This window comes from Salmo trutta, chromosome 7 (genome assembly GCF_901001165.1).
Source record: "Salmo trutta chromosome 7, fSalTru1.1, whole genome shotgun sequence".
Lineage (NCBI taxonomy): Eukaryota > Metazoa > Chordata > Actinopteri > Salmoniformes > Salmonidae > Salmo > Salmo trutta.
In genome coordinates this window covers 39,286,119-39,345,693 of record NC_042963.1, presented here as the reverse complement: position 1 = coordinate 39,345,693, position 59,575 = coordinate 39,286,119, and the positions used below count along the sequence as shown (strand labels likewise).

General features: G+C 42.7%; 3 protein-coding genes across 4 annotated transcripts; 1 reads left to right on the top strand and 2 right to left on the bottom strand.

Annotated features, from left to right (window-relative positions):
- The first annotated feature begins 322 nt into the window (after nt 1-322).
- Nucleotides 323-12,711, top strand: LOC115197380 (synembryn-B). Of its 2 annotated transcripts, none has more exons than XM_029758826.1 (10): nt 323-597; nt 1,489-1,536; nt 1,648-2,268; nt 4,086-4,180; nt 5,655-5,805; nt 6,038-6,136; nt 6,441-6,585; nt 6,738-6,882; nt 7,184-7,303; nt 12,138-12,711. In XM_029758826.1, the coding sequence occupies exons 1-10, from the start codon at nt 514-516 to the stop codon at nt 12,244-12,246; spliced, it is 1,617 nt and encodes a 538-aa protein (XP_029614686.1). In that variant the 5' UTR covers nt 323-513; the 3' UTR covers nt 12,247-12,711. The 2 variants fall into 2 exon arrangements, with proteins under 2 accessions (XP_029614686.1, XP_029614687.1); XM_029758827.1 differs by having other exon boundaries at nt 324-597; nt 6,041-6,136.
- Nucleotides 12,712-18,334: 5,623 nt separating this feature from the next.
- si:dkey-103i16.6 (SIRT1 domain-containing protein) lies at nt 18,335-43,736 on the bottom strand. Its single transcript, XM_029758825.1, has 8 exons — nt 43,533-43,736; nt 21,791-22,028; nt 21,335-21,556; nt 20,993-21,225; nt 20,579-20,679; nt 20,160-20,321; nt 19,652-19,864; nt 18,335-19,480 (listed from the first exon to the last, which is right to left on the bottom strand). The coding sequence occupies exons 2-8, from the start codon at nt 22,018-22,020 to the stop codon at nt 19,247-19,249; spliced, it is 1,395 nt and encodes a 464-aa protein (XP_029614685.1). The 5' UTR covers nt 22,021-22,028; nt 43,533-43,736; the 3' UTR covers nt 18,335-19,246.
- A 4,528-nt stretch (nt 43,737-48,264) lies between these two features.
- Nucleotides 48,265-59,118, bottom strand: endouc (endonuclease, polyU-specific C). Its single transcript, XM_029758824.1, has 8 exons — nt 58,965-59,118; nt 58,450-58,521; nt 57,774-57,873; nt 57,218-57,329; nt 56,872-56,993; nt 55,572-55,678; nt 49,571-49,721; nt 48,265-49,354 (listed from the first exon to the last, which is right to left on the bottom strand). The coding sequence occupies exons 1-8, from the start codon at nt 58,973-58,975 to the stop codon at nt 49,094-49,096; spliced, it is 936 nt and encodes a 311-aa protein (XP_029614684.1). The 5' UTR covers nt 58,976-59,118; the 3' UTR covers nt 48,265-49,093.
- Between the last annotated feature and the right edge of the window lie 457 nt (nt 59,119-59,575).

Genomic DNA, 59,575 nt, shown 5'->3' with positions numbered 1-59,575 from the left:
TTAGACCGCAGCGCCACTCGGCGCATGTGACAAATAAAAATTGATTTGATTTTCTAAACTTATCCTCATTCTCCTAACCTGCCACTTTAATTTAGCTAACCTGCTGCATTAGTTCTCCTACCTGCCACGTTAATTATCCTAACCTGCTACATTAGCTCTCTTAACCTGCTATGTAAACTTAAGCTGACCGGCAGTGCCCTTGGCTATGGCCGGTCTAACCAATACAGAGCGCTGATGTTACATACATCCACCACTGTTGATCCACCCACTTCTTTTGCAACGCCCACTTCAGACACAGTCCAAGCATGCATTTAACCATACTTTCAATGGCCTACCCATGCTGTCACATGCGCTATTGTGGCACAGATATAAACATGAGTCCTCTATCTATCTCTATGAGCTAGCCTAACCGGAGCCAGCTGTGTCAGATGAATAGAGAGAAATAGGGTGTCATTTGTTCAGAAACTTACTCTAACGTTACAATTATTGAATTGTCATCGACATATTTGAATAATGGATTTAAACAGTATCCTGTTGCAGCTTGAAACTGACAATGAAGAGGACATTGAAAGCCTTTTGCACCAGTACAACGGAGAGGTGGGTGGATTCTCCTCGCTTTGACGTTTACCAAAACAAAGTCATTAGCTAGCTAATTTAACTTGCTAGCTAGCCATCTAAAAACATTTACAGAATCATAGCTGCTAAAATGAGTACTAAAACGATATGTCTAGCTAGAACTTGCATTTTCCCCTCTTTGCATGGAATCAACGAGTTTAATGCCCATTGCAGTGTTGCAGGAAGTGATTAACATATTTTCATCGTGGCTTGGTTGCTGCTGGTTGGTTGGGTGGTGTTGTCCAAATATTGCATGGTATCTCTTGCTAACCATGTGTGCATGCAATGACAGCATGCTTAATGTTATTTGGTAGCTAGTTAACTTTACAGTTTAATTATTTTGTGTATCTTGCTCCCATTTAGTAACCGCAGTTGCAGCTCTTCCTGCTGTAACTTGAGCTTGGTAGCCAACGCCGTTGGTGGCTGTCACTTATACCCAGAACAGAGGTTGCTGATGGAAGGAGCTATAGGAGGATGGGCTCATTGTAATGGCTGGAATGGAATAAATGGACCGGTATCAAACAAATGGAAACCATTTTAGACTCCGTTCCAATTTATTATATTCCAGCCATTACAAACAGCTCTTCAACACCATCCTCTGACCAAGAGTGTCTGATAGGATATAATTTGCATTACGATCTTATAGGTCATGCACTTGTAGTTCTGATCAGTTTGCACATCTCTAGTTATCAATGACCAGCAGCCTCTTCTGCTTATCTGTTACTGTATTTTAGAAGCAAATTTATTCCAGATAACATTACTGAGAATATGCTACTTTCTTCATGCACTGTTGCATAGATGGTGACAAAGCACATTTAGCGAAGGAATATGCATTTGACTTTTGTCTCATTGGGCATTGTTTTGTATTTTCAGAATAATCTCACATTCACCTTTGACCCAAAAGGGGAGGATCTACGAAGTGTAAGTAAACGCTCTTTGTGTTGTCTGATGCTTTACTTTCACTTATAGGCTGATGCTTCTGCTCCCTTGTGTGTTTGATGGTAATCCAACAGTCTCTCTCTCCCTGTGCAGAGGCTGTGTCAGGGCCTACTGACTGTGCTGGGGAGGCAGTTTGGGCCCCGCTGTCAGAGTACCTGCCTGGAGACCCTCCGCATTCTGTCCCGAGACAAGCGGGTCCTGGGCCCTGTGGGAACCCGGGAGGGCATGCTGGTCCTGGCCGGGCTGGCCCGGTTGCGGGGGGGAACGGAAGGGGGTGACAGCCTGCAGGGGGAGGTCCAGATAGAGGAGAAAGAGAGGGTAGTGGTGGAGGCCCTCAAGTGCCTGTGTAACGTGGTGTTCAACAGCGCAGCGGCGCAGCAGGTGGGCGCCGACGTGCAGCTGGCACGGGGTCTGTGTGCCCGCCTGCACGCCACCCGCACTGGGCGCCACGAGGTGGGCCTGTTCTCTCTGCGCCTGCTCTTCCTGCTCTCGGCGCTGCGACCAGACGTCCGGGGGGCACTCCGGAGGGAGCTGCGTGCCGTGGGGCTCCTCACAGAGGTGCTGGAGTGTACCCTGGATGTACGCTGGGTGGGCCCCTACGAGGCGGCCCCTCCGGATCCCCAGGCCCTGCCCATCCCTGCTGAAGACAATGAGAGGGCCATGGAGGCCCTGAAAGCCCTGTTCAACCTCACGCTGTCTGACACTAGCGACGAGGTGAGTTTACACGGTTACACTCACTGTCTGTTAAACATTGATTTTCTGCTTTGTAGTGGTTTCATTTTTAAAGAGGATATGTACTCAGTGTTTGTAATGTACGCTCGCCGGACAGTTTATTAGATTCACGAAAATGGATCACGTGGCCGTGGCTGGCTATGTAAAGCAGGCATTGAGGCATTCAGTTACTGTTCGATTGAACGTTAGAATGGGCCAAACAAGTGACATAAGTGACTTTGAGCGTGGTATGATCATCGGTCCAGGTGCGGCAGATCCAGTGTCTCAGAAACGGACGCCCTCTGGGCATTTCACGCACGACAGTGTCTAGGGTTTAGAGAGAATCATGCGACAACAAAACATCCAGTCAGCAGCAGTCCTGTGGGTGAAAACAGCTCGTTGATGAGAGGTCGAAGGAGCATGGCAAGAATCGTGCAAGCTAACCAAACCACAAACAGACAAATAACGGGTGCAGTACAGTGGTGTGCAGAAACGGCATCTTAGAACGCACAACACGTCGATCCTTGTCCCAGATGGGCTATTGCAGCAGACCGACCACACCGGGTTTACTCCTATCAGCTAAAACAAGAAGAAGCTGCTCCAGTGGGCACGCCATCACCAACACTGGACAATAGAGTGGAAAAACATTGCCTGGTCTGACGAATGCCGGTTACTGTTGCGTCATGCTGATGGCAGAGTCAGGATTTGGTACAGGCTGTGGCGGTGGGTGTACTGGTGTTGGAATGTTTTCCACGCACACTTTAGGTCCCTTGATACCAATTGAGCAACAAATGTTTCTGACACCTTGTACAATCCATGCCCAAAGAATTCAGGCTGGGTCTGGAGGCAAAGGGGGGTTCGAGCTGGTACTAGATGGGTGTACCTAATAAACTGTGTGTATTCAGAGCTCACAGAAGGCTAGACACTGCAGCCATGTGTTTAGAGATGCTGCATGAACATAAATGCATTGCATCGCCTTGGCTGTGGATGGACACATCTCCCCTGTGAATATTTAGAATTCAGCATTGAAGCCACCAAACTTTGCATGCTTTGGTTGAAGGCTACTATTTAACAATGGTGTATCAACAAGACTTGGCTTTGTTGAGTGACTGTTGATGCTAGCTCATGGGAACAGACAGCTTCTCTATCCCTTAATGGAAAGACCTAACTAAACCTATGCAGCAATATGAGGTTTATCAGCGATCTGACCTCACTTAAGCCACTTTGGCACCTTCACAACCTTCTCGATTAGCCATGGGGGGCTAGTGAAATTCTTCTGTCACTCAGCCCCTTCAGCATTCGCTCAACCTATAGCATCACAGAATGAACACGTCCCCCTGCTAAATCAAGATATGAATCTGTTGGATCTGGTAATGAATGTCTCAGTGATATGACATGCCAATCGTGTCTTTTGATATTTATTTATTTATTCGAGTATAGTTCTCTAATTCAGGCTGGTTAGGAGAGCTGTCTGCTTTAACTGCTAGCTCGTATTGTGCTTCAAAATGTTATTTGTCCAAATACATTTTTTCCATTCTTGCCTCTCACCATTGTAGCTGACATCTTGTTGAGTCCCTCCCACCTCAGCGTTAATCAGAATAGCCCTGTGTTCACCTCAAAAGTCAATCCCGCATGTGATTCAGGTTTTTAGGTCTGACCTCAATCTCCATAGTAAGTCTCTCTTTTTCTTCTTTTTGAGATGACCCCTTCCCACTTCTCCCACAGCAAATTTTATCCTGCTTAGACCCTCCCCTCCTTTTGTTTTAACCAATGAAATGCTTCTGTGAGGATCATGCTGTTGTACATCCTTCATTTGATAGGATGGTGACCACCAGCTCCGCCTCATCACCGCCATCATGCGCCATCTATTGATGCTAAAGACTCAGACAGAGGACAAAACAGAGGAAGCACACAGGTTGGAAACCCTTCTGCTCATTGCTGTCCACACAACAGAGCTAAACTGCATCCTTAAAGTATCAAAATATATTCAAGTTAGGGAAGTTAGTATCCTTGCCTGTTTTTAAGACTCTGATTGACGACACTTTTTTGTGACAGCTGCAGTTGTTTCTAATCTTCAAATGTATCTAACTTGTGACTGTCTTTTGTGTGTGTTTTGTATTTTTTTTCTTGTAATATTTTATGTATACACTGCTATTTCTCTGTTTTTGCCTTCTTGCCAGGTCGCCCTCACAAAATAGGTTTTTAACCTCCAATGGGTCTTACCTGGTTAAAATAAAGTACACATTCATTAGATGGTTTGTGCGAATTAGGCTAATTAATTACCATCCAATGATTACTCTTGATTATTCAGGGCGGCAGCGTAGCCTAGTGGTTAGAGCGTTGGACTAGTAACCGAAGGTTGCAAGATCGAATCCCTGAGCTGACAAAGTACAAATCTGTCGTTCTGCCCCTGAACAAGGCAGTTAACCCACTGTTCCTATGGCGTCATTGAAAATAAGAATTTGTTCTTAACTGACTTGCCTAGTTAAATAAAGGAAGAAAAAAAATTACTCTCTGTAGTCAAGTGACTGAATCCAGTTCATGAGAAAGTATAAACATTTCAAGCAAGACTGTTTTTAGAAGTAATGTACGCTGAGTGTACAAAACATTAAGAACACTTGCCTAATATTGAGTTGCAACCTCCCCCACCCCCCTTTTGCCCTCAGAACAGCCTCAATTCGTCGGGGCATGGACTCTGCAAGGTGTCGAAGCGTTCCACATGGATGCTGGCCCATGTTGACTCAATTCTTCCCACAGTTTTGTCAAGTTGGCTGGAGGTCCTTTGGGTGGTGGACAATTCTTGATACACACAGGAAACTGTTGTGAAAACCCAGCAGCGTTGCAGTTCTTGACACAAACCGGTGCGCCTGGCACATACATTGTCTTGCCACTTCTCCCTCTGAATGGCACACATACACAATCCATGTCTCAAGGCTTAAAAATCTTTCTTTAACCTGTCTCCTGTCCTTGATCTATACTGATTTGAAGTGGATTTAACAAGTAACATCAATAAGAGATCATAGCTTTCACCTGGTCAGTCTAAGTCAGGTGTTTTTAATGTTTTGTAAACTCAGTGTATATGGCATTGTCTTATCTGGACATCTCGTTGATGGGAATTAATGACAAAGCTTTCTTTAGAAGGATATTGGAGAATGTTTGGCTAGATGGTGGCACTGAAGGAGCGTCATGTAGAAGTGATTGATGATACACCCTGTGGCCCTATGGATTCTGTTGTTGTGTCCCTCTGGTCACGGGGGTTTAGCCCATTGTCCAGACTCCAGAGTAGACCTTTAGTACTAGTCTGTTTATACTGAGGAATAAGGTAACCATTTCTTAATGACCATTCATAATAACCAGTACATTAACCACTTTCCTTCTTTCTCCTCCAGCCACGCAATCAATTTGCTTAGTAACCTGCCTGTGTCTTGTCTGGATGTGCTGATTGATGTGCCCGTCCAGGGGGGCCAGGACGAGTACAGCGGGAAGAACATGGACGTTGTGCAGGTGCTACTGGACTTCATGGAGAAGAGGATAGACAAGGTAAGAACAGGTGGACCAGAGACATTGTTGCCTATTTGAGATCGACTACATTGTGGTCAGCAAATTAAAAGATGTGGAAATCCTGGCCATCCTATTAGTAGCTGTCCACACACCATAGAAATAGAATTTCTTTAATTCCTGAATAATTAGTATTTCTATGAACCACACCACTGCTACAGTGCCTCTGTGGGAATGCTCGTCGTCACATGCCTCATGTGTGCCCCATTCCAAGCAGGGCGCCAACTACAAAGAGGGGCTGACCCCAGTTCTCAGCCTGCTGACCGAGGGCTCCAGGTACCAAAGGGAGATCCGCAGATACATCAAGACACAGGTGCTGGAGTGGGAGTGGCCTCGGGCAAACACACTTTCTGTGTATTTTGTAATCTGTCCTGATCCTGACACACAAAGTGATGCCAAATTAAGATCTTTAAAACCTCTTATTGAGTGGGATATGAAATGCATATTGATAACAGATCTTGGTGACATCTCATATTGATATTGTTTAAACATGTCTTCTAACTAAATCCAGCTGTGACGCATCATGTGCTGGCCTGATCACTCCTTTCAGAAGTCTAGTGTACTGCCGTGTTAGTTTTCATTGTGGCTCAGCCGCCGTTGGCTGTGTGTGTTTCCAGGTGCTGCCCCCTCTGAAGGAGGTCAAGGTCCGGCCGGAGATCGGGTCCACCGTCAGGAACAAGCTGGTGCGTCTCATGACCCACGTGGACATGGGTGTGAAGCAGAGCGCAGCAGAGTTCCTATTTGTCCTCTGCAAAGAGAACGGTGAGAGAGCGAAAGAGGGAGATGGAGCACGCTGTATGAGTTGGCGAAGTTGAGTTTCACACTGAAATGTGTTAATGTCAATGCAACCCTGATGTATAAATCCTACACACAGTAGTGTTGTACTGATCCCCTGCCCCCCTCTATTCTTCCAGTGAACAACCTGTTGAAGTACACAGGGTATGGTAACGCAGCAGGACTCCTGGTGGCTCGAGGCCTGCTGGCAGGGGGGCGAGGAGAGACAAAGTATTCCGATGACGAAGACTCCGACACTGAAGAGTACAAATCGGCTAAACCTTTGTGAGTAGGCAGGAGCTTTAAATGTAGGACCATAGACACGCATGCATTGATTTGAATTGCTAAATGTAGGGATGAAATGTTGGGTTGGCTTTAGGGTGTGTCATTGAAGTGACCAGTATATTGATTTACTTTTAAATACAGCATAATCCATAGGGCCAAGGGGTGTATCATCAATCACTTTTACATGACACCCCTTCTGTGACACACTCGATCTAAAACATTCAGGACAGCCTAGCATTGGGTCATAATCACTGAAGTCTTCCCTGTCTTATCTGTTCTGATGTCTCTCTTTCTGTCTCAGCATCAACCCCATCACGGGCCACGTGGAGGAACCCATGCCTAACCCCATAGAAGAGATGACTGAGGAGCAGAAGGAGTACGAGGCCCAGGAACTAGTCAACATGTTCGACAAGTTGTCAAGGTAAGCCAACCACCATACAACCTCATCATGTATGAATGCAACAACAACCGCTATGTTTGCCATTGTAACACTCTATGCCAGATGATTAACCTCTCTGGACTATACAGCTGTGTATCCTGTTTGAATGGCTTATTATTTATCCCCCTAAACCTGAACGTCTGCGGTCTTCATTCACACTGACCTTTCCTTAGCGAACAGAACCTAGCGCTAGTCAAAGAATGATGCGGATGAGAGGCTGAGCGACACTGAGTGCGCTCCCTGCCAACCAGTTCATTAGAGAAAGAATCTCCTGCCGTTAGCCCTGGTGCACAATTAGGCCCCGGCCTTAACGCCGCCTCCGTCCCTGCATTCATCTGGAGTCGATGGAAGCCGTCGGCATGTCGCTGCAGCATCATTACCAGCACGCCATTAATTAGCGTCCTAATTAGACCACACAGTGGGGTCGGCAGCCATCGGCTCCTTTCTACTCCTTTGTGTGGCGCTTTGTCAGGGTTTATAATAACATATACGTGTCTACCTCCCTTTATTCAGCTTTCTCATTCAGCCCAGGAGCCAAACATTGTCTGCTAACTGACAGGGGAGTGGGACTGAGACATAGGTACAATTATAGAGGGAGGCATGGGGGTGGAGGCTGAATACATTTACAGGCACAAGAAAAGCTGACATTGTCATTGTTCAGCAACAGAGTGGGGGTTGAGTCGTAATGAGACGCGTGTGCCTGTCTACAAGAGGCAGATTCATTTCCTCTAAAGCCAGATCCATCCTCCTCTTGTATCTCTATTCTGCTGTGTTTCGGTCGGTGTCAAGGAGACATAGCGAAGAGGGAGAGGTTCATGACAGGTTGCATCCCAAATGGCACCCTATTCCCTATATAGTGCACTACTTTTGACCAGGGCTAAGACTATATAGGGATTAGGGTGCCATTTGGGATGCACTCACAGTCGCCAGCCACTGCCCTACCTACCCAACATCCCACGATGGGCTCTCAGGAGATGGCTCAGGGCCCCGTAAGAATGTGCTTTCTGTCGCTGCTTAACTGCTCCTACAATTAGCACATGCTCGGAGTCTGACCCCCTACACACGCACCCTCCCTCATAGTTACATCTGCTGGCCTGTGTCCTCAGTGCAGAGTGGGGAACAGGACGGGATGCACCATGGGTCCTGGATGGCAGGGAGCTTGGCCCCAGTGATTTACTGGACTGTACACACTATCCTCTATAGCGCATTGCGGTCGGATGCCAAGCAGTTGCAATACCGAGGAGTGATGCAGCCAGTCAAGATGCTCTCAATAGTGCAGCTGTAGAACTTTGAGGCGTTGTCGTGCCTTCTTCTTCGTGACTGTGTTGGTGTATATGGACCATGATAATTCCTTAGTGATGTGTACATAGAGGAACTTGATGCTCTTGACCCACACCACTACAGCCCTGTCGTTGTGGATTGGGGCGTGCTCGTTCATCTGTTTCTTGTAGTCCACAATCAGCTCCTTTGTCTTGATGACGTTGAGGGAGAGATTGTTGTCCTGGCACCACCCTGCCAGGTCACTGACCTCCTCCCTATAGGCTGTCTCATCACTGTCGGTGATCATCAGCTAGCTGTTGAACTTTTTGAGGATCTGGGGACCCAACTTTCTTGGTGTGTTTGGACCATGATAGTTTGTTGGTGAGGTGGACACCAAGGATCTTAACTCTCGACCCACTCCACTACAGTGTATTCGGCCCTCCTTTTCCTGTAATCCATGATCATCTCCTTTGCCTTGCTCATCTTGAGGGAGAGGTTGTTGTCCAGGCTCTACACTGCCAGGTCTCTAACCTCCTCTCTATAGGCTGTCTCATCACTGTCGGTGATCATCAGCTAACTTAATTATGGTGTTGGAGTCGTGCGAGGCCACAAAGTTGTGGGTGAACTGGGAGTACAGGAGGGGACTAAGCACTCACCCCTGAGGGGCCCCCATGTTGAGGGTCAGCGTGGTGGATGTGTCGTTGCCTACCCTCACCACCTGGAGCCGACCAGTCAGAAAGTCCAGCATCCAGTTGCAGAGGGAGGTGTTCAGTCCCAGGGTCCTGAGCTTACTGATGAGCTTGGATGGCACTATGGTGTTGAATGCTGATCTATCGTCAATGATTAGCATTCTCATGTAGGTGTTCCTCTTAACCAGTTGGGAGTGGGCAGTGTGGGCAATCGAGGTTGTGCAATCTGTGGATCTGTTGGGGCGGTATGTGAATTGGAGTGGGTCTTGGATGATGGTGTTGTGAGCCATGACCAGCCTTTCAAAGCATTTCATTGCTACAGGGACTATGGTCATCTGCTTGAAACATGTAGGTATTAGACTGGGTCAGGGAGAGGTTGAATATGTCAGTGAAGACACTTGCCAGCTGGTCAGCGCATGATTTTGAATACATGTCCTGGTAATCTGTCTGTAAACTCTGCGGCCTCGACAACGGTGCCAGATCAGTCGCCAGGAACAGCTGATGCTCTCAGGCATGGTTCTGTGTTGCTTGCCTCGACGTGAGCATAGAAGGAATTTAGCTTGTCTGGTAGGCTCGCGTCACTGAGCAGCTCCCTGCTAGATTTCCCTTTGTAATCCGTGATAGTTTGCAACCCCTGCCACATCCGACAAGCGTCTGAGCCGGTGTAGTAGTATTCCATCTTAGTCCTGTATTGATGTTTTGACTGTTTGGTGGCTCGTCAGAAGTCGTAGCGGGATTTATAATAAGGTTCCGGATTAGTGTCCCAATCCTTGAAAGCGGCAGCTCTAGCCTTTTAGCGCATGTAATCCTTGGCTTCTGGTTGGGATATGTACATGCGTACGTACGCTCACTGTGGGGATGACATCGTCGATGCACTTATTAATGAAGCCGGTGACTAATGTGGTAAACTCGTCAATGTTATCGGATGAATCCTGGAACATATTCCAGTCTGTGCTAGCAAAACAGTCCTGTAGCTTAGCATCCCTTTCATCAGACCACTTCTGTATTGAGCGTGTCACTGATACTTTTTGTTTGAGTTTTAGCTTGTAAGCAGGAATCGGGAGGATAGAGTTATGGACAGATTTGCCAAATGGAGGGCGAGGGAGTGCTTTGTATGCATTTATGTGTGTAAAGTAAAGGTGATCTAGTTGCACAGGTGACATGCTATTAAAAATTAGGTAAGACAGATATGTTTCCCTGCGTTAAAATCACTGCTGCCTCTGGATGAGCATTTTCTTGTTTGCATATGGCCATATACAGCTCGTTGAGTGAGATCTTAGTGTCAAAATCGCTTTGTGGTGGTAAATAGACAGCTACAAAAAATCTTGGTAAATAGTATGGTCTGCAGTTTATCTTGAGGTATTCTAACTCAGGCAAGCAAAACCTTGAGACTTCATTCAGATTAGAGATTCCACACCAGCTGTTGTTAACAAAGAGATCCACACACCTCCCCCTTAACCTTAACCTTACCCAAAGCTGCCGTTTGGTCTCAACGATGCATAGAAAAACCAGCTAGATGTATATTTTCTATGTCCTTGTTCAGCCACGACTCCAAGAAACATAGGATATTACAGTTATTCAGGTTCTGTTGATAGGATGGTCTCGAACGGAGCTTGTCCAGTTTGTTCTCTATTGATTGTACGTTTGTCAGTAGAATTCTGTCTGAGAGATGCTGAAGTGTTCTTGGGAACCGTTTGGTTGTTACGGTTTTCAGTGCGTCTGTTTTTCTAAAGTAGGCTAAACTTCAAAGACAAAAGGCATTAGATAACATTTCCTTTGTTCTGTATTCATACCACACAAACAAAATATTACTTGGCTCCCCTCCCAGTCTTACCAATACTTCTTTATCATAGTCCTCCTGAGCTTTACTGTTTTTGGGGGAATGATATGTTCATTTGTGTTTGAATAGTGCAAATGGGGCCTTGGTTTTAAGGCTTTGATTGGCTAATTCTGTGACTGATATCACATCTGAGAGGGAGCTGGTGGCACACAGTGCAGATATAATTGGATTAGGATAGAGGGCCTGGTGTGGCTTTGAGGAGATCAGACAGCGCACTGATCCTGTAATTAAACTGATCCGCAGAAGAGGGGGAGGGGAGATGACCAACAAGTGTGTGTTTGAGTGAATTAAGGAGGGAAGGGTCGTCATCCAGAGTTCTTGAGTGGCGGATGTAAGAGAAAAGAGATGTACCACCACCACTCAACAATGGGCCTGTTTAGAAAGTGCAGAATACTTAACACAAAGGGTGTTGGGGTTCAAAGCAGCACAGGTGGATTTTGGCAACAGATTGGTCCACCAAATTAAACAAGTGGGCGTTGGACACTCCATTGTGTCATGTGGAAGAGGATGATGCCTGAATCCACACCTGGGACTAAGCGTCTGCTGAATGACTAAACATGTATATATTTGTGGAATGTCCCAATTCCCTGTGTCTTTGTATGGTTCCATAAATCTTGTTTTCGCCATCATTTTAAGAAGACTGGCCTTTACATACAGCAGCAGATTTTTGCTGTATTTGTTATGTAGTAGCGAAGCTGTAGAAACTGCATCCTCTTCTCAGCCATGAGTGACTAGTCTGTGACTGTTTTCTCTGCACTCCCCCTCTGTTGGTTAGAAGTGTAACGATCAGCTCCACAGTGACTATTTGTTTTCTCCTGCAGTGGTTTCCAAACTGTCTGTGAATATCACAGTCATATCATATTCTTATGACCCCGCAAATGGACCCAAACATGTTTCTAATCACCATCAAACACTGTCGTGTTCATTTTGAAACCTCAACTTCAGGTAGTCCCGGCCTGCTTGTCTGTTTTGTTCCGTTTGGTGCCTAGAGAATAGTGTTTGTAATGTTTGTTTCTTTGCTCCACAGGCAGCAGCTGATTAGGCCCATGGGGGTGAAGCGGGATGGCTCACTGGCGCCCCTAGAGGAGGCTCTGAGACAGCCCACGACTGACAGCTGCAGCTCAGACTCAGACTAGAGGCACTACCACCCCAGACAGCATATACCTATAATAGGCTGTGTCCAACACAGTTCCCCTTTCCTCACACCCCTGTCTGTCTGTCGTCCTCTGTCTGTCAGACTGAAGGGGCCTTGCCCCGGCCTTTCCCCATAGCCTGTTCTGTTCTCTAAAGCTGACTTATGCCTGACTTGATACGACACAGGAAAGGACAGGATAAAGGTTGAGCACATGTTCCAACCACACCATTGTTACTACTTAAATGTTTATTTATTTGATGTACCATTTCTCTGCTCAGTGTCCTCAAATTTGATAGAATGGAAGATTAGCTCTTAATCAAATTGTTCTGTAAGCTGTATAGATGTGAATCACTGAAAGCATGGTAGCCGGGGTGGGGTTTGACCAAATTGTACTTTGATAAGAAATCATTCCTTAGATATAATTATGTTGATTTTGTTCTTTATATGTTGAAAGTGTCAATATTTATAAGGATGAGAAGTGTTTTTTTTTTGTTGTTGTTGGTAACATCAAGTGCCACGATGATCAGAGCAGTAGCCACTGGTTTTACAGTACCAGTCAAAAGTTTGGACACACCTTCAAGGGCTTTTCTTTATTTTTACTATATTCTACATTGTAGAATAATAAAAGACATCAAAACTATGGAATCCTGTAGTAACCAAAAAGTGTTAAACAAATCAAAATATATTTTAGATTCTTCAAGGTAGCCACCCTTTGCCTTGATGACAGTTTTGCACACTCTTGGCATTCTCTCAACCAGCTTCACCTGGAATGCTTTTCCAACAGTCTTGAAGGGGTTCCCACATATGCTGAGCACTTGTTGGCTGCTTTTCCTTCACTCTGCGGACCAACTCATCCCAAACCAACTCATCCCAAACCATCTCAATTGGGTTGATGTCGGGTGATTGTGGAGGCCAGGTGATCAGATGCAGCACTCCGTCACTTTCCTTCTTGGTCAAATAGCCCTTACACTTCCAGGCTGTGTGTTTTGGGTCATTGTCCTGTTGAAAAACAAATGATAGTCCCACTAAGTGCAAACTAGATGGGATGGCCTATTACTGCAGAATGCTGTGGTAGCCATGCTGGTTAAGTGTGCCTTGAATTCTAAATAAATCACAACGGTGTCACCAGCAAAGCCCCCCCCCCCCCCCACACACACTATTGCACCTTCTCCTCCATGCTTCACGGTGGGAACCACACATGCGGAGATAATCCATTCACCTTCTCTGCGTCTCACAAAGACATGGTGGTAGGAACCAAAAACCTCAAATTTGGACTCAAAGTACAGATTTCCACCGGTCTAATCTCCGTTGCTCGTGTTTCTTGGCCCAAGCAAGTCTCTTTTTCTTATTGGTGTCCTTTTAGTAGTGGTTTCTTTGCAGCAATTCGACCCATGAGGGCCTGATTCATGCAGACTCTTCTGAACAGTTGATGTTGAGATGTGTCTGTTACTTGAACTCTGATGCATTTATTTGGGCTGCAATTTCTGAGGCTGGTCACTCTAATGAACTTGTCCTCTGCAGCAGAGGTAACTCTGGGTCTTCCTTTCCTGTGGCGGTCCTCATGAGAGCCAGTTTCATCATAGCGCTTTATGGTTTTTGTGACTGCACTTGAAGAACTTTCAAAGTTCTTGAAATGTTTACATTTTAGTCATTTAGCAGACGCTCTTATCCAGAGCGACTTACAGTATACATTTCATACATGTTTTTTCCCGTAAATGTTCTGTATTGACTGACGTTAATGTCCTAAAGTAATGGACTGTCGTTTTCTCTTTCCTTGCCATAATATGGACTTGGTCTTTTACCAAATAGGGCTATCTTTTGTACCTTGTCACAACAACTGTTTGGCTCAAACGCATTAAGAAGGGAAGAAATTCCACAAATTAACTTAACAAGGCACACCTGTTAGTTGAAATGCATTCCTGGTGACTACCTCATGAAGCTGGTTTAGAGAATGCCAAGATTTGTGCAAAGCTGTCAAGGCAAACGGTGGCTACTTTGAAGAATCTAAAATATATATTTTTATTTGTTAAACACTTAATTTTTTTTTGGTTACACATTATTCCACGTGTTATTTCATAGTTCTGATGTCTTCACTATTATTCTACAATGTAAAAATGAAGAAAAACCCTTGAATGAGTAGGTATGTCCACATTTTTTGACTGGTACTGTCCATTGGAGTGTCTGAAGTCAATGGAGATAAATCATGCATCTCATTAAGTCGGCAGTAATTTAGCCACCAGTCCGATATGTAAGCTTCTGAAACAATCCACTCAAAGGAATTATTATTATTTATTATTATTTTATATCAGTGGACATGTATCACAGCTGTATACGGTTTATTTTAAACCTGAACTTTAGATGTTGCAATTTCTTCAAGTGTGTCATTTACTTGATAAGCACACTCAAGACCCAAGGACTAGTCAAAGCTAAAGGGAAAAACTGCAACATATTCCAATTTCCTATGGTGGCCGATTTAGTATTTGGATGGTTTCTGCCTTACCCATTGTGGACTCTTGACATTCAGAAATGTGTGTTAAAATAACTGTTTTCTAAATGTAACTTTTCATTTGCCAAATTCTGCATGGTGTTAAAATAATAGTTCAAAATCTGTATGATTTTTCTATTTTGAAGATGCCATTGATTTTTATATATGTATAATCTACTGGTGTATATAGATACTGAGTTACATTTCCTTGAATATTATATATTGCTGCATATCGAATAGATGCATAGGCCTTCTGTACAGGTTGAGTTTATAACATTGTTAACCATCCCATTTTCTTCAAATGGAGAGATGGTCAAGGTATGGTTCTTTGGTTAGTGCACAGTACCGCTGTCTCAAGTGTGTCCCTTAGATTTTATCTGGCAGTCACCACTTAATTTTTTTCTTAGATCTCTCTCTCTCTCTCTCTCTCTCTGTGTCTCTGTCTCTGTTCAGTCAGTAATTGACTACAAGCATTGCGTCAACCAAAGGTTTTGCGCCACCTCATCGACTTTGCAGTCAGGCACCAAATTCCTATCATATGACGTGGTTATTTATGTTAAACACCTATCCAAGCATTGTGAGATCTGGCAGGCATCTGCAATGTAGTCGGGCAAGAATGCCACCAAAGTCAGATTATGGGCTCTTCAATCTGTATTGATAAAGAGTTGAGGCATCTGCATACTAGGTTTGGTTTGCTCCTAGCGCAACTCGACAAGGCGAAGTGAGCGCCTGTGCCTCGCATATTCCCTTAAAAGACCTTCGCAATAGCACTGTTTGTCCCTCTTGAGACGCCGTAGCCAGTATATATGTCCTCAATAGTCTGAATTAATCTAAAATGACTCAAATGTTAGTAATTTTGACATTTTTGCCTAGGAGATCTTAGTCACGCAATTTTACATCGAACTACTGTTAGGTTCAGTATTTCAAGTGAAAATGAATTGAAGAATCCCTACTGTTGACCAATTACCGACAAAGGGATGTGAATTTAGGCTTGCCTCAAGAAAAAATGTGGATGAACAATGTCGTCATATATGCAAACTGTTTCAGATGAGAAGCATGCGGACGCCTTTACGCGCTAGAAATGTAAAGGTCATTTTCGATTGAGCCAACATATGCAGCGTTAACCGTGATTGCAGTCTCCACAAGTGCGGGAAACATTGCCTTTAACTTCCACAAGACAGATTGAATAGAGCCCTAGAAATGTACTAAGTACACTACAATTAATGTCTCATTCCAAAATCATGGGTGTTAAATATGGAATTGGTCCCCCCTTTGCTATAACAGCCTCCACTCTTCTGGAAGGCTTTTCACTAGATGTTGGAACATTGCGGCGGGGACTTGCTTCCATTCAGCCACAAGAGCATTAGTGAGGTCGGGCACTGATGTTGGGCGATTAGGCCTGGCTTGCAGTCGGTGTTCTAATTTGTCCTAAAGGTGTTCGATGGGATTGATGTCAGGGCTCTGAGCAGGCCAGTCAAGTAATTCCACTCTGATCGACAAACCATCTCCGTATGGACCTCACTTTGTGCATTGTCATGCTGAAGCAGGAAAGAGCCTTCCCCAAACTGCACAGAATCGTCTAGAATGTCATTTAAGATTTCCCTTCACTGGAACTAAGGGGCCTCGCCGAACTATAAAAGACACCCCCAAACCAGTATTATTCCTCCACCAAACTTTTTACAGTTGGCCCACCTTCCTTCGGGCAGGTAGCGTTCTCCTGGCATCCGCCAAACCCAGATTCATCACTCCAGAGAACGCCTTTTCACTGCTTTCGAGTCCAATGGCGGTGAGCTTTACACCACTCCAGCCGACATTGTGCATGGTGATCTTAGGCTGCTCGACCATGGAAACCCATTTCATGAAGCTCCCGACGACCAGTTCTTGTGCTGATGTTGCGTCCAGAGGCAGTTTAACTCAGTGAGTGTTGCAATAGAGGACAAACGCACTACAGTACTCGGCGGTCCCGTTCTGTGAGCTTGTGTGGCCTATCACTTAGTGGCTGAGCTGTTGTTGCTCCTAGATGTTTCCAATTCGCAATAACAGCACTTACAGTTGACTGAGGTAGCTCTAGCAGGGCAGGAATTTGACACTGACTTATTAGACTGGTGGCATACTATGACAGTGCAGTGTTGAAAGTCACAGCTCTTCAGTAAGGCCATTCTACTGCAAATGTTTGTCTATGGAGATTGCATGGCTGTGTGCTTGATTTTATACACCTGTCAGCAATGAGTGTGGCTGAAATAGCCAAATCCACTAATTTGAAGGGGTGTCCACATACTTTTGTGTATATATAGTGTATGTTGGGTAGGCTGTTAAACAAAAAACACATTGGGATTTGAACTGGGAACCTTGTTGCAACCCACATTTTAACGCCCTCCAATCTACCTATCTGCAAGCCTTTTCTTTATTTCACTCTCACCTACTGACCTTTCACGAAGATCTGCTCACTGAGCTTTCATCCACCAATCAGTCCCGGCTACCTCCGGAGGTGGTCGGAATTATTTGATCATAGTCAGTTTTTTTTTTTATGTCTATACTGTTCTAAAAATGTGGGCACAATCAGAATGTGGGAAAGGACACCGGACCAATGTTGGCCCCGGGTGTAAACAGGGCTCATGAGGAAAGAAAGTGTTAAATTATATAGTTATTCTCACTCTGTAATAATTCAGTTAATGAGAACAGAGATTTGAAAATGGTTTTCCTTGGCAAATTACCACTACTACCTGCTCACTCTAGCTAGAACATAATGAACTTGTAAAATAATATTGTAACTATACTCCTTGTCAGTTGTTGCCTGGCTACCCAAACTCCTTTCTGCTGCCAAACACAACGCCACGACCATGGACATTAGTTTCTTCTCCGCCATGAGTCTGGATCTGATGCTGTGTTCAAAACAACTGGGAACTCAAATCGCTGACTTCCGAGTGAAAAAACAGATTGGGGGGAAAAAAAGTGTTTTTGAACGGTCATCCTAGTTGGAAACTCTGGCATCTTTCTAGAGCTCAGACTTTCTGACCTGAAGAACACTGACATGATTTGACTTAGTTTTTTTCAGTTCCCAGTTTTGAAAGCACCAAGACTACCTCCAAGATGTTTTTAGGATAGAACTTTCTGATTGGGTTGGGTCAGCGTGAGAACACACATGGGTAAAGCAGAGGTTTGAAAATGTGTCATTGGCTTTACTACTCTGATTGGATCATCTCTAACCAATCAATTATAACTTTTTGTACAATATCCCTAAAATGTTTGTCACTACAAACAACTTCAGTGATGGCAGTCTCAGACTGAATTATGTAGCGAACGATAGCACAGCGGAAGAATTCATTTTGAGTCGTCAGGCAATGTCAGTTGTCCTCCGCACAAAAAAAAACAATGGAGCACACACACGATCACTTGGGTTCCCGTTTGGAAGGAAAAAAATGTATATTTAATGTGGCTTTTTTTTATATATATATATAAAATGTCAGGCCTCTTTCAAAGTCATTAAAATATGAACAATCCTGAATTGTATTTTTTTTAACACATTTTATGTACCAATCACAGAAATAGACGTGAGATAGGACTTTGCATTTTTAGCACAATCATTTCTCAGTTGAAGACAAACGCAAGGCTAAGTTTAATTTATTAAATATGTATTTTTTTGTACAATTAATATAACAATACAGTCCTGTCCAAAATAAATCTAACCAAATGGAATACATGAAGTATACAGTTAAAACCACATATGAATTTGAAGGACAACCCTTATCCTGGCATTGAAATTGTAAACTTCTGAACATTTCATGAGGATGATGAAAAAGGAAACAGCCCTTCATAAGTCAAAACATTTAAAAAAGGATCATTAAGTCATTTAACTTTTGTCTTGAAAATATAAGTGCTCAACGGTCTTTAATTCAAAATGTGAAGTGTTGAATCCCAGAGGGGTACTGCATAGACGGGTGTACAATTGACCTGTGGAGAACAGTGTGCAATGAGTTTGTGCAAAATGGAACACTTGCATTAGGCCAACATTGACAGAGCATGGAACCTGTCTCTCAGAGCAAACTCTGCATACGTTTCAAATGCGCACATACACAGATATTGGGTCCTTGACTCCTTTGTTGAGAGGCAAAGACATTTATGAGTTTTGGATGGAGCCCCCCAGTCGGTGGCAGCGGTGTCTGAATACACACAGCGGGACACTGCAAACTCGGGAGGTCACGTCTCCCTTGGTAATTTACCACTGTCCTCTACGAGCTGGGCATAAGCACAAGTTCCTGCCCTCCTCCCCCAAGCCTGAATACCCATTTACACCCCCCCCCCCTCCACCCCATTTAGACAAACCCCCGAATCCTCACTTTGCCTGCCATTTCAGACAACGAGGAGGTTCCCTTATGTGCTGAAAATTTCAATTTGCATTGATTTGAAACATTCATACTGTACACATCAGCAGACGATGACAAACTTTTTCCAGTATTTCCTCGACCAATTGAAATGAGTGTATTTTTGGGCGGGGGCCCAGGGGACATGTTCAGTTTCATTTACTTGGGCTGGATGAAACTATGCTCTTGCTGTCTGACTCGGAGTCGCTCTCACTGCTGCCGTTGGTGGGGCCCCGGGCCCCTGGCCTGGACTTAGGGGGCAACCTTCCTCGGGGCTCCGACGCCCCTCTCCTCCCCAGGCCAGTGGCTTTGGTCTGGGTGGGCCCTTCTCGGCCCCTTCCTGATGAAACATTGCTTACTGGAACACTGATTACCAGAGTAGGGATGGTCTGCAGAGAAATGACAACCAGTTTTGTTCACAACACATAAAAATACTAATCTAAACCCATGACAAACCAAGAGAGCAAGCTAGTCCAAACAGCCTATATTTTAAGCAGATGCCACTAGAAATAACACTGGCCTAAACTGAATATATATAGAAAGTGTTGCATTGTACATACCCCATTTTCCTGACTGGTCATCAGGTCTTGGATCTCGGAATGCCACCCTAGGAATTCAGCAAACCTCCTGACCGTGTCCACCAGGTCCCCCAGCTCTATGTAGTCGCCCCTCCTCAGGGGCACCTTCTGAAAGGGACCCACTGCGTCCCGGTTCAGGAGCAGCCGCGGAACCGTGGACCTCACTGTGTTCACCAGGCTGGCAAAGGGCTCGATCTGGCAGAAACCACATGATGTGAGACAGTGAGTCAGATCCACAGAAAGAACGCTGATGTTATGACATTGGTTCACTATTTTGTGCTTATTTTCAAGTCTTATGGTGTTGTTGTTTCATCACAACTGTTTTTAAGTTTGTAATCTGGTTAAGATCAGCTAAATAAAAAGTGAACCAACACTTTTAGGCAACTGAAGTCAAGTTACAAATAGTGTGGAGTAGTTGGCCGTGTGGTGCGGTACTGTGTTAGTATCCAATATAACATTTCTGCAGCCGCTTAACAGTTTTGAGGTTCACCTGTAAAGACGTGCCCATGATGATGAGCAGGTCAGCTTTAGGGAAGTCTTTAGAATGCAGGAAGTACTTCTCAGGAAGGTCCTCTCCAAAGAACACTATGTCCGGTTTGACCGTGGCCTGGCAGAATGTACAGACCGGGACCTTGTCACTCATTATGGCACTCTGGAAGAGACGGCCATCCAAGAGAAGTTGGTCAAAGATTTACCAGGGCTACTTTAGGCTGTTTAGCTCCTGCATTTGAATGTCTTGAATATTCTTAAAAGCAAACCCTGAATCAAGTCCATATTCATCTGTGTTAGAAACTGGTGGCTTATTATTGCCATCTCTTTGTGGGTTTTGTGAATTAAGTTATTTTCATTTATGATATTTTGCTGACCACCTGTGATTGGCATGGGTTGGTGACCTTTGTCCCGGTTTACCTTGGCCTCCTGGGCAGGGAATGGGGTGTAGCACAGGTGACAGGAAGCAGTCGCAAAACTCCCATGAGCCTCCACCAGCTTCTCGTCTGGGATGCCACTTACTGTTAAGGGGAGAGGAGGAGTCAGTCTCAATGACATTCACCAACATGGATTGTGATGTCCTTTCTCACGTCTTAATGTCAGTTGTTTGAGATGATTCTGCCTGTTTAAGTTTCCCCAGCCCCTGTTCTGTCACTATGAATGGCATGCTGAAATTCTGTGCAGCACTGAAACCCTGTGCTTTCTTTCTGTTTTCTACCACACATTTTATTGAAGGACGAGTAGACTTCAAATATAGCTAATGTCCTTATAGACTTAGACATGAGCAGATTCACTTTCCCAAAAGAGCCACCCAGTCCCTCCCCCCACACCCACTCTTCTCCAGGCCGTCAATGTTCTGGGTGTACATGCGGAGCAGCAGGCCCTTGTGGTGCAGCATGTGGATGAAGTAGTGGATGTAGTTGGGTCGGTGGCTGCCTGGGTACAACTCCTTGGCCAGGGAGAAGAAGGGCCGAGGGTCGTTGGAGAAGTACTCGATGTTGAAGATGGCCTCCGGGTAGGGGATGTTGTACTTGGCCAAGTTGGCGTACAGCCCTGTGCCCGGGGTCCTAGTGGGAGGGAGGATAGAAACACAAATTGGAGTGAGACAAAAATGAGAGCAAGAGAAAGTGAGCAAGTATACTCTAGAACCCATAGGAGTTGCACCCACAACCCCACCTAAAGTCTGGGATACCGCTGGCCGTACTGATGCCTGCGCCGGCCACCACCACCACGTTCTTACAGCGGCCCAGTTTCACCAGTCGAGACACAGCAGCCAGGCCTCCCCGGGGAGAGGGATTCATTGCCAGCCCAGAGGGGGAGCTCTGTGTGTGCTTAGAGCCAGAGGACGACGGACCCCCCTGGATGGGGCCACTGCTGCCCTTAGACACCCTCCCTTTCCTGAAACAACACAAAGTTAGGAAATCATTATTCAATCTTATTGTCACATCTGTGACCCCACAATCTCCAATTTTTTGTTTTGATGTTCTCAATTTTACAAAAGATATTTGCTGTGAAATGGAATAGAGAGCAGAATACAATTTCAATTCAGTTCTTCCCAAATGCAAGAGGTACAAGTATCCATCCAACTGGATTACTGAAAATATTCTTCTTGACTGATGTAACTGGAATTACCGTGGTAGTGAGGTGTCCTGTCCACTCACACTCATTTGACTGAGGTCCTGGGCCAGAGGTAGGGCTGAGTCTGTCTGCTTCCTCTGCTGGGTCCCATGTGGGCCAGGCCCAGAGTCATGGGGCTGGGGTGGCTCTGTGTGCCAGGCCTGGGGGGTGGAGCTACGGGTCACCCTGGTGAGAGCAGGCCCCTGGGGGGCCCTCTTGTCCCAGCTGGATCTGGCCTTGCTCATATCTCCACCTGCCAATGGAAAAGCAGGACCATCCAAATGTCAGACTCTTGATACTTCGGTCAGAAGCTAGCTCACATTTTCATCTGAAAATCAAAGTCTTTACCACTATGGGATGTGTTGGATGAAAAACATTTGTTTGGAAATTAGGGGGGAAAAAATCTGAATTTAGGTGAAATATGCACTTGTTTGTTCAGCCACTTATTTTTTTTAAATGTTACATTTCTTAATCCATTGATTCCTTTTTTTCTATTAAAGGGTTTCTTACAATTTAGAAAATATTACAATTTATCTATGAAATAATACATATAGAATCATGTAGTAACCAAAGAAAAGTGTTAAATCAAAATATGTTAGATTTAAGATTCTTCAAAGTAGCCACCCTTTGCCTTGACAGCTTTGCACAATCTTGGCATTCTCTAAACCAGAATCATGAGGTAGTCACCTGGAATGCATTTCAATTAACAGGTGTGCCTTGTTACAAGTTAAATAGTTGAATTTCTTCCCTTCTTAATACGTTTGAGCCAATCAGTTGTGTTGTGACAAGGTAGGGGTGGTATACAGAAGATAGGGCTATTTGGTAAAGCCCAAGTCTATATTATGGCAAGAACAGCTCAAATGAGTAAAGAGAAACGACAGTCCATCATTACTTTAAGACATTAAAGTCAGTCAATGCAGAACATTAAGAACTTTGATAGTTCTTCAAGTGCAGTCGCAAACCATCAAGCGCTATGATGAAACTGGCTCTTATGGGGACCGCCACAGGAAAGGAAGACCCAGAGTTACCTCTGCTGCAGAGGATAAGGTCATTAGAGTGACCAGCCTCAGAAATTGCAGCCCAAATAAATGAATCACAGAGTTCAAGTAACAGACACATCTCAACATCAACTGTTCAGAAGAGTCTGCATGAATCAGGCCCTCATGGTCGAATTGCTACAAAGAAACCACTACTAAAAGGACACCAATAAGAAAAAGAGACTTGCTTGGGCCAAGAAAACACGAGCCATGGACAATAGACCGGTGGAAATCTGTCCTTTGGTCTGATTTGACATTTTTGGATCCAGCCTCCATGTCTTTGTGAGACGCAGCGTAGGTGAACGGATGATCTCCGCATGTGTGGTTCCCACCGTGAAGCAAGGAGGAGGTGGTGTGGGGTGCATTGCTGGTGACACTGTCAGTGATTTATTTTGAATTCAAGGCACACTTAACCAGCATGGCTACCACAGCATTCTGCAGCAATACGCCATTCCATCTGGTTTGCGCTTAGTGGGACTATCATTTGTTTTTCAACAGGACAATGACCCAACTCACCTCCAGGCTGTGTAAGGGCTATGTGACCAAGAAGGAGAGTGATGGAGTGCTGCATCAGATATGCCTGGCCTCCACAATCCCCCGACCTCAACCCAATTGAGATGGTTTGGGATGAGTTGGACCGCAGAGTGAAGGAAAAGCAGCCAACAAGTACTCAGCATATGTGGGAACTCCTTCAAGACTGTTGGAAAAGCATTCCAGGTGAAGCTGGTTGAGAGAATGCCAAGAGTGTGCAAAGCTGTCATCAGGCAAAGGGTGGCTACCTTGAAGAATCTAAAATATATTTAGATTTGTTTAACACTTTTTTGGTTACTACATGATTCCACATGTGTTATTTCATAGTTTTGATGTCTTAACTATTATTCTACAATGTAGAACATTTTAAAAATAATGAAAAAACCTTGAATGAGTAGGCGTGTTCAAACTTTTGACTGGTACTGTATAACAAACGACTTAATTGCTTTTAGCTCCAACAGGTTTCACACAGCCTTACACGCTCTGAACCCCCTCCCTCTGAATTACACTAGCTTTCTGAGCCATATTTAAAAATCAGGTTCAATAGAATCATAGTGGCGCTCCTTTGTGCTCCCTCCCTTGGCCCAGTGAAAAGCTGAAATGTTTTAAAAACTGTCACCGCTCAAACAAAAGGTAATGGCTGTAATATATTTAGCACCCCCCTCTTCAGCGGCTATGCTAATACAGTCCACAGCTGTGGCAGCTTTCATGTTCTGAGAGAGAAGAGAGGGGTCGAGGAGAGGTGGGGTGAGGGGGCGAGGGTAAAAAAGCGGGGTGGTGGACAGGGGTGAAAGAGAACCCTAGATTGACTGTGTGTCAACAAACCCAGCTGGGAGAGAAAGGAGGATGCCCTTTCCAGGCCCCCTCAAAACAGAGGAGAAAAGGAGAGGGGGTGCAGAGAAATGATATGGAGGGAACGAAGGAGAAGAGAACGGAAAGGAGGGAAGGAGGGTGTGTGTGTCTTTTGCAAACCTTTTCTGGGCCTTCAAAGAACTTGCATGGGCAATGAGTGAGTGAGAGTGATCAGGGGAGAGAGAGAAAGAGAGGAGACAAAAGAGCTACTACCCATAAAGCAGGGCCAGCGTCAGAGCATGGGAGGAGATAAGACCAGGCTTTTCACTAGGGCTCCTTATCGGCCTCAGGAGGTGGTGACATGGGGGGGTCTCAATATAAGCAGTTCACATGACAATGATGTAATACACAACAAAGCTATAAAAACATTTTAGGCTACTGACTGATGGAAGGGGGAGATGAGAGCTCTGTTCTAAGGGTCTCTATGGTGGGTAGCTAGCATCGACATGGTAGAAAGAAAATCTTGTAGCCAACCTACGGCTGGTGTTCTTGAAGAAAAAAAAATAGGCCTACTCTTAAAGATATTGAACAGGATCTTAAGCACTTACAAATTCTTAACATGTTGTACAATTGGAATTGGTAACATATCTTTTTTTTCAGGACGCAAGATATCATACGAAATGGATGACGTACAGAATTTTCAGGGACCCGTTTAGACTTGTGAGCGCCACTTTCAAAACTACAGGCTAAAATGATTTAAAACATCTGTAGCATAACTTTAACTCTTTAAGACAAACGCATCAAAAAGGAACAGCAACTTGACTTTCAGATCATATTTTTTAGCCAAGAAAACTATGAGCTCATTTTCTGGACATTTAATCTTTTTAACCACCAGACCAGTGGCATCTTGTCCTGAAAGGCTTCAGCCCCCACATCACCACTGCTTCCATGCATGTTCCTGCAGTTCTATTAAAAAACACAGGGGGGGGGGTATTGACCACCCGTTACGCGAGCGCAGCAAGGAGCCAAGGTAAAATGCGAGCTAGCATTAAACTTATCTTATAAAAAAACAATCAAATCTTAACATAATCACTAGTTAATTACACATGGTTCATGATATTACTAGTTTAACCAGCTAGTCCTGCGTTGCATATAATTAATTTATCATCGAATCACAGCCTACTTCGCCAAACAGGTGATGATTTAACAAAAGCACAATCGTTGCACCAATGTACCTAACCATACACATCAATGCCTTTCTTAAAATCAATACACAAGTATATATTTTTAAACCTGCATATTTAGTTAAAAGAAATTCATGTTAGCAGGCAATATTAACTAGAGAAATTGTGTCACTTCTCTTGCGTTCTGTGCAAACAGAGTCAGGGTATATGCAGCAGCTTGGGCCACCTGGCTCATTGAGAACTGTGTGAAGACCATTTCTTCCTAACAAAAGACTAATTTGCCAGAATTTTACATAATTATGACATAACATTGAAGGTTGTGCAATGTAACAGCAATATTTAGACTTAGGGTTGCCACCCATTCGATAAAATACAGAATGGTTCCGTATTTCACTGAAAGAATAAAACGTTTTGTTTTAGAAATTATAGTTTCCGGATTTTACCATATTAATGACCTAAGGCTCGTATTTCTGTATGTTTATTATATTATAATTAAGTCTATGATTTGATAGAGCAGTCTAACTGAGTGGTGGTAGGCAGCAGCAGGCTCGTAAGCATTCATTCAAACAGCACTTTCCTGCGTTTGCCAGCAGCTATTCGCAATGCTTAAAGGACAGCGCTGTTTATGACTTCAAGCCTATCAACTCCCGAGATTAGGCTGGCAATACTATAGTGCCTATAAGAACATCCAATAGTCAAAGGTATATGAAATACAAATGGTATAGAGAGAAATAGTCCTATAATTCCTATAATAACTACAACCTAAAACTTCTTACCTGGGAATTCTGAAGACTCATGTTAAAAGGAACCACCAGCTTTCATATGTTCTCATGTTCTGAGCAAGGAACTTAAACGTTAGCTTTCTTACATGGCACATATTGCACTTTTACTTTCTTCTCCAACACTTTGTTTTTGCATTATTTAAACCAAGTTGAACATGTTTCATTATTTATTTGAGAATAAGTTGATTTTATTTATTATATTAAGTTAAAATAAAAGTGTATTGTTGCAATTGTCATTATTACAAATATATATATAAATAAACAATTGTTAGATTAATCGGTATCGGCTTTTTTTTGGTGCTCCAATAAATCGGTATCGGCGTTGAAAAATCATAAAATCGGTCAACCTCTAGTGTCAACGTTTATGATCACTATGTTTGATGTAGTTACAAGATGACATGGCGTTATACCCTGGGTTGTCCTGAACAATCAAGCATTTCACTACACCCGCAATAACATCTGCTAAATGTGTAGGTGACCCATAGCATTTGATTTGAATTGCGTTGTGAAAGCCCAACACTAAGATGGCATTTTATAATTTAGCTAGTCATGTCGGCAATAGAACATGCCTTCAAATGATGCTCACCTGACCCAGATTGTGATTTACAAGGGACTGTATTTGGATTGGGTAAACAAAAGTAATTGTGGACGCAGGGTTGTGTCGTCAAAACAAAAACTACACGTGTGCTTGCTATAGTTCCTCAACGACACAGCTAGGAAAGCACCTTGTAGTTGAAAACTCTTCTTTGAGTCAGAAAAGTACATTGAAATTACTTAGGAACTGTGCACACTTTGGAGGTGTGTGGCCACGTGGAAACACAAGTTACTCCTCTCACTCAAACCCTTGTAATTTTTTTGTCTTATGTTGGACCTACCAAACATTGTCCAATAATATTATGTTACTGAATGTATCCAGAGTATTTTCAGATTTCGTTGTCATCAAATGTGGCAAAAAGTGCAATAAAATGTCAAATGCACATAAAATCAACAGTGTAATGTTTGGATTCAATCTTGTATCAGGTGAACTGTTGCGTCCTCACCTTTAGTCTAATAATTTTCCAACAATATCCAAACTGTTCCCTTTTAACCGCTACCATGTTCATTCATGTTTCCATATTTCTTCTGTAAGAAACATTTACATTTAGCCCCATCCATATAGGCCAATTCCCACGAGTGTAAGGGTTTAAGAATGGTTGAGTCTGAAGTTAAGTATGAATCAAATAAAACAAAAACTGTATTTGTCACATGTGCCGAATACAACAGGTGTAGACCTTACCGTGAAATGCTTACTTGCGAGCCCTTAACCTGTTTGAGATAGGGGGCAGTATTTTCACAGCCGGATAAAAAATCGTAACCGATATAATCTGGTTACTACTCCTGCCCAGAAACTAGAATATGCATATAATTAGTAGATTTGGATAGAAAACACTCTAAAGTTTCTAAAACTGTTTGAATGGTGTCTGTGAGTATAACAGAACTCATATGGCAGGCCAAAACCTGAGAAGATTCCATACAGGAAGTGCCCTGTCTGACAATTTGTTCTCCTTCTGTGGCATCTCTATCGAAAATACAGCATCTCTGCTGTAACGTGACATTTTCTAAGGCTTCCATTGGCTCTCAGAAGGCGCCAGAAAGTGGAATGACGTCTCTGCAGTCTCTGGGCGAAAAACAGCAGGAGTTTTTGTGAGTGGTCAGGCTGAGAACAGTGACACTGGAGATGCGCGTCCACGAGACGACTCCATTTTTTCCTTTCAGTCTTTGAATGAATACAACGTCGCCCGGTTGGAATATTAATCGCTATTTTACGAGAAAAATAGCATAAAAATTGATTTTAAACAGCGTTTGACATGCTTCGAAGTACGGTAATGGAATATTTAGACATTTTTTGTCACGAAATGCGCTCGCGCGTCACCCTTCGGATAGTGACTTGAACGCACACACAAAACGGAGGTATTTGAATATAACTATGGATTATTTGGAACCAAAACAACATTTGTTGTTGAAGTAGAAGTCCTGGAAGTGCATTCTGACGAAGAACAGCAAAGGTTATCCAATTTTTCTTATAGTAAATCTGAGTTTGGTGAGGGCCAAACTTGGTGGGTGTCAAATTAGCTGGCCATGATGGCCGGGCTATGTACTCAGAATATTGCAAAATGTGGTTTCGCCGAAAAGCTATTTTAAAATCTGATACAGAACTCCTTTATGCAATCGCGGTATCTATAATTCTTAAAATAATTGTTATGTTTCTTGTCAACGTTTATCGTGAGTAATTTGTAAATTCACCGGAAGTTTGCGGTGGGTATGCTAGTTCTGAACATCACATGCTAATGTAAAAAGCTGTTTTTTGATATAAATATGAACTTGATTGAACAAAACATGCATGTATTGTATAACATAATGTCCTAGGAGTGTCATCTGATGAAGATCAAAGGTTAGTGCTGCATTTAGCTGTGGTTTTGGTTTTTGTGACATATATGCTTGCTTTGAAAATGGCTGTGTGATTATTTTTGGCAGGGTACTCTCCTGACATAATCTAATGTTTTGCTTTCGCTGTAAAGCCTTTTTAAAATCCGACAATGTGGTTAGATTAACGAGAGTCTTGTCTTTAAAATGGTGTAAAATAGTCATATGTTTGAGAAATTGAAGTTATAGCATTTGAGGTGTTTGTATTTCGCGCCACGCTCTACCATTGGATATTGGTGAGGCGTTCCACTAGCGGAACGTCTGTCCCTAACAGGTTTTAACCAACAATCAAGAGTTAGAATTTTTTTTGAAAATGTTGCTAAATAAACTAAAGGAAAAATAGTAACACAATAAAATAACAATAACAAGGATAGATACAAGGGGTACCGGCGGTACAGAGTCAATGTGCAGGTGTACGGGATAGTTGAGGTAATATTATCCACATTTTGTTACGCTACAGCCTTATTCTATAATGGATTAAATAAAAACATTTCCTCAATCTACACAGAATACCCCAGAAAGTTTTGCAACTTTATATTTAAAAAAAAGTTGTATCAAGTTACAGAAGTATTCAAACCCTTTGCTATGAGACTCAAAATTGAGCTCAGGTGCATCCTGTTTCCATTGATCATTCTTGAAATGTTTCTAAAACTTGGAGTCCACCTGTGGTAAATTCAATTGACTAGACGTGATTTGGAAAGGTACACACCTGTCTATGTAAGGTCCCACAAATGACAGTGCATGTCAGAGCAAAAACCAACTCATGAGGTCGAAGGAATTGTCCGTAGAGCTTCGAGACAGGATTGTGTCGAGGCACAGATCTGGGGAAGGGTACCAAAACATTTCTGCAGCATTGAGGCTCCCAAGAACATAGTGGCCTCCATCAGTCTTAAATAGAAGAAGTTTGGAATCACCAAAACTCTTCCTAGAGCTGGCCACCCGGCCAAACTGAGCAGTCGGGGGAGAAGGGCCTTGGTCAGGGAGGTGACCAAGAACCCAATGGTCACTCTGACAGAGCTCCAGATGTCCTCTGTGGAGATGAGAGAACCTTCCAGAAGGATAACCATCTCAGCAGCACTCCACCAAGCAGGCCTTTATGGTAGAGTGACCAGACGGAAGCCACTCCTCAGTAAAAGGCACATGACAGCCCGCTTGGAGTTTGCCAAAAGGCACCTAAAGGACTCTCAGACCATGAGAAACAATATTCTCTGGTCTGATGAAAACAAGATTTAACTCTTTGGCCTGAATGCCAAGCGTCACGTCTGGAAGAAACCTGGCACCACCCCTGTGGTGAAGCATGGTGGTGGCAGCATCATGCTGTGGGGATGTTTTTCAGCAGCAGGGACTGGGAGACTATTCAGGATCGAGAGAAAGATGAACGGAACAAAGTACAGAGAGATCCTTCGTGAAAATCTTCTCCAGAGCCCTCACGGCTTTAGACTGGGAGTAAAGGTTCACCTTCCAACAGGACAATGACCCTAAGCACACAGCCAAGACAACGCATGACTGGTTTTGGGACAAGTCTCTGAATGTCCTTGAGTGGCCCAGCCAGAGCCCAGACTTGAACCCGATCGAACATCTCTGGAGAGCCTGAATATAGCTGTGCAGTGACGCTCCCCATCCAACCTGAGACCTTAAGAAAATCTTCAGAGAAGAATGGGAGAAAGTCCCCAAATACAGGTGTGCCAAGCTTGTAGCGTCATACCCAAGAAGTCTCGAAGTTGAAATCGCTGCCAAAGGTGCTTCAACAAAGTACTGAGTAAAGGGTCTGCATATTGTAATTGTGATATGTTTTTTTATTTTGAATAAATTTGCAAAAAACTTAAGAAACCTGTTTTTGCTTTGTCATTATGGGGTAATGTGTGTAGATTGATGAGGAAAATAAACAATTGAACTCCTTTTAGAATAAGGCTGTAATGTAACAAAATGTGGAAAAAGTGAAGGGGTCTGAATACTTTCCGAATGCACTGTACAGGTAGGGGTAAAGTGACTATGCATAGATAAACAGAGTAGCAGAAGCGTATGTGAAGATTGAAGGAATGTGTGTGTCATCAATATGCATGTGCGTCATCAATATGTGTGCGTGTTGGAGTGTCAGTGTAGTATTTGTGACAGGTTGGTTAGAATCCAGTAAGTGTACATCAGCCTGTGCAAGAGAGTCAGTGCAAAAAATAAGAATAAATACAAATAAAATAAGGGGGTCAATGTAAATAGTTCTGGTAGCCATTTGATTCACTTTTCAGCAATCTTGTGACTTGAGGGTAGAAGCTGTTAAGGAGCCTTTTGGTCCCAGACTTGGCTCTCCGTACTGCTTGCCATGCGGTAGCAGAGAGAACAGTATGACTTGGGTGGCTGGAGTCTTTGACAATTTTTAGGGTCTTCCTCCTATTTCTCCTCCCACTTTAGCACAGGTTAGCCTAATAAATGCTAAAGTAGAGCAGAAAACAACTGCTGCAGTGGAAGGGTAATGTCCAGCTGATATGTGCTCCAGAGGTCAGCTCCATTGTGAGTGAGGGGGGAGAAAGTTGTCTTGCGCTAAAGAGAGACTTAACAAGCCTGAACATGGGGGCTTAACTCCAAAGGGGAGGGCAAAAACCAACATGATCGCCGGGGTTGGAGGAAACCATGGTGAGGAGGCTAGCAACGGCCTCTCAGTAATGGAATGAGCAGCCTGACAGGAGCTGTCGGTAGCTAGCCACTGGGGGAAATACACAGAGTTAAGTCAACAGAAGAGAGAGAGAGAGGGGGAATCTTCGTTCAGCGACTTGTGTTGACAAATGTATTGCAATTAGTTTACTATGGGCCTGAATGGCAGCACAAGTGTAGTTGGTGAAGTCCAATTCACCGTGTTCAGTGGATGTAACCATCCATAACACCTCTTAATATCAATGTATGTGCAAGTCCCATACAACATTTTTGTGGGAAATATATAGCCCCAGTTTGGAAAATATATCATTACCCAGTGCAACAATGAATGGCCAGAGAGGGTTTGTATTTTTTTTCTATAATAAAAAAACTATTCTTATACGCAATTATGCTACTTGATGCTGCTCTGATACCATGATTGTTCTTTAATGACAAATAAATCCCTGTATAAATGATAAAAGATTTAGAGAGGATTTGAGAGCCCTCCCCTCGACATGGCCTTTGAGTTGGGGCAGCTCTCCCACCTCTCCCCAACCAAAAGCTCAGTCCCCAGTCCAAATCCTCTCCCCAGTGCCCTGGCCTTGCCTCAGCGTTGGGATGGGGTGCAAGGACCACCAGGTGTGAGGTGGCCCCACGTATGAGGGTTACAGTAATCTAATTAGAGCTGTCCCTCAACTCTGCTCACCACCCTTACCCTGCCTCACCCCCCAAAACAGCCCAGCTCTATAATCATTTTACAACTCAGAGACCAACATCTCCTGTAGATCCATCCAGAATCCCACCACACACACACACACACACACACACACACACACACACACACACACACACATACGTCTCCTCAACATAGCCTTCACCTGCTACTCTGCAAGAGGTCCCAAGAGAAAAATTAGGCTTATGTGAAAAAGAAGTGGCACACTAACTAGTACCAATGCTGGAGCTGAACACCGTTTGAAGCTTTGTCTTTAATAACCTCAAGGCTACAGTTACTGAGAGAGAGTGAGCCCTGCATAATCCTAGTGGGGTTTAACAGCTACTCAGCCTGATACACAATCTGAGACAAAGAGACAGGCAGTAAAACATTTAACTTAAAAGCATTAACCCTCTGCTTGCTGCCAAACTCTACTTTTGCCCTTGGTCCACCTGTCGATCAATGCTGCCCCTCTATGGCAAGGATTGGAATTGACAGGCAGCTCAGTCACCATGGAGACCTCTTGAAGACTTCTGAAGAGGCAAAAGTGTCTGTTCTTTCCCCCCACCCCTGCACTAATGACATTTCACTTAGTGTTGCATCTTTGTTGGATTCTCAATTGGCACAAAGCAACTAATTTGTGTTGGGTATATATTGTTTGCTCAAAGAGAGAGTGAGAGAGAGACAGGGGGGGGGGGGGGGTCGAGCCTTGTTGCTTAGTAGTGTGATTTCCAAGTCAACACAAATGACTACAACTAATGACTCTTGTCAAGTTACTTTTTCTAATGAAGTACTGCCAGCAGAATTATTCAAAGCATTAATTTTCTTCCTCTCTGTAGTTAAATGACAGAAAAGAGCAGTAAAATGTAGGCAACACTCAAATCTTAATGAGATTGGACAGAGGAAATGGAGGTTCAAAGTGTAAGATTAAGTAAGATTGTCATTGGTCATCTGTTTATGCTCGTCTCAATATGGTAAACTCCTTTGGATTTAAAAAAAATGCTCAAACTACTACATGAATTATTCAACCACCAAATCTAAATCACACTAGCTACACGTCATAGGCTACTGGATACTACCAATGACTTAAATATACACTTTTTTATTTTATTTAACTAGGCAAGTCAGTTAAGAACAAATTCTAAGAGGGTTTTATAAATAAGCATCAACCAGTGGGTCTTGTGACGGGTATACAGAGATGACCAGTTTACAGAGTAGTATAGAGTGCAGCAATGTGTCCTATAAGGAGCATTGGTGGCAAATCTGATGGCCGAATGGTAAAGAACATCTAGCCGCTCGAGAGCACCCTTACTTGCCGATCTATAAATTACGTCTCCGTAGTCTAGCATGGGTAGGATGGTCATCTGAATCAGGGTTAGTTTGGCAGCTGGGGTGAAAGAGGAGCGATTACGATAGAGGAAATCAAATCTAGATTTTTGATATGTGCTGGAAGAAGGACAGTGTACCATTTTTCAAAAATATTTTTTTATTTAACCTTAAATTTAACTAGGCATGTCAGTTAAGAACAAATTCTTATTTACAATGACAGCCTACCTCAGCCAAACCCTAACAACGCTGGGCCAATTGTGCACCACCCTATGGGACTCCCAATCACGGCCGGTTGTGATACAGCCTGGAATTGAACCAGGGTCTGTAGTGATGCCTCTTGCACTGAGATGCAGTGCCTTAGACCACTGCGCCACTTGGGAGCCAGAATCCCACAATCTAGCCATACTCCCAAGTACTTGTATGAGGTGACTACCTCAAGCTCTAAACCCTCAGTGGTGGTAATCACACCGGTGGGGAGAGGGGAATTCTTCTTACCAAACCACATTACCTTTGTTTTGGAGGTGTTCAGAACAAGGTTAAGGGCAGAGAAAGCTTGTTGGATACTAAGAAAGCTTTGTTGTAGAGCATTTAACACAAAATCCGGGGAGGGGCCAGCTGAGTATAAGACTATCATCTGCATATAAATGGATGAGAGAGCTTCCTAATGCTTGAGCTATGTTGTTGATGTGAATTGAGAAGAGCATGGGACACAGGATCGAGCCTTGGGGTACAGGCAGTGGCTGAGACAGCAGATGTCAGATGTTCTGACTGCACTCTCAGAGGTAGTTAGCAAACCAGGCCAAAGACCCCTCAGAGACACCAATACTCCTTAGCCGGCCCACAAGAATGGAATGGTCTACCATATCAAAAGCTTTGGCCAAGTCAATAAAAATAGCAGCACAACATTGCTTAGAATCAAGGGCAATGGTGACATCATTGAGGACCTTTAAGGTTGCAGTGATACATCCATAACCTGAGCGGAAACCAGATTGCATACCAGAGAGAATAATATGGACGCCAAGAATGCCAGTCAGTTGATTATTTTAAAATTGTTTTTACCTTTATTTAACTAGGCAAGTCAGTTAAGAACAAATTCTTATTTTCAATACGGCCTAGGAACAGTGCCTTGTTCAGAGGCAGAACGACAGATTTTTACCCTGTCAGCTAGGGGATTCGATCCTGCAACCTTTCGGTTACTAGTCCAACGCTCTAACCACTAGGCTACCTGCCGCCCCAAATATGAGAGCACAAAATCAGAATTGGGGCAAGCAACAGTAGATGGGCAAAGGTGTACATGCACATTTCCAGATATAAATCAGCAGTAGTACAATCAGGGCACGGCAGAAGACAGGGGGAGTGCTGCAGTGTTGATTTATAACATTTGAATGTGCATTAGATGGCAACAAGATCATATTGTACAGCAATTTCATCAGGTAACATGAATAAAAGCCAGCGAGGTGGTTAGAATAGTTTGGGAGACCAAGACTCCATGTAACCAATAGTGAGTCAGAGTTCCGATTACGGGAACAAATAGTCTGTCCCACAGTTGGGTAAACAAGCAAGTTCATAGTCAACAAAGCACGCAGGAGTCATGAGGCAAATAGCATAAAGCACAAGAGCAAAATAATGCATACTTTAAAATATATGAGCTAAACATACAAATAAAAATTTTATAAAAAAAGCTTTAAAAACTGAAATGTGTAACTTTTTAGGTGACCCAACCAAATTCAAATAGAAATGTGAGTTAAAGATCTGTCACGCAAAGGCAAATATAAGAAGCGATAGAACAGATTTATGTGCTCTATGTCTATGCTTCCCGTTCTTAAGTTTCGTTTTTGCATCTTTTACATTCGGTTTTGTACACCAACTTCAAACATCTGGAAATACAATATTGCTGGTTATTGAAAAGTTATTTCACAGAGGTTTAGATGGTTCAATGATTCTCTAAACAGCTTGTTTTGTCAAAAACTGAAATTGGTGCGGCTGGCTTCTGGGTTAAGTGAGCAGTGTGTCAAGAAGCAGTGCGGCTTGGCAGGGTCGTATTTCAGAGGATGCATGGCTCTCGACGTTCGCCTCTCCCAATGAGTTGTTATTTATGATGCAAGGTATATCAGTATTTAGGCAGTTGCCTGCACTGTCGAATAAGCCCGTAGCTGATAACAGAGGCTGGACTCTTAGGCTGCACTGCCATCTACTGGCTTCCTAAGATATTACCGGTGAAGCTGTAGATATTGAGTATGAAGATGGCTAGCGCAGATGTAAACTCAGCAAAAAAAAAAAGAAACGTCCCTTTTTCAGGACCCTGTCTTTCAAAGATAATTCGTCAAAATCCAAATAACTTCACAGATCTTCATTGTAAAGGGTTTAAACACCGTTTCCCATGCTTGTTCAATGAACCATAAACAAGTAATTAACATGCACCTGTGGAACGGTCGTTAAGACACTAACAGTTTGTTAGACGGTAGGCAATTAAGGTCACAGTTATGAAAACTTAGGACACTAAAGAGGCTTTTCTACTGAATCTGAAAAACACCAAAAAGAAAGATGCCCAGGGTCCCTGCTCATCTGCGTGAATGTGCCTTCGGCATGCCTCCTTGCAGCATGCCTATGTGGCCAGGGCAATAAATTGCAACGTCCGTACTGTGAGACGCCTAAGACAGCACTACAGGGAGACAGGACGGACAGCTGTTCGTCCTCGCAGTGGCAGACCACGTGTAACAACACCTGCACAGGATCGGTACATCCGAACATCACACCTGCGGGACAGGTACAGGATGGCAACAACTGCCCGAGTTACACCAGGAACGCACAATCCCTCGATCAGTGCTCAGACTGTCTGCAATAGGCTAGACTGAGGGCTTGTAGGCCTGTTCTCACCAGACATCACCCGCAACAACATCACAGGACTGGCAAAAAGTGCTCTTCACTGATGAGTCGCGGTTTTGTCTCACCAGTGTTGGTCGGATTCGCGTTTATCGTCAAAGGAATGAGCGTTACTCTGAGGCCTGTACTCTGGAGCGGGATCGATTTGGAGGTGGAGGGTCCGTCATGGTCTGGGGCGGTGTGTCACAGCATCATCGGACTGAGCTTGTTGTCACTGTAGGCAATCTCAACGCTGTGCATTACAGGGAAGACATCCTCCTCCCTCATGTGGTACCCTTCCTGCAGGCTCATCCTGACATGACCCTCCAGCATGACAATGCCACCTGCCATACTGCTCGTTCTGTGCGTGATTTCCTGCAAGACAGGAATGTCAGTGTTCTGCCATGGCCAGCGAAGAGCCCGGATCGCAATCCCAATTGAGCACGTTTGGGACCTGTTGGATTGGAGGGTGAGAGCTAGGGCCATTCCCCCCAGAAATGTCCGGGAACTTGCAGGTGCTTTGGTGGAAGAGTGGGGTAAGATCTCACAGCAAGAACTGGCAAATCTGGTGCAGTCCATGAGGAGGTGATGCACTGCAGTACTTAATGCAGCTGGTGGCCACACCAGATACTGACTGTTACTTTTGATTTTGACCCCACCCCCTTTGTTCAGGGACACATTATTCAATTTCTGTTAGTCACATGTCTGTGGAACTTGTTCAGTTTATGTCTCAGTTGTTGAATCTTGTTATGTTCATACAAATATTTACACATGTTAAGTTTGCTGAAAATAAACAGTTGACAGTAAGAGGACATTCTTTTTTTGATGAATTTACATCACAGGAGGATGGTGGCACCTTAATTGGGGAGAACAGGCTCCTGATAACGACTGGAGAGGAATGAGTGGAATGGTATCAAATACAAAACACATGGTTTCCATGCGTTTGATGCCATTCCGTTCGCTCCGTTCCAGCCATTATTATGAGCCGTCATCCCCTCAGCAGCCTCCACTGCTGTACATTAGTATTATTGGTGTGACAGTCATTTTATCTGGCTGTGGAAAACCATCTCTCATGAATTCATGAACAGCCTTCCCCGTAGCTCAGTTGGTAGAGCATGATGTTTGCAACACCAGGGTTGTGGGTTCGATTCCCACGGGGGGCCAAGTACGAAGAAAAAAAAAGAAAAAAATGTATGAAATAAAAATGAAATGTATGCATTCACTACTGTAAGTCGCTCTGGATAAGAGCGTCTGCTAAATGACTAAAATGTAAATGTAACTCCCAGCTTCCTTCATTTGTTTTTGTTTGTTTTTTTAAAAGCAACAGATCCGTACGGGAGTTACAGCGATGGGACAAGACTGCAACTTCCAATTGGATATCACAAAATTGGGGAGAAAAAGTTTTTTTTTTTTTTTTAAACAATAATAATTAGAAATTGTGTTTAAAAAAAAAGTTTTATATTGTATAAAAGTACAGACTCAGAGCTAGAAAATGGTATTTCATACACTGCAGTTGAGGAACAATGGGAAAGTGATTCTGCTTTGAAAAAGTTGATCAACTTGTAACCCCACTTTGGAGAAAATGGCCCTTGAATGTTTTGGTACACTTCCTGGAGAGCTCTTCTTTGTCTACACTCATTCAGCATCATTCACAGCCTCTTAAGCCTTAGCCCCACCCATGTCTTTAAGGATTCACATGTGAGGCCATGTGCTAAACAGAGTGAGTAAGGCAATGTAGTAAACAACCAAAGATTAAGACTAAAAGTGGTGAAAGTAGTAGCGAAAATACACACTAGTCCTTGGCCTATATCCTAATCTGACTTTGGTGCAGGATATGTTGTGCTTAACATTATTGTCTCTGTTAAACACACACACTATATCAATAAAATCGAAGTTTGTCACATACACAGGATACAGAAGGTGTAAACGGTACAGTGAAATAGTTACTTGCAAATTTGCAATATTATTGCACCTTTAACGTATACTTTTTGTTGAGATAAGTAATGTTTCTGTCCCCACTTCAACCAAAAAAATACATTTAACTTTGTCCGTGAAATCTTTAATTGAAATGCTGTAGAATTCCATTCATTCCTATGGAGGACTGTTCCTTCTGGGGAGTACCAATTAGGGTTCGGTGATATTTGGGGAGACCTCTTCTACGATATGCTACTCCAAATATCGTGATATCCGTCAGAATTGGTTCGCACCGTTAACTAGATAATTACAGACTGCAATTTGTGCTTATTTACGATATTATAGTCGCATTTTAATTAAATAACCTTAGTATGGCAAAACATAAGGCTTATTTAATTCATTTAGACTTACTTTTCAACATATTGATACAGCTTATCTGATAAAACTGCCCTGTTTTGAATTGAAAAATTCAAATAGAGTATAGTGTTGCACATCATGATATATCGTTTTGTGAGTCACGATGTAGCGTCAATGTCAAATATCACGATATTCGATTTAATCATATATCGGCCCAACCCTAGTGCCAATATGTCGACCGGTGGCTTCAAAGCCTCTCAATGGCCAATACATAGCATCATCAATCCAGGGTTTATATACATCCTTGGATACTACTCATTGGACAGGTATGTAAACTGTGTGGAACTGTGAACTTGAGGTTTTACTGCTACCCAGTGGAGAACGCTTGCCCTCTCATCGAAGCCAAGGCGGTTCAAGGTCAACCGCGGTACTGCAGGCATCGTTATCAGAAAACAGGATCCACCATTATAGTAAATGGAAAAATCTTCATGGTCAATCTTCATCTAAGTAAAATAAACATTCTAAGACAATCACGTTACCAATAATTGCTTCTTATACACCAGACATATGTCCTTGAACCAATTATTTAATTAAAATAAAATAATTTGCACACAGAAGTTAAGGATCATTTAGTTGCTAATGGCAGCCTGCAGAGCCCCACGGTCAGCCTTCAACTTGAGTTACTCAATGAGAGGGGCAGCACTGAGCTACCCTGCAAAGTCACTTCCTGGAGTAGTTCAAACTGTGCATGTTATGTCTCTATGAGACGCCATCTTAACAGATTTCATTTGGCTTCAATGCATTATTACATAGGGATGAATGGTGTCATTGGAAGTGTTAGAGAGCGTCAAAACCATGATGTAAATTGTGACTGACTGATCTACAAATAATATTAACAATAATAATAAGTTGTTATTTATGATGCAAGGTGATTTGTAGATCAGTCTTTAGGCAGTTGCCTGCACTGTCGAACAAGCCCATATCTGATAACAGAGGCTGAACTCTTAGGCTGCACTGCCATCTACTGGCTTCCTAAGATTTTACAGGTGAAGCTGCAGATATTGAGTATGGAGATGGCTAGTGCCAATGTAAACTCAGGAGGATGGTGGCTCCTTCATTGGGATGGGCTCCTGGTAACAGCTGGAGAGGAATGAGTGAAATGGTATCAAATACAAAACACATGGTTTCCATGTGTTTGATGCCATTCGCTCCGTTCCAGCCATTATTATGAGCCATCCTCCCCTCAGCAGCCTCCACTGCTGTACATTAGTATTATTGGTGTGAGTAATTTTATCTGGCTGTGGAAAACCATCTCTCATGAACTGCCAGCTTCATTCATATGTTTTTGTTTGTTTTTTAAAAGCAAAAGATTCTGTATGAAAAGCACTATATAAAATACATCTATTATGTAAGGGATCAAGGGGATTGGATGCATGTTTTAAAGAAACGCTCCTCAAGATTAGAGTGGCGCTGAATGGAGAGAATGTTTTCCACTGAGTTTATAAAACTAAAAATAGCAGCACAGTAAGATGTTTTATGTAAAATATTGTCAATAAAATTAGGTTAATGTTATTCGCGTCCATATTGCAGAATGCATTTGGCTGTTTTGGCTGCCAGAGCCAGTCTACCTCTGAAAATAACATAAGGTCCTTGGACCTTAAGGAGTAATGGTAACATTAGGCTCCTTAAGAGTACATCTTGGGCTAGCTATCACTAATCCTCCCAGTGATTCCCAATACTATTAGCCTGGTCACCCAGATCTGTAGCGTTTTACATTATATTAGTTCATTCCTGACTCTAAATCAAGATGGCGTTTCTTTTGGAATCACACACACACACACACACACACACACACACACACAGAGAGAGAGAAGTATGGACACCCCTTCAAATTAGTGGATTTGGCTATTTCAGCGACACCCGTTGCTGACAGGTTTACACAATCGAGCACACAGCCATGCAATCGCCATAGACAAACATTGGCAGTAGAATGGCCTTACTGAAGAGCTCAGTGACTTTCAATGTGGCACCGTCACAGGATCAGTTCAAGTCAGTTCGTGAAATTTCTACCCTGCTAGAGCTGCCCCAGTGAACTGTAAGTACTGTTATTGTAAAGTGGAAACGTCTAGGAGCAACAACGACTCAGCCACAAAGTGGTAGGCCACACAAGCTCACAGAACGGGACCACCAAGTGCCGAAGCACATAAAAATCGTCTGTCCTCTGTTGCAACACCCACTACCAAGTTCCAAACTGCCTCTGGAAGCAATGTCAGCACAATAACTGTTCGTCAGGAGCTTCATGAAATGGGTTTCCATGGCCGAGCAGCCTCAAACAAGCATAAGATCGCCATGTGCAATGCCAAGCGTTGGCTAGAGTGGTGTAAAGCTCCCATCCATTGGACTCTGGAGCAGTGGGAACGCGTTCTCTGGAGTGACTAATCACGCTTCACCATCTGGCAGTCCGACAGACGAATCTGGGTTTGGCAGATGCCAGGAGAATGCTACCTGCACCAATGCATAGTGCCAACTGTAAAGTTTGGTGGAGGAGAAATAATGGTCTGGGGCTGTTTTTCATGGATTAGGTTCCTTAGTTCGAGTGAAGGGAAATCTTAATGCTACATCATACAATGACATTCTCAACAATTCTGTGCTACCAACTTTGTGGTTGGGGAAGGCCTTTTCCTGTTTCAGCATGACAATGCCCCTGTGCACAAAGCGAGGTCCATACGGAGATGGTGTGTCAAGATTGATGTGGAAGAACTTGACTGGCCTGCACAGAGCCCTGACCTCAACCCCATCTTTACAGGAAAAAAACAAATAAAAAAAAGAAAAAAAAGCTGAAACACTTACTACTACTACTACTACTACAAAAAAAAACATTTTAGAAAAGACTGACAAACTGAATAACTAAAAAGCACCGTAAGGAAAACCTAAAAAGATGTATTTTATGATCTCTTAAATATGTCCACAGTTTCATCCCCCCTCAGGATCTCTGGCAGGCTATTCCAGAGGCTCAGGCATAGTAACTAAAGGCTGCCTCTCCATGCCTCTTGGTCCTAGGCTTTGGGATGTTAAAAGGCGGTGCCGGAGAACCTGAGGGACATACTGGGTACACAACTTAAAAGCATGCTTGACATGTATTGGGGTGTACAATCGTAGATTAATTTAGAAACCAATAGAAGAATATTAAAATTCATTCTAAAACTCACAGGCAGCCAGTGCAGAGACCTTAAAACCGGTGTAATGTGTGCTCTCCGTCTGGTCTTGGTCAGTACCCGTGCTGCAGCATTCTGGATGTTTTGTAGTTGACCAATGGCTTTATTGGGTAGACCAGACATGAGAGCATTACATTAGTCAAGCCTGCTTGTAATAAAAGCATGGATGTCTCTTTGCATCAGCCTGAGAGAGAAACGGCCACACCTTGGCAATGTTCCTCAGGTGGTAAAAAGCTATTTTGGTGACATTCCTAATGTGTGATTTGAAATTTAGTTCAGAATAAATCATTACACCTAGGTTTTTTATCTTTATTGCCTGTGAATTAAAATGTGCGGCTAGAGTCTCTGTGTGCTTTGGCTCCAATAATAAGTACCTTGGTCTTGTTTTGATTTAGCTGGAAGAAGTTGTGAGCCATCCAAGTATTTAAATCACGAATACAGTCTAACAATTTATCCGTGGAGCTAAAATTGAACCTTGTGGAACGCCACTCGACAAGAGAGGACCAATAGGTCCTAAACCAATTTAAAACTGGACCGGAGATAACAACCCACTCTCTAGCATGTCCAGAAGGACATCATGGTCAACAGTGTCGAATGCAGCACTTAAATGTAAGATTACAAGAACAGAGAGCTGTTTGGCATCTGTGTTGGCTCTAAGATAATTTACCACTTTAACTAAGGCTGTCTCTGTGCTGTGGTGGGCATGAAAACCAGATTGGAATATTTCAGAAATATAGTTGGCACTTAAAAAATAATTTAGCTGTTTGAAAACCAATTTATCCAGAATTTTTCTTAAGAATGGAAGGCTGGAGATTGGCCGAAAATTGCTAAGAGCTAAAGAATCTAGATTACTTTTCATCAGAAGGGGTTTCAACGTAGCAGTTTTTAGTGCAGTGGGGAAAGTGCATGTGAACAGGGAGTGAGTAACAATAGCTTGCACTTCTTCAGATATGCAATTTAAACTGTTTTGAAGAAGGTGGTGGGATCGAGAAGGCAGGTAGAAGGCTTAAATTCTGATATCACTTTCCTGAGCATGTCTGTGTCAACCAGGGAAAATAAACCCATAGTGCCTTTGCTTGGAGGGCTAGGGCACATATCAAACTTCTCATCAGGTCTTGCTTGACTGATAACCAACATTATGCTGGGTATCTCTAAAATATGCTGCCAACCCATCCATTTAGATGTGGAGGAAAGTTCCCATAGGCTTGCAGGGGTAGGATTAATCAAGCCATCCATGGTCGAGAAGAGCACTCTCAAATTATTCAGATTAATAGTGATCATGTTAGAAAAATGAGCCAGTCTGTCATTTCTAATTGCCTTGTTATATATGGCAAGTTTCTCTCTCAGAATATCAGAATGGCCCTACCAACTTCGACTCTCTCTGCTTCTGCTGTCTTTCTGAAACGTATCTTTAATTGACTAGTTTCGTCACTCCGTTTGGATGTGGCCTTTTCAACTTTACTGGAGCTATGGCATTAATGGTTGCGCTTAATTTGCTATTAAAGTCATCAACTAAATCCTCACAAGAGGAAGGCAGAATAGGTGGTGGAGTATTGTTCATACACAATAAAATCTGTAGCAACTTCAGAGGTAAGATAGCGTTTCTTAATAACGCGTTGGGCAACAAGGTAGTAAAAAAATGCACAGATCAGAAAGTAACAACAATTTAGGAGGATATGTCAATAGAAAGTGCATTGGTAACCAGGTCAAGAGTATGGCTGCGGTTATCAAAACACTGAACAAACAGACAGGCTAGCTAAATAGAATAGATGTCGAATACAGAATTTAGGCTTTCAAGGCAGGATTGTAGGCTCTGCTGTCAATGCTTTTGTAAGAGACTAACGTTATTCCTTATCTTGCACAAAATGCAAGTTAAGTTACGAAGTAGGCTATTTTTTATGATTTTTATCAACACGCAAACTGAAGGCAATGTTCGATAAACATGTAAAATTACCTGTCTTTCCAGAGGGCGGAACTTTAGAAAGCTGCTGGGATGGAAGGCGCGCGTTGAAGTTGTTGCGCAACAAGAGACGTTCTACATCAACATAGTGACAACTTCTACTTGGCCAGCTCCGAAGAAAGTTTGAATTGCACCTGTTTAGATTTCTGTGTTGCTGTATTTCTCCGCTGGCATCTGTCGAATGCGGCACCTTTTCCCGCGAAGGAAGTACGTCACTTCCAGCTTTCAGTGCGGGAAAATCCATCTCTGTGCATATGCGATTTGAAATGGTTTGCCCTCTCCCGCCAAAATTCTGAAATTTAGAAACGGCATAGACTTGTCGATGTTTTATTTATTATACAGTGGGCCTACTTGCATTTGAGTACCAAAACATGGTCTATTTTGAATAAGGCCTAGGCATTTCTAAATATGTTAGTGTAACTGTCCAATGAAAATCTCACTTTTAAAAGTTACTATCCTACGATTTTAGCATGTCAATCTTGTTGGGGCAAACTCAACATTTTTTCTATGCATGCCAGCAAAGCCACAACACTAAACAATACATTCATTGCAATATAAATGTGACAAACGGTGCCCACAAACTGTTAGGGCCTACATAAAGCTGTCCCAACAGCAGGGCTTTCTTTTCAGCACCATGGAGTGAATCCTTAACACGGTCACACCTGGCTATTAGCGGAGCTTTGTCTGGCAGCAAAAAAAGTTAATTCAGCCTCATTTATTGCCTTTTTAAACAAATGTGTTTTTTACTGACAATTGAAATGTACAAACTATGGCATAAGAGAATGATGAGAATAAGAGGCAATCCGTAATTTCGATTAAGACATTAATGAGTGAGGTAAAACAGACGTAGTCAATATAACTATTTGTTCAGCACTTTTGAAATGTAGTGACAGAATTCAGAACATGGGCCGTTCTTACAGTGTTCTCCCTGTACACCAAGTCAGAACTGTAGGATAAATAAAGGGGGCATATGAGCAGACAATGAAAGCTCTTAAAATATTCAATGACTACATTTGTCTAAAACAGGCTATAGGCTACATGTCCACCACCAGGTCAGAACAGTAGGCTAAGTTATAAGGGGGAAAGGGACCAAATTATTAGGGTGAGGCACATGGGCTACTAAGAGCTAACTACACAACATACATGTTATATTAATTTCTTAGCTACATTATACATATCTCCCTGGCATATTACACCATTTATGCAGCGGCATACAAAACATTTTTGGACTCACCTTGTTGTGCTGTGCTCACTTGAACAGGAAGGTGGCGCTGCAGTCCTTGTGGGCAAATTTTGTCATCAATGTCTGGCAATCTCTGGATTTATGGTGCTTTCAAGACAACTGGGAACTCTGAAAAAAACGAGGTCGGATCATGATGTCAGTGATCTTCAGGTCGGGGCTCTGGAAAGAGGCCTGAGTTTTTGACATGGAATTCCAAGTTGGATGAACATTCAAAATGCATTTTCCCAGTCGAAGCCTGTTTTTTTTCAGAGTTCCCACTTGTCTTGAACTCACTGAAGTTTCAGATTTCCCAGTTCCGAGTTTTCTGTTGTTTTTAACGCGGCAGAAGTCATGCTGGATTGACAGCATGGCCAATGTATTCAACCTTTCCTGGCCCATGGTGTTGCATGTGAATGTTTATCCTTTTAAGCTTGGAAAAGATACCTTTAAACCAAGAATTGGACCACACACCCTCTCCACTGAATAGCAGGCTAGTGATTGCTTTGCAATGCTTTCAATTAGCCATTGATTCCTTCCAAACCACTCATTGTTGAATTTGCCATTTCCAACTTGTGTAATGTTTATGTCCAATGGCCGATGAGCACCGATGCGTTTTATCTGTAATTTTGCTTCATATGACAAGGAATGAAAAGGATTTGCCAGTAGATTGTCGACTTGATTCATGGTGATGACTGTTTGTCTAGCTTGCTAGCTAAGATTTTGAAAGTAGCTACGGTAGATAGCTACGGTAGGTATAATGTTATTTGATGTAATTTTATCTATGGCCAATGACCTTGAGCCTTCTTGGATGGGCACTTCTAATGTAAATCTATGGCAGCACCCAAGGGGCTTGAATTTTCGAGTTCTCCCTGTAGATTTTTTGGTTACGTAGTTTCACCATGAGTGACAGAACACTGAGCCAATCACGGCGCAACTAGAGAACATTACCATCCCCTACACTTGTTATTTTCCACTGGCTGCCCCACCACCACAGAAAGCAGCACACCATATGTGAATTGATTGCCCCCATCTATCGTCAGAGTTCATACTGCTAGGTGACCTAAATCGGGATATACTTAACACCCCGGCCGTCCTACAATCTAAGCTAGATGCCCTCAATCCCACACAAATTATCAAAGAACCTACCAGGTACAACCCCAAATCCGTAAACATGGGCACCCTCGTAGATATAATCCTGACCAATTTGCCCTCTAAATACACCTCTGCTGTTTTCAACCAGGATCTCAGCGATCACTCCCTCATTGCCTGACGTCCGTTATGGGTCCCCGGTCAAACAACCCCCCCTCATCACTGTCAAATGCTCCCTAAAACACTTCTGAGAGCAGGCCTTTTGTCACGTCCTGGCCAGTATATAAGGTTAATTGTTTTTGTAGTTTGGTCAGGGCGTGACAGAGGGTATTTGTTTTATGTGGTTCAGGGTGGTGTGTTTGATTAAGGGTGTTTGATTTAGTATTTCCGGGGTTTTGGTTTATAGTCTGTTTATGTATTTCTATGTCTAGTCTGGTGAGTGTGTTTCTATGTTGGTTAATTGGGATTGGGACTCTCAGTTGAAGGCAGGTGTTGTCTATCTGCCTTTGATTGAGAGTCTCATATATAAGGGTGTGTTTGTGATTTGTGGGTGATTGTTCTGTGTTCAGCCCTAGGCTTTGCCAGACTGTTTGTTGGTTGTTCGTTCATTCTCGTGGTTTGTTATTTTGTATTCATTTTGGAAAGTTAATAAATCTCAAAATGAGCATACACGTACCTGCTGCGTATTGGTCCACATTTTCTCATGACGATTTCGTTATATCGTCAGAGGACGAAGACAACCGTGACACCTTTGTAATCGACCTGGCCCGGGTATCCTGGAAGGATATTGACCTCATCCCGTCAGTAGAGGATGCCTGGTTGTTCTTTAAATGTGCTTTCCTCACTATCTTAAATAAGCATGCCCCGTTCAAAAAATGTTGAACTAAGAACAGATATAGCCTTTGGTTCACTCCAGACTTGACTGCCCTTGACCAGCACACAAACACCCTGTGGCATACGGCACTAGCATCGAATAGTCCCCGCGATATGCAACTTTTCAGGGAAGTCAGGAACCAATACACACAGTCAGTTAGGAAAGCAAAGGCTAGCTTTTTCAAACAGAAATTTGCAACCTGCAGCACTAATTCCAAAAAGTTTTGGGACACTGTAAAGTCCATGGAGAATAAGAGCACCTGCTCTCAGCTGTCCACTGCACTGAGACTAGGAAACACAGGTACCACTGATAAATCCACGATAATCGAGAATTTCAATAAGTATTTCTCTACGGCTGGCCATGCTTTCCACCTGGCTACCCCAACCCCGGCCAACAGCTCTGCACCCCCCGCAGCAACTGGCCCAAGCCCCCCCCCCCCGCTTCTCCTTCATCCAAATCCAGACAGCTGATGTTCTGAAAGAGCTGCAAAATCTGAATCCCTACAAATCAGCTGGGCTAGACAATCTGGACCCTGTTTTCCTAAAATTACCCTCACTAACTTTAAGCGTCAGCTGTCAGAGCAGCTTAGCGATCGCTGCAGCGGTACACAGCCCATTTGTAAATAGCCCATCCAACCAACTTCCTACCTCATCCCCATATTTGTTTTTCTGCTCTTTTGCACACCACTATCTCTACTTGCACATCCTCATCTGCACATATATCACTCCAGTGTAAATTGCTAAATTGTAATTACTTCGCCACTATTGGCCTATTTATTGCCTCCTTACATCATTTGCACACACTGTATACAGATTTTTCCATTGTGTTATTGACTTGTTTGTTTATCCCATGTGTAACTCTGTGTTGTTGTTTTTGTCGCACTGCTTTGCTTTATCTTGGTCAGGTCGCAGTTGTAAATGAGAACTTGTTCTCAACTGGCCTACCTGGTTAAATAAAGGTGAAATAAAACATTTTTAAAAGCACTGAGCTAGGCTGAAACACCTCACTCAAGAAAGCGAAAAAGAGACCATGTTTGAATGCGGCTTAATTCACTTTTTTTTACATTGTTTTCAAACTGATATGTGACACGTATTAATGCCAAAATAACATGGAAAACAGACAACAAAAAAGAATACAACATTTGATTATTTTTTTTTGCTAAACAGGTAGGGCTGAAAACAGGTGGGGCTGAAAACAGGTGGGGCTCTGCCTGAATGACGGGTCGCCACTGGTTAACTCATACCCAGATAATGTTGTATATTCATGTTTTTGGCCAAAGCATAAATTGGAGAGAAAAAAAAAAGCACTTCAAAAACCTCACCTCAAACAGATGTTTAAAAAATGCTAGCTTTTTCATCATAGAGGATGTCATCTTCAGGAGGATGAGCTGGCCAATCAACAGTCTACTTGTATGAATATTGTTAATAACCAGTAAGTGCCCATTCTTTTGTTGTGGTAAGTCCACACCATTCCAACACAGAAAAGCTGATTTTCAACATACTTAATTACCATTTGTTGGAAGGAAAACTATTACACTCATATTGTAATGAATTATAGGTCATATTTAATAGAAATCGGGAAACACTGGACAGTTACTTTAAAGGGTAAATGACAGAAAAATGTAATAGTAGCATATACTAACCAATGGCATAACTATTCATAACTGGCTGATCATGACTGCATATATAGAGAATGCAATAATACATTGACCAACGTTTGACTCGGTAATGCACATTTTATTACAGTATGGGCTACTCGTTGCATGAGCGCATTTGGAAAATGGTAGAATGACTTGTATTGAAATAATGATTGTGCCTTGACATAAGCACTTATAAAACCCTACACATTGGCCAAGCAGGTGTCCAGATGGGCAGTGCATGTTGGGAAGGGCCATATTTACAGAATGCTTAATTTAGACTCTATGACATGGCTTATAAACAAATGATATAAATGGTTTATTTAAATGAGGCACGACATGTGCAGTTTCCATTACAATGACTCACTGCTGTTATGCTGTTGAAATCAGACAGCGAGTTAAACTTTCTTTCTTCTTCTGAAACATGTTCTTTACCTTAACTTTTCAACTTGTAGGAAAACATCAGACTTTACAACACAAGTCCATGGTTTTATATCTTACACATGCATGCCCTGAGTATCAGATGTGTCCATTTATGTTCGTTCCTGTTGTGCAGATTAGATTACACAGTGCAGTCAGCTAAAGAAAGGTTATGTGATGTAGGCCTAATTGTGAAGCAAACTGGCCTGGTTAAATGCCCAGTCCAAAACAGTGTATGTGTGTGTGTGTGTGTGTGTGTGTGCATAGTCTTATTCATAAATCTATGCTTGTGTGCGTGTGTTTGATGCCTCCAACTACAGGTGCCTGTTGTTGCTGCTAAGCAGTTTGGGGTAGGCCGTCCCAATGGAGCGCCCGTGCCTGACCACCACCACCTCCAGCTGACATTCGTCAATGTTGACCACCACTGTGGTGCTCCGATGTGTGTTGGCGAGGAAGATGATGGTGTAGAGGGCCATCTCAAACTCCGGACTGGCCCCCACGAAGGCACTGCCCACCGGCTTCACCAAACCGTGCCAGCTGAACTGGAGGTTCAGGACGTGGTCATCTTGGTCAGGCTGTGCGTGTGTGAGTAAGTGAGAAAGAGTGGGGGACATCTTTGTTAGACAAAAGTAAATTCATAAAATTGGTCTGTGTGGGTTGGGAACAGGCAAATTTGACATGAGTTCGACATGTTTAAAGCTGCAGTGAGAGTGAAGGTTTTGATATCCTGTCAAAGTAAAGGTAATTTTAATCAATGTTACATGTTTGAAAAGGGCTGCTGGGACTCTTACTATGTCATGGTCCCTGGCTTTGTATCCCTTGTAGTCCAAATTCCTGCTCTTCTCCTGCAGATAGAACTGGACCCAGTTATGGAAACCAGCAATCTCATTTCCGAATTTAGTCTCTCCAACAAACACATGCTCAAATCCGCACGAGTCCTTACTGTCAAATGAACAACAGTCTGGGATAAGACACATTTCACACAAAGTAACAAACAAAAATGTGGCCGCAATTCCAATGTTATTTCAAACTCCAGAAATGGTGGTCAAAATGTTCCTCAACAAACAGCCAAACTGCTGGAGAGAAGCAGTGAACAAGTGACAGGATATGGTCCACATCTTCTGGACATAGAAAAAATACTGGTGAGCTGGAATTACACCAATAAACAGGTCATTAAATATATAATTAGATAAGGACCCACTATGTATCATACTTAGAGCAATATCAGAACGTTTCCTCAATGGTGGACAATGTAAAAAGTGGCTTATTACCTGACTCTTCACTACAAATCAACACATGTAGGATCTAGTGAGCAAAATTAAGTTGAAAAAATGTCTAAAATACACATTTTCCGGATGTTAAAATCTGGTTCATTTTCGGTTCTTAATAAAAGTTGAAATATGTACTTTCCGGATGTTGAAAATACGTATTTTCTGGGTGTAATTGTTTCTGTGGACAAATTTCAACTGTATATAATGTATCTACATGTCAATGAAGAAAGCATTATATCACATTCAAAATAGTTATTTCCAATTAAAGTAAGAATCATTTCTATAACTAAAGATTGCAGTATGGAATATTTATTACTCTCCCCATCTTTCACTTGCAGTTACTTTAGCCTTTTTAAAAGCTTTAAAAGTCTTCTGTCAAAACCAACAGAACACTTCAACTACAACAACATTCTCAGTAACGGTTACAGAAATGTTTTACTTGCTATGAACCTAATATGTGGTTATTTATCTACCTTAGTTGAATGAAAGTTGAATGTAAGTCGCTCTGGATAAGAGCGTCTGCTAAATTCCCAAAATGTAACTGTAAATGTAAAAATGAACACTTGCAAAGCACACTTATTCTAACGAGCTCCGCACCCAAACAAGACCAAATTTGGTCAGTCCGGACCAGACAAAATCTAAACCAACCATAGATGTCTATGTTTCACAAGTTTGGATAGCAGAGTACAGTCCTGTACAGTACAGTAAAGTACAGTAAAGTTCAGTACAGTAGGCTACAGTACAGTACAATAGAGTATAGTCAAGTACAGTATAGTATAGGGGTGTGAACATTTAAATGTTAAAATTGTTAAACAAAATTGGGATCCTTAACATGCACAAAAATCCCAAACCGAAATGATATTTAACAATGTTATTTTTTTATTTACCCCACAACATTAAATCACAGTGCAATTATCACAAAACATATTATTAACTGTGCTATATATTCAATAGGCTATAAAGGCCTGGGGAAAGTTGTATAATATAAATAAAACTCTCCTCTCTCCCTCGCGCTGGATCGCCTGGGGGTGAATTCATTATGCCGATACTGTTGCAAAACGTTTCTAACATGGAACGGGAAGGGACCTACCTGAATTTGTCCAATAGAAACTCTTAGCTAATGATGTGAGTGTGTGTTCCATCTTCAGTCTGTTGCGTGTAGAATATCCTAGCCTAATCATTGATGATAGGCCCTGCTACGGGGAAAACACCCTATTCATTACCAGTGTTGGGGAAGCTACTCTGAAAATATACACTGCTCAAAAAAATAAAGGGAACACTTAAACAACACAATGTAACTCCAAGTCAATCACATTTCTGTGAAATCAAACTGTCCACTTAGGAAGCAACACTGATTGACAATACATTTCACATGCTGTTGTGCAAATGGAATAGACAACAGGTGGAAATTATAGGCAATTAGCAAGACACCCCCAATAAAGGAGTGGTTCTGCAGGTGGGGACCACAGACCACTTCTCAGTTCTTATGCTTCCTGGCTGATGTTTTGGTCACTTTTGAATGCTGGCGGTGCTTTCACTCTAGTGGTAGCATGAGACGGAGTCTACAACCCACACAAGTGGCTCAGATAGTGCAGCTCATCCAGGATGGCACATGGAGATGTGGAGGAGGCCGTAGGAGGGCAACAACCCAGCAGCAGGACCGCTACCTTTGCCTTTGTGCAAGGAGGAGCAGGAGAAGCACTGCCAGAGCCCTGCAAAATGACCTCCAGCAGGCCACAAATGTGCATGTGTCTGCTCAAACGGTCAGAAACAGACTCCATGAGGGTGGTAGGGCCCGACGTCCACAGGTGGGGGTTGTGCTTACAGCCCAACACCGTGCAGGACGTTTGGCATTTGTCAGAGAACACCAAGATTGGCAAATTCGCCACTGACGCCCTGTGCTCTTCACAGATGAAAGCAGGTTCACACTGAGCACGTGACAGAAGTGACAGAGTCTGGAGATGCCGTGGAGAACGTTCTGCTGCCTGCAACATCCTCCAGCATGACCGGTTTGGCGGTGGGTCAGTCATGGTGTGGGGTGGCATTTCTTTGGGGGGCCGCACAGCACTCCATGTGCTCGCCAAAGGTAGCCTGACTGCCATTAGGTACCGAGATGAGATCCTCAGACCCCTTGTGAGACCATATGCTGGTGCGGTTGGCCCTGGGTTCCTCAAAATGCAAGACAATGCTAGACCTCATGTGGCTGGAGTGTGTCAGCAGTTCCTGCAAGAGGAAGGCATTGATGCTATGGACTGGTCCGCCTGTTCCCCAGACCTGAATCCAATTGAGCACATCTGGTACATCATGTCTCGCTCCATCCACCAACGCCACGTTGCACCACAGACTGTCCAGGAGTTGGCGGATGCTTTAGTCCAGGTCTGGGAGGAGATCCCTCAGGAGACCATCTGCCACCTCATCAGGAGCATGCCCAGGCGTTGTAGGGAGGTCATACAGGCACGTGGAGGCCACACACACTACTGAGCCTCATTTTGACTTGTTTTAATGACATTACATCAAAGTTGGATCAGCCTGTAGTGTGGTTTTCCACTTAATTTTGAGTGTGACTCCAAATCCAGACCTTCATGGGTTGATAAATTGGATTTCCATTGATTATTTTTGTGTGATTTTGTTGTCAGCACATTCAACTATGTAAAGAAAAAAGTATTTAATAAGATTATTTCTTTCATTCAGATCTAGGATGTGTTGTTTAAGTGTTGCCTTTATTTTTTTGAGCAGTATAGTTTACGAAGCTACTAATTACTTCACACTGGAAGAAGTTAAGCTACACCAAAGCTACCCTTAAAAAAACATAGTTTACTTAACCGTCGCGGACACAGACATCTTGCTTCCGGACAAGCTAAACACCTTCTTCGCCCGCTTTGAGGATAACACAGTGCCACCGACGCAGCACGCTACCAAGGACTGTGGGCTCTCCTTCTCCATGGTCGAGGTGAGTAAGACATTTAAGTGTGTTAACCCTCGCAAAGCTGCTGGCCCAGATGGCATCCCTAGCCGCGTCCTCAGAGCATGCACAGACCAGCTGGCTAGAATGTTTATGGACATATTCAATCTCTCCCTATCCCAGTCTGCTGTCCCCACATGCTTCAAGATGCCCACCATTGTTTCTGTACCCAAGAAATCAAAGGTAACTGAACTAAATGACTATCGCCCTGAAGCACTCACTTCTGTCATCATGAAGTGCTTTGAGAGACTAGTCAAGGATCATATCACCTCCACCTTACCTGACACACTTCAATTTACTTACCGCCCAATATATCCACAGACGATGCAATCGCCATCGCACTGCACACTGCCCTAACCCATCTGGACAAGAGGAATAACTATGTAAGAATGCTGTTCATTGACTATAGCTCAGCATTCAACCCTATAGTACCCTCCAAGCTCATCATCAAGCTCGGAGCCCTGGGTCTCAACCCCGCCCTGTGCAACTAGGTCCCGGACTTCCTGATCAGCCATCCCCAGGTGGTGAAGTTAGGAAACAACACCTCCACTTCACTGAACTTCAACACAGGGGCCCCACAAGGGTGTGTGCTCAGCCCCCTCCTGTACTCCCTGTTCACCCATGACTGTGTGGCCTCGCATGCCTCCAACTCAATCATCAAGTTTGCAGACGACACAACAGTAGTAGGCCTGATTACTAACAATGACGAGATAGCCTACAGGGAGGAGGTGAGGGCCCTGGAAGTATGGTGCCAGAAAAAAAAACTCTCACTCAACGTCGATAAAACAAAGGAGCTGATTCGTGGACTTCAGGAAACAGCACAGGGAGCACCCCACTATCTACATCGACGGGACCGCAGTGGAGAAGGTGGAAAGCTTCAAGTTCCTTTGCGTACACATCACTGACAAACTGAAATGGTCCACCCACACAGACAGTGTGGTGAAGAACTCAAACTCAGAAATTTGGCTTGGCACCTAAAATCCTCACAAACTTTTACAGATGCACAATTGAGAGCATTCTGTCAGGCTGTATCACCGCCTGGTACGGAAACTGCACTGCCCACAACCGCAGGGCTCTCCAGAGGGTGGTGCAGTCTGCCCATCGCATCACCGGATCAAACTACCTACCCTCCAGGACACCTACAGCACCCAATGTCACAGGAAGGCTAGAATGATCATCAAGGACAACAACCACCCAAGCCACTGCCTGTTCACCCTGCTATCATCCAGAAGGCGAGCATCAGAACAGGTGCATCAAAGCTGGGACCAAGAGACTGAAAAACAGCTTCTATCTCAAGGCCATTAGACTGTTAAATAGCCATCAGTAGCACCTTAGAGGAAGCTGCCCTATATACATAGACTTGAAATCACTGGCCACTTTAATAATGGAACACTGGTCGCTTTAATACTGTTTACATATTTTGCATTTCTCATCTCATATGTATATACTGTATTCTATTCTATTCTACTGTATCTTAGTCCATGCCGCTCCGACATTGCTCGTCCAAATATTTATATATTCTTAATTCTATTCCTTTACTCTGGTTTGTGTGTATTGTGTGTATTGTTGTGAAATTGTTAGATATTACTTGTTAGATATTACTGCACTGTTGGAGCTAGAAACACAAGCATTTCACCACACCCACAATAGCATCTGCAAAACACATATATGTGACCAATAAAATGTTATTTAATTTTATTTAAAGTTACTCTGAAAAAAGTTGTTCACTACATCCAAACTACTTTGTGGTAAAATATCATATCTGAAATCTAAAATGTCTTAGACTACAAATTGCAAGAACAGATCACTCTAAAGTCAGATGTTAACAGAATGTGTAATTTAGCCTATTAAACACAAAAACTTTAGTTCAAGTGAGAATAAGGTAGGTTTCACACCAAAAAATAAAGGACATTTTTGCCTTCAAAAAACGTAGCGTGTAGTTCCAGTTGTTAACTCCGCTACTACAAGGCAGAAATGTAACTACTGAAAACAAGATTTGAATTTAGTTCATCTACCACCAAGCTACTGCAAAACGTAAAAAAAAATACTAGTTGAAATACATGTAGTTCACTACTCCCCAACACCTTTCCTTACAAAAACCTTGATGTATTTGGAGACTTCCCAGTTCAGATCAGTGCAGATGAATGTCTACACTTTCTCCTGGGACACTGTGTTTCAAATAAAGAGTGTTAGCTGAACAAATCCTGCGTTCAATACAAGTTTCCGGGATGGACATGATTGCAGCAAAAGTGAGTTTGGTTTGTTTGATGAACGTTTGAAACCCTGTAGATTATGTGAATTCTTTAATTGTTATCTTAATGCATATGTGAAATGTCAGAACTCGTCTTCTCTCCTTTGACAAATTGTTTGCTTTTTGACATTCTGTTTGCCATGAGCACTTGTTCACTGTGTACCATGTCATATTTAATTATCCTTTGTGCATTCCTTTGATAGTATGTTGTTTATTGCAGAACTAGCAATTAGTAACAATTGCAACATGTTTTCTTTTGCAAAATGTTTCACTATGATGTGCACTTATGAATACTCCCCAATTCTTACCTTCCACTTCTGTAGTAGAGGTCGAACCAGATGGTGTACAGCTGACGCTTGAACGTCCTCAGGTCTGATTGGGAGTGGCCCTTGCTAACCAGATACCTGTGGGCACGCTGTGGGAAAAACATACATAAATAAATTCACCAGGTGACACACACCAAACTCTTCTCTGTCCATATTGTCAATGTCAGATGTCGAAATGACTAATAGTCTTATGCATAAGAGGGTAAAACACAATTTGACAGAAATTGTGTTTTACTTGCCTGTTATAATTTTCTTAGAAATGTTCATCTCAAAATGATAAGTTGTATTAAACACATTTTGAACATGTGTCCCCACAGGCTGTAAGGTTTTTATTTGAGAAAGAGGCCCCAGCCAAGACAGCGTGCCAAGACTCCCCAGATGTTTTAGATGTACTGCATTGTTCCCTGTGTTTTTCTCCTAACATCGTGGCCATGAGCATCCAAGAACAGAGCGTGACAGGAAGAGCCAATACTCCCTCTGGAGTTTGGTTTCAGAGTAGCTATTGACCTTGAGTAGAGCATGGGAGTCCACTCACAAACACTCTTTTCAGGCAAACCCAAAAGCACTTATGCATATAGCTTAGGGCTGGGAATTGCCAGGGACCTCACAATACTTTGGTGCCGATATGATTTGTATTGCGATTCTGTATCACGATTCTTTATGTATCACAATTCTATATGTATTGCAATTTGATACTGCGATTTTATTGTGATCCGATGTTCCAAACATATTGCTCACTATATGTCTGCTGTAGAAGAACAAGTAATAATGTCTACATATTTTGCATTACCCATCTCATATGTATATACTGTATCCTATACTATTCTACTGTATCTTATTCTATGCCGCTCTGACATTGCTCGTCCATATATTTTTATATTCTTAATTTCATTCCTTTACTAGATTTGTGTGTATTGGTATAAGTTGTGTAATTTTTAGATATTCCTTGTTAGATATTACTGCACTGTCGGAGCTAGAAGCACAAGCATTTCGCTACACCCACAATAACATCTGCTAAACATGTGTATGTAACCAATCGAATTTGAATTGATTAGAAGAGAGTTTTTGAGAAAAAAGTGTTTTTGAGAAAAAAGTGTTCAAAACATGTTTTATTTGTTTTTACAAATCGATACTTGGAAGTCACAGTATCGATATGAAATCGGCGAAAATAATACAATACTTCTGAAGTGAACCTCAGCCACGCTCTTAACAACTGAGCCACACAGGACCACTATACCAATTGTAGGCAATTTAGGTGACAAGGTGACCTGTTCTGCTGTACCTTCATAACCTCTGTGTTCAGAACGGCATCCAGGAAGAGATTGTTCTCTGTGACCTCCTCTCGGCTGACATGCTCTGCCACGCCTGTTGACCTCTCATAGTTGTCCAGGAGCTTCATGAAGCCTGCAGCAGAATGTCGTTGAAGACATCAAAGAAGAGATTTAAAGTCACAGAAAGCCATTAGAAAGGCATTTGAAACTAACAGAAAGTAATTAAGTAATTCTAAAGTCTCAGAAAAACACTAACAAGTGTAGTCTATTTGAGACTACTTCAGTTCACTACTAAATTCAGTTCATATAGTCTATAACAATTTGTTTGCCAATTTTGATGTGGTCACAGATACTTACGGGAGAAGGTAGTAATGGTCTTCAGTTTGTTCTCATTGACATTGGAGAAGAGAGGAGATGAGGCATGGTCCCTGGCATGGTTACTGCCTTGAGAGACATAGCCAGCTTTGCCCTGGAGTGGACAACACATACAGATACACCAACAACTAAACACTTCTCTCATGTCAAAATAACATATGCTAGGCCTTCTTCTTATGAGACATATTTCAGTATAAGGACAGGAGTTTTTCTTGAGCAAGCCTACATCGTAGGGAGTGGTATTTTAGTAGGGACTGGAATTTTTCCTGAACAGGCTATTTTAGGAGGGACATTTCAGGGGTTTTCCTGAACAGGCCATTTTAGGAGGGACATTTCAGGGGTTTTCCTGAACAGGCCATTTTAGGAGGGACATTTCAGGGGTTTTCCGGTACAGGAGGCCTACTTATGAGGGGTAAATTAGGGCCAGGAGTTTGTTCCTGTCCAGCTCCTAATTATAGCCTGTAACTAATAATGGAATGTGTGTCAGGTAAGGTGGTCAGGGAAAACTCTAGTCATGGGGGCCCTAGTCATGTCCCACCTGCACAGAGATGGTATAGTCAGTCCCAGGCTTCATGCGGTTCACATCCAGCTTCCAGAGCTCATTGAAGAGGTCTGACAACTCTTGGTTTATTGCCTGACTACAACAACAGGAGAGCAAAACATGTTTTATAATAAAGTGTAATAATTATGTTATAAGTAGATAATAATCAAGTATAGAAATATTGTAATAACCAGATCAGTAATGTCCATGTAAACAATAGTTATTAAGGCTTTTAAATCCATGTTGAACCCATCATGATTCTGAATGAAGCATTGAGTGAACTGTGATCTTTACTCTACCCCAGGTTTGTTTTGTTTTCCTTAAAATTGCCTATTGTAAAAGCATTTTGGTGTCTGAGAAAAGCACTATTAAAATACTATGTATTATTTGTACATTTGTAAAAACGCCGACTCTTGAAAGTAGTCATGAACCAATATTGTTTGTCTATTCATTGGATTTGCGTTTAATTATTTTGATTTCTGTTATTATTGTATAATACAGAATATCTCGTGAATATTTTAGGAATATCCACATTCGTACAATAATAACAGTAAATGCAATGAAATTGGATGGTTTAAACTAAAGGCTACATTGGACTGGATTATGTGCTAGATTATCAAAAACACAGATGAACAGTAGAGTGAGCAAACGTCATCTCCAGTGATTGATATACCTTGCTGCATCCAGAGGGGGGAACACCACTGCCAGCAAAATGACAAGGAATCCACAGCCAAGCAGAGCAGACCTGTAGATTACACAATTTTAAACATAATATTATGGTAACAGATTTCCATAGAAAGGTTTTAAAACATGGATGCATGCAATTCCTTTAATAAATCGAAAAAGTTAAAAAAAAAATATTATAAACGGACTGATTGACTCCATGGTCAATCCATAACCTATTGACAATCACTATTGAAAGATGTTGGTTATGCATGTAGTGCATGTTTTGGACTTTTCTCACTACTCTATGGCAATAACACACATAACAACATTACAACATTCTTCATAAATTACGCAATGGAGAACAGAACAGAGTGCAAACACAGGCAAAATTCTCAACTTGTTCAGACATGGTTCAGTCAGTGATGTTTTTAAATGAATGCAGTGTAAATTATGCTGTGATTCTAAAGTTTCAGAGTAAAAACCTTTATGTAAACCTTTATGTCAAATAAAACGTTATCTTACCGTGGTGCCATAGTACCTCCAAATGTAGGCTTTGGTAGTTTACAATTTTCGAGGTCCAAAGGTATGCTGTGTTCAAAGTTGTCTTGAACGATTGCAACAATAACTCTGCCACTCCACCCGAAACACTGTATATACAGTCGACAAAAAAGATATCGTCACAAACCGCGCGTGCGCATAGAGGAACAAACTGTGTAGCAAATGGCTGTGATAGTAAGTAGGCTACCCAAAGCACTCTTGCATTTCTGTCGAAAATCGTCACAACAGCAAATTATTTTGGCGGACTGGTCATTCATTTTTATTCAAATAACAGGCCTCTTAAAGATGCCTTATCCAGAAATCGCTCCGCCATTTCCTGGTTGCTAAACTTCTAATTGCTCTCCTAATTTCAGTGTATGTGACAAAACAAGCAACTAACGTTATAGTGTAGAAAATGACTGTACCATCTAAAGCGCTGTGAAATATCTTTACCATAACCAAAAATATATTATGTTCAACTGTTTGAAGCTGGTGTACAAAACCAAAAGTAAAAGACGCAAAAACAGCGCTCGTAGTGGCCGGGGACTTTAAAACCTCCACAGGATGGGTGTCCCTATACCGGGACAGTTGAGCTA

What these genes read in the sequence shown, in the direction of transcription:
- LOC115197380 (XM_029758826.1), top strand. Translation starts at nt 514, where the DNA reads ATGGATTTAAACAGTATCCTGTTGCAGCTTGAAACTGACAATGAAGAG. An exon ending in TGTCTGACACTAGCGACGAG is followed by an intron (nt 2,269 to 4,085) that starts GTGAGTTTACAC and finishes TTCATTTGATAG; the next exon opens with GATGGTGACCACCAGCTCCG. An exon ending in GCAGATACATCAAGACACAG is followed by an intron (nt 6,137 to 6,440) that starts GTGCTGGAGTGG and finishes GTGTGTTTCCAG; the next exon opens with GTGCTGCCCCCTCTGAAGGA.
- si:dkey-103i16.6 (XM_029758825.1), bottom strand. Translation starts at nt 22,020, where the DNA reads ATGAGCAAGGCCAGATCCAGCTGGGACAAGAGGGCCCCCCAGGGGCCT. An exon ending in TCCCTGCCCAGGAGGCCAAG is followed by an intron (nt 20,322 to 20,578) that starts GTAAACCGGGAC and finishes CGTCTCTTCCAG; the next exon opens with AGTGCCATAATGAGTGACAA. An exon ending in TGACCAGTCAGGAAAATGGG is followed by an intron (nt 19,481 to 19,651) that starts GTATGTACAATG and finishes ATTTCTCTGCAG; the next exon opens with ACCATCCCTACTCTGGTAAT.
- endouc (XM_029758824.1), bottom strand. An exon ending in CTCTACTACAGAAGTGGAAG is followed by an intron (nt 49,722 to 55,571) that starts GTAAGAATTGGG and finishes TTCATTTGACAG; the next exon opens with TAAGGACTCGTGCGGATTTG. An exon ending in AAGCCAGGGACCATGACATA is followed by an intron (nt 49,355 to 49,570) that starts GTAAGAGTCCCA and finishes ACACACGCACAG; the next exon opens with CCTGACCAAGATGACCACGT.